The sequence below is a fragment of the Amblyomma mixtum genome, chromosome 5, assembly GCF_055824585.1.
Source record: "Amblyomma mixtum isolate Tamu chromosome 5, ASM5582458v1, whole genome shotgun sequence".
Lineage (NCBI taxonomy): Eukaryota > Metazoa > Arthropoda > Arachnida > Ixodida > Ixodidae > Amblyomma > Amblyomma mixtum.
In genome coordinates, this window is record NC_143016.1 from 73,754,422 (window position 1) to 73,826,321 (window position 71,900).

General features: G+C 49.2%; 1 protein-coding gene and 1 non-coding gene across 2 annotated transcripts; one reads left to right on the forward strand and one right to left on the reverse strand.

Moving 5' to 3' along the window:
* Nucleotides 1-20,779: 20,779 nt before the first annotated feature.
* LOC149342671 (uncharacterized) lies at nucleotides 20,780-37,080 on the forward strand. Its single transcript, XM_089546831.1, has 2 exons — nucleotides 20,780-21,962; nucleotides 36,878-37,080. Exons 1-2 carry the CDS (start codon nucleotides 20,780-20,782, stop codon nucleotides 37,078-37,080), a joined length of 1,386 nt encoding a protein of 461 aa, XP_089402957.1.
* Nucleotides 37,081-64,894: 27,814 nt separating this feature from the next.
* Nucleotides 64,895-64,978, reverse strand: TRNAL-UAA (transfer RNA leucine (anticodon UAA)). Its single transcript has one exon. It is a non-coding gene; the product is annotated as a tRNA-Leu (tRNA).
* Nucleotides 64,979-71,900: the final 6,922 nt, after the last annotated feature.

Sequence of the window (71,900 nt, forward strand, 5' to 3'; positions counted from 1 at the left end):
GGACCACCAAGGGCGGAATGTCTGCATGGCGAACTTGTTCCCAGAAATCGATGAAAATCGGCAGCGTAAACAGCCATACGCAGCGCAGATATGGGGTGCGGTCGCTAGAGAATGGCAGCAGTTCTTGGTCTTGCTCTTTTTAAACGTGACAAAGACCTCTCCAGATAACAAGCATCCATCGTCGAGAACAGTCCAGGGTGATTAAGGATTACACGACACTTACTGCCGCGATCGTTCGCGAACACAAGTAAGCCAGTGGAACAGGACTTGTCATGTGAAGTGAACTCGAAAATAATAGCACCGAATACGTGTTCTACAAGGAAACAGGTCACATCGATTTATAAATAAAAGTGACAAACCTTCAGGCCAGTATTGCCGGTTTACTGTGGCTGTGGCAGGTGGAACTGAATCGTTCCTGACTGCTGAAAGGGCTTCATGCGTTTAGTTGAGCCGTAACTGAGTTCGCCAACTGGTTCAAAAGAGACGTGGTTAACGGCGCGTGTGGAACCATATTATTGAAAAAGAGACTTGCATTCCACGCAAAAAATAACAGTCAGTTTAGCATTGTTTCAAATTCGAGGAGCGCCGACCGGATAACCGGACTGCACACTGTAATGACCAGGCATTCAAAACGCGAGATAAGAGTTATGAACAGAGCATTTCACTTCATATTAATGGTGCCTCCAGAGTAAAAAGAGCGAAAAAAAAAATCGATATTCATTAAGCAAAACACCAAACGAGAGTAATTAAATTTAGGTTATATTGAAGATTTCTGGATATCTAAGGACGTTATAACTACGGGCCAATTCTACAAGCATGCACTAAACGCGAAGCGAAATGAAAACTTTTCCGTCTCCTGCCAATGCAACTTTGCAACTCCCAGAAATTTTTGGCTTTTTTTTCGTTAGGCTTAGCTTTTGCGTGAATTTATCCTTCAGTATATGTCTCCTGTATCTCTAGCAGTTGGTACTTTACTTTCACTTCTCTTTGCTAAATATGCTAAAAAGGACTCGTTCCTGAAATTATGTAATCCACTTATGCTGTTTTGCGAGGACAAATGAAAATTTTCTGTATCACAGGGGATACATGGGGCATTACAGGGTACTACTGGGGCCCTACCCTTCCCTCTCTCATTCAACTGAGCAGGTACAAATTGAAATTCAATCTGAGCATTCCGCTCGATTCTGTGCATCCGTCCAAGTTACTAGTCCATCGTCGACCTGAAATGCGCAGGATTTGTTTTAAATTCTTTCTTCTTACTTTTTTGGCGCGCAGAGCTCTACAGCATCACTCAAGCAAACTCTTCTTTTTTTAAACATGATCGCAGCAGCATAACATTAGCACCACCTATATTTTTTTTTCTTGTCCCAGCAATATTAGCTTCCAATGCGGCTTGCTGCTGCACGTTGTTGCAAGGCTATCACATATCGTTCCACACCTTCCTTGCGTACTACTGAAACAAAATCCGACACGCCACACAGAGTCACGGATAAACCCTGCTGTCTTTAAACAACGCTTAGGGAGGCGCCGGGCCCGCCGTGATGCGCATTTGAGCGACAGTGTGTGCCCATGTGCACAGCATATGTATACTTTTCTCATCTTTGTGGTTCACGGCAACAAAATCGTTCAGATGCATTGCAAAATCCCTTTCATGGAGCGAGCACACCTAGGGGGCATAAAACAAGGCTTTCGGTCATTGAGCGAGGTGCCCCTGCTCAACTGAGGAACCGAAGGCACATGGGCATACTACGTTCGTTGAGAAACAATCTCGCGTGCAGACGGAATGGTGCTGGTATAGGCATTGGTCGGCATACGCTTGAGGAGCCTTGCTTGTCGGGATACCATAGCCCGCCTTAACAAACTATGAATCTATGACTCCTCATTACAATGGTATTTAAACCAAAGGGATGCACATAACTGACAAGTGCTGGCATTACGTGTGATTAATGTCTCGCGCAGCCGCTTGCTGAGACACATGCTCCCGAAGGCGATTTGTGAGGGGCCTATAGGCGTGGGAGGAAAAAATTATTTTGCTATAACGAGCTGCAAACCCTGCATGAAGAATTAAATTATCCGTACCAGTTAAAGGAGTAAGTTGAAAGTGCGTACATTACTCCCTGAGACAGGAATTGTTGAACTGGGAATAACTGCAGCACTAAGTCTTCGCGATGAACGGTTAATCCATAAGGAGACTAAATATGGCTGATGCAGTTAATCGCTGACAGAGTGGCAGTTGGTACATCGGTGATTAATGGTTGTGGCAATGCAATCATTCAAGAAAAGAACTAACCCCCGCACCTCTTTTTTTTTTTTTTCGGGGGGGGGGGGGGGGGGGGGTAATATTCCAAAGCGACTCAGACTACGAGCAAATTTCGACCACCTGGGGTTCTTGAACGTGCTCTGACGTCGCACAGTACACGGGCCTCTAGAATTTCGCCTCCATCGAAATTCTACCACCGCGGCCGGGATCGAACTCGTGTCTTTCGTGTAAGGAGCCGAGAGCCACAACCATCGAGCCGCCGCGGCGGCTCCCCCGCACCTCTGTAAGTCCTGACTAATAGTGCACTTAGCAACCTTACTCACTATGTATATACTCATTCGATATAGTGGGTTGAGGATAGCGGCAGGAATACCTGTAGGGCTGCTTGAGAAAACTGGATGTGTTGACTATATTTGAACAGGGTGAGCTCACGGGCTAGTTGGTCACTCATAATAATTTCAACAGCGCATGCTACACAAGGACACGAGACGAAGAAACACACACACGTGTGTTTCACGTGTGTTTCCTCGTCTTGTGCCGCCGCGGTGGCTCGGTGGTTATAGTGCTCGGCTGCTGACCCGAAAGACGCGGGTTCGATCCCGGCCGCGGCGGTCGAATTTCTTTGGAGGAGAAATTCTAGAGGCCCGTGTACTGTGCGATGTCAGTACACGTTAAAGAACCCCAGGTGGTCCAAATTTCCGGAGCCCTCCACTACGGCGTCTCTCATAGCCTTAGTCGCTTTGGGACGTTAAACCCCATAAACCAAACCAAACCAAACCTCGTCTTGTGTCCTTGTGTAGCATGCGCTGTTGAAATTATTATGTTGACTACATTATTCGGTTAAAAAACTGACTACAGCTGCACTACGATGACCTCTAAGCAAATTATAAAAACCAACCAGCATGCTAACACACATCGGCGTTGGTGTTTTAGTCCAATATCACAGCTCGAACACATACTAGCAACAACAGAAATTCACCTCCAAAAGGATCGAAAAGGCGCCAAGTCCATCGATTTCTGAGCAGTGCCGCCGTGAAATGCCTCCTATAGAATTCGAGCGAAAGAAGGAGCGAAAACAAAACGCCGCAATGACTGCGCCGTGCCGTCATTCCGCGTCATTGGTTCGTCGATTCGACACCACGCGCTGGTTTGAGTCCAGCCGAATTCCGCGAGAAATCGCTCGCGCGCAGCAGAACGCCTTACGGTCATCGGTTTCCGCTGATCGGCATTTAACGCGAACGCATCGGAATTAGCGCAATGCACATTCACGCATGCGCGGTGTACGCCAGCGAGGCGTACTGCAGTCTCTGCAGCAGTCGCCGAGCGGTCATGGAGCAACGCCTGCAGTAGTTTGTTTGGTGGCTGGTTTGATTGTTTGTTTATTTTCTTGCGCCTACGTCGTTGTTGCTATCTTTCGCCGTCATGCGAACGTAAGCAGGTTCCGAGCTGCCTGCAGCATCCAAGGCGACTGTGAACGCTTGCTGGCTGCACAGTGCGCAGAGTTCACGATGCAAAAAGAGTTTTATACGACAGTAAAAGGTGACACTTTTCTAATCGTTTCTTTGTGCTCCTTTTTCTCTGTGTGAGTTCTCTGGAGAAAGTTGGATGTTCGCTAGAAACGCTGCCACCGCGGAGGGAGAGAGAAAGAGCTGGCGGCGGCCGAATTAATGACCCGCAAAATGGCAGAAGAGCAGCATTTGGTGGGATAACGCAATTTCACGCTCGGAAGCTGCGAATCCGCAGTGGCGCGGCTGGGCTGTTCGTCCTCTCCTCTCTTTTCCTTTCCCACGACTTGTTCCGCGAATGCACACGCGTGCATGTGTGTGTGTGTGCGTGGCTCGAAATTTGTCGAAAGCACCCTGAGCAAGAATCGCCGCTGCTGACTCGTGCACTTTAGCCCCGTTGCCCGTGCATTGGGAGGAAGGAGGGACACTAATAACAGCAAAGCATCACGGGACTTTTTCAACGCCCCGAAAGAGAGAGAGGAGGGAAAACAGTACAAACTTCGGCTGTTCGCGCTGCCCGAACGGCGGGAGAAAACCGGTGATTACAGGCCTAATGACAAAGCCACGTCCCCATTTAAGCGCGGTTCCCGTCGCTCTTTAGTCGAGCTGAAAGTGAAAATAAAGACAAGTTCAAAGCCGGTTCTAATGGCCGGCGCACTTAAAGAGCAGCTTGCATGCAAAGCAAACATGCGCGGTGCGCGCGGAAAAGAAAATATTTTTAGCATTTTGAAGATAAAGGTGAAAGCCCGTACGCCACGTGCCATAGTGAAGAGGGCGAGTTAAAAAAGGTTAGGCAGGGGCAGCGATTAAATTTCTCATGGAACTTTATGCCAGATGAGTGTGCTCAATCTTAGATTTTTTTTTCTTTTCGAAACAGAATGCTGTTGTGCAATGTTCAGTGCAGCAATACCAATTAGCGTTGGCTGGACTGACCGAGCTGAAGTCGCAATAAAAGAAATGTGTAGCAGCGGGAGATTTTAAATAATTTTCAATCAGTGAATACCGTTTTTGTGTAGTCATTCATATCCACCTTCAGTGGTGAGCGTTTGGAATGTGTTTATTCACTCGGTAATCATTAGAAAGTCGTGATAATTGATCTGGTACTTTTGATTCACCGAAATTTGACGACAGGAACAATTCAGTTTCTTGCCAAAAAGTGGCACAAAACATTCATTGAATAATCAAAATAAAACGAAGTCTTTTGCTGTGGGTGGTGTCCTTACTTCAGGACTCCAATGGCCATGGCTGCTTCTCTTGCCTGGGACACCAGCTAACGCTGGATCGTCAGGTCAGAGATGTACAGAGCGGCATCCCACTGCTCCTTCGAGTAGTGTGTTTGTAGGTTGTCTGGTTTTTCGCCCCCGCAGTTCCGCGTTACGTGTTATGCTGTGGCTCTCTGGTCGCACTACGGGCATGCTTGTTTGTAGTGTTCAGAGAGTATTATGCTGTATTTATGTAAATTTTGGAAGGTCTTGGGTTGGAGTTGTCTCAAGCCCCCAGCCTCCTGTGCTCTCAGCCCCCTTGTGTGTGTGTGTGGGGGGGGGGGGGGGGGGGGAGTTGACGCATTGATCGGAAGTACTGTCATGATCTAACTTGGCGGGAACATGTTACTAATGTTATTTCATCTGCAAACAGAACCCTTGGATATCTGAAGCGCCATTTACGTCACGCAACAAAAGAGGTCAAATTACTGGCTTACACATCATTGGTAAGACCGAAACTAGAATACGCATCCCCCATTTGGAGCCCCCATCAAGCATATCTAATCGATGCACTTGAAGCCGTGCAAAATCGCGCCGCCCGTTTCATTCACTCCCAATATTCATACGAAGTCAGTGTGTCATCCCTGAAATCACTGTCCAACTTACGAAGTCTTTCTTGCCGTCGTCGCGTCGCAACCCTATCTCTTTTTCATAAATTTTATTACAGCTCACTCGGCCATGAACCATACATCTGCGCTCCTCCGCCGCGCATATCACATCGCACTGGTCACCCCCTTCAAGTTACTCGTCCACGTGCCCGTACCGTAACCTTTTCCACCTCCTTCTTTCCACGAGCCGCGTCAGACTGGAACGGCCTCTCCCACTCCGCTGCTGCTATCACCTGCCCGTCAATCTTCAACGCCAACATTGAACTTCATATGTCATCGTGAAAAAATGTACCAATTTTTGATTAACCCACCCCTTATGTAATACCCCGAAAGGGGCCTTTAAGGCAAATAAATGAAATGAAATGAAAAATACTGTGATCTGGTGTTGTAGGCCGTAGGTATTAGTGTGGTGCCTTGTTTGTCGGCATGAGTCTTTCAGTAGCCTCCTAGGTCTGCATGTCCTCGAGCTACCCAGGACCTCGTTGCCCACTAGTCCTGCTGCCCACTGGGCTGTGGACAACCTGCTCAGGTGTGTCTATACGTGTACGCCCGGCAGGTTGCTCTCTGGCCACTACCCAACGTGGCAGGCGGCAGTTCAATTAATGTCTGGTCGCGACCGGTAGCTCTGCAAGTGCAACCTGGGTCCCACAAGCCCCACCGATGTCAGCACCTGCCATCGCAGGGCAGTGCCGCATCACTTAACCGCGGCATCACTGCGCAAGGAATGGTACGAGGACTCCCAGGGATCTATGAATGTAAAGCAGAGAATGACCAAGCGCATATGATGGGCATTAACCTATTGTCGCAATCCGAACAACTTCCATCCGTGAACAATGCATCCGACCACCGGAACCGAAGTGAAAACCCATTTGACCAAACTATGCAAATCGACCACCATTTCTTTTAACATCTTTTTTTCACCCTGAATCTACCGTCGAGGTGCTGCCGAGTAACTCCATGTATACCGGTTCGAAATCAGCAGTGTATCGAAGGGTCCTGCGCGCCCTGTTGACGACCGTGCGAAGTTAGTCCCAGCTCAAGTCTGGGGAAAAACCTACTCACAGAAAGAAACGATCAAATGCGCTACTAAACTGCTCTAGCGTCCTCGTTACCGTAAGCGTAAAATAGTCAATTAGCGAAGGAAACTTCCTCCAGGGGCAACTTCCCAGTCCCACGCCCAGCTGAGCCCCTTTTTTCCCGTGCATTGGAAACTTCTCCTCAATCCACCGAATTCCTTCGTTCGAATCCCCTTTCGCACGGGTCCTTGGAGAAGCGCAGCTGGAACGGGGGTTAAAAGATCGACTCGCGCCGATGCACTCCGGGACGGTTGCCAGGAAGGCGGGTGGGTCGTAGGGAAACAGGGATGGCAGGACCAACCCTTCCCTGTGCGCAGGCGTCCCGAGCCCCGGAGCGGTACGGCGGCTCGGAGGGCGCCTCGCGCAGAAGACGCACGCGGCGTAATCCCGTTAAGCGAACCCTCCGTGAAGCTAATAAAGGTGATTACTGTCGGCGGGTGCGGCCCTGGTTGCCCCTGGCGACCACGGGTGCACACCGCAGAGCACCCCAGCGGTCCACGGCTGAGCGCTCGCCTTCGCGACGCGGCGAGTGTGCCCGAGGCGCCTTCGGGTCTATGGGGACGAGGGCGGCGCGAGTTCGACTAATAAGCCCCGTTGGTACGGCAGACCACACTCGAGGGAATCGGGTCGAATGGATGTGGACCGTATAACTCGACACGACAGGGTTTAAGCGCTGTTTATCCATGGAGTGGAGCGAGTCGACCTAAGGCGCATTTAGAGCACCGAATTGCGGACGCCGCGCGAATGGTTTCGATCGATTCTTTACGGTCGCTCGCTATACTTGTTTGAGGCTCGCCGACCGTAGCGAATAAACCCAACTCGGTCGCGTGACGTCCGCGACTCACCGATGTGGCTGTGCCTTACACATTCTAAAGGCGAGGGCATGCTACAGATCCTGGCGCCAGCTGAACACGACCTGTTAGAGTTTTTCATGGAATGAGCAGGTGAATGACATCTCGACTAATTAACTCGGCTTGCTTATGCGAGGCTCACATAAGCGCTGCCGCTGTGAAGGCTTTGTCTTCTCCCGATGGTGTACGCTGTCCGCAGTTCGCCGGAAAGGAGCGCAAGACGGAGGAAGTTTCGCCCGAGTCACTCTGAACAACAACGTGGTTTCCAAAGCTTGCGGCACATGTTCTTCCTACAAAGCCAGCCATACATCACCATACATGGGTAGGCTTCGCAAATCGATGCGATGTCCGTTCGTCTCAACGGCGAGTTCAAGTAACGCAGCCTGCAATCACCTATCAGTGTAGCATGCTCATAAATCATTCGCGATCTGCCGCCAAAACCTCATACAGGTTACCGAAGAATTTCATGCATGCATGAAAAAAAAAAACATGCCCTCCCTGCACGATAGTGCATGCGTTCTGTGTGGACACCGTCTGGTTCATTTTAAAGCTAATTTTTATCAAGCTCTACTGAGCGCAGAATGCCGATGTAGAGCCATGATCGATGTAGTACCGCAGGTGCGCTCGGTCGACAGCGCAGCAACGCTTGCTAAAACACATAACGAACTGAGCTAACCTAATCTAAACTTTATCTCTGCTAATACATATATGAAGTATGTCAATAAATCAATAGTTCACACTGGGCAGGAATATACAGCGACCATTTGCGATGCTGTATAGTAAATCTAACTGATGTCGTAAGAATTGATCGAAAGCAACTCCTCTCGCTTCACCCTTTAGAACTGTACGGCAGCGCTGCAGTCGTAACTCTTGTGAAAAACGCGTTACAGGTCTTAAGTTTCTTTGAGGCGAAAGTACTCTCATAGTTGTTTATTCCAAGAAATCATAACGCTATGCGAATCCGATCGCCTTAAGGTGCTCCTTCATCTGAAGGGGCAACCACAAGACCGATGAATAAAGGTCCAGGTAGTAAGTCCGGATGATGCACAGCACCCGCCCTCATTCTTGTACCACTACACACACAGGATTGTGCACCAATAAAGAAAGAGGGTCTCCTCATGGTGAGGAATTCCAAGTGGCGCCATATTCGGAAACGACAATTTAAACTTTTGCTGAAAGGTACGATATTTTTCATTGCATCGTTTAATAAAAAAGGCTGTAGCCCAGTAGAGACAACTGATTGCATTGAAGTTTGTCTGTTGTACAGAGAATTTATGAGGCACAGCCAACCTAATGTGTGCGTAATGTAAAGATATACACTAATCGCTCAATAGCACGCCCGCTCCAGACAACTTCAAACCCTAATTCGCACTCGCAATTCGCCCAGCATCGCTCTGTTGGTCAAGTGGGTTTCCACCGCAAAACTTGTTTTGTTTTTTATCTCCCGTACTGAAATACACGCACGCAGGATTCCTGGAACGTCGCGGGCAAGCTGTTTCGGTATACGCGTAGCGTGAGACGAAGCCTCGATGCGTAAAAGGCGCTGCACTAAAAGCTACGTTTCCCCGGCACCCAACCGAAACACTCCTGTGACACTCGGTCGTAAAAATATGGGAGTATACCTCGCTCAAAATAAACCACGACAAAAAGCAATTACTTTTTTTTTCCCCAGTTGGAGGCAGAAAAGTCACGTGACCAGCGACAAAGTCTCGATGCCCAGGTCATCACTGCCAGTGCAAGGTATACGGCACACAGATTCAAGAGCCGCTGTTGACTTTTTTTAATACACGAGAGAAGCAGCACAGTGAATAATCTGCACCGGTGCTGCCTGTGGCGTAATAATAAATCGAAGGCCCTCCCGCTCTTTACCTACGCCTACCTCAGTCACTATACAAAGGGCACTGACCAGTCGAAAGAGAACGCAGTGGCTGGCTTGCGACACAACTCGCTCTAGACGTCCCAGCCGGCCAAAGAACTCAGTGCACCTTATACGGCGGCGTAAATTGAAGAGGTTCAGATTTATTCCACAGAAGACAATAAAATTATGCGGTACTCGCTCGTACCCTGCCTAAAAGATGAGGCCATTGGCGATGGCGACTGCAGAATCAATAATATCTGGCGGTTAGCGCCCCGAGCTAATTGTAGAAACTTTGGTTTTAAACCCCTCTATTCACCGCGAGCATCGATTATCCTTTCGCGTGTTCTGTCTTGCAAGAACCGCGAGTTTTACCCTCCCCCCTCTCTCTCTTTCTCTGACACACACACGCAGAGGCACAAAGCACACATACACAAAATGACTCATTCGCTCAGGCGCTACTGCTTGCTTCCTTGCATTCTCACTCACTCACTCACTCACTCACTCACTCACTCACTCACTCACTCACTCACTCACTCACTATGACCGCCGCTGTTTCGCAATATATTCTCCGCCTCTACGCACAGAAACCACGGCTGCTCGCGCAGCTTCGTGGCTGTCGCAATTCCGTCGAACAAAGATCGCGGTTGTGTTTCAAACAACATGGGAGGGGAGAGGACGTTAAATCAAAGTTGAGAAACTCGGCTCGTAAAGAAATCCTTTTCTCCGTTCCCACGCATAACGTCAACACCGTAACTGTTCTCCGCACGCGCTGTGTGTGCCTTCTTTGTTCGCCGACGGTAAATTTATTCCGATCGGCAACACAGCCTCCGCCGAAAGCCGCCATGGTTTTCGTGGAAAACAAATGTGGACGCCTCCATCCTAGAAAAAGTACAACTTACTGAATATATTTTATTCTCCCTCTCAGTTTCATCATTTTGACGTAGGCGCTCCTCTCTGTATGCACTTCGCTTGTGTCGCCGCGAACGTTGCAGCGCTGTGTTTCGTTCCCTTTTCTGTCCGTCCGTGTTTCGTGTGCGCTGCAAACACCTACAGCATGAAAAACCAACTAGCCCAAGAAAAGACGTTGCAGCGTATCAGTAGGAGCGAAGGGGTTTTAATCCGGCGCGGTTCGACGAGGACGGAGTCGGTGGAGCTTTGATGTTTATGGTAGAGCGCCTGCGGTATAGAAAACCAGAGTTGTGCTGGGTTACCTTGTTGGTGTGCGTCACCAGACTTGAAAGCGATGTAGCATTGAACAAAAAATTGGATTTAGAAAAATTAACTAATCTATGCCCACGCTGCACCTGGTTACGTCAACTGATTGAAAAAAAAAAAATATAGCCTCCAGATAAAAAATCAATCGAGGCAGATTCTTAAAAAAAGAAAAAGGCCGTATTTTTTTTAACTTTTGATCATGTGTGGATGGCTCCGTTTGACCACGTTGGCCTTGCGGATCCATCGGTCAGAAAAAGGGAACCAAGCTTTAGTACTGACTCTCCTTTCTCTTTTTTTCTCTCGTTCTCTCTACTTTGTGTACACTTACAGTGGGCTAGAATATCCCGGTTCACTATTCTCTCGCACTGGTGAAATGCACTAGTCAAACTGAGCAACATCGCAGTGAAAACAACGTGTAATAGAGATATCCTAACAAGCTTCCATTGTCTTGATACCGCATCGGACTTGATAGGGACATGCTGTGAATGTCTCAGTGATGGATATCCCAAATAAGGGGGAAATCATCTTGGGCTCTACTTCAGCACAATAGATCTGAAGCTATGGCGCTTGCTTGCCTGACTCCAATGTGGCTTGTTATGGTAGAGTGAAAAAATAAAATGTTCTCGAACTGCCAATCGTTATCAGGTTCCCACGCGTTCATCATACGAGCCAGCGCTTGCATCGCGATAGGTAGCCAACGTAGCTATGACCTCGACTATGCATCACAGTCAGTGGTAACAGAATACACCGGTCTCATGTCTTGCGGTTGGTACGACACGCTTGCACGTGCAAGAAAATTCTTGTATGGGCTGAGCTAGCTCTGAGCAATGAAAAAGGCCTGTGCGCTGCTCTAGCGACGTCAGGGCATCGGACGTGGTTAAGGAACGGCACCTTCGCAACTTGGTAATGTGAGACATTTCTGACGCGCACGTATACGCTCTTTTGTTTAGTGTTTTTTTTTTCTTAGAATGCGTCTTCCTTTGAAGATATGTTCTTGTTGTAATAGACGAATGAGTGCCCTGTGCTCCTCCTGTTCTCGCCTGTAACCTGTTTGATATTTCTGGAGCTAAATTTCTTGCAGCAAGCGAATGAAGGGATCACGCATTAGGCCTATATCCCGCCGATTGAAGGCAACGGTGTGTTGTGTGGCAGTGAATGATTTTTCTGGGTGCCTGCCTCTCTGGTGAGGACGCAAGGACAGTCTCCTTGGAGGCAAGTAACAATTTGTGCGATATAAAAACTTAGTAGTGCTGAAAATAATCTACAGCCCGAATATGCAGTTCGCCCTTAATAGATCCTTGTGAAGTTGCTTCGGGATATGAAAAAGATCTCCCTGGGTCAACTGGCCATAAAGTTATGAACAGGAGTCCCCAGTACAATTTTCTGACTTCCCAGGAATATTTTATCGCCCACGCAGGATATATCTGGGATATCCCTGGGACGTAGCTTTCACTAATTGCGCTCTGTGCTTTAAAACTGTCATATAAAACAATGCAGTGAACACACGTGTACCATGCATAAGCGAGTAGAAAGCTCGCGGTGATCACACCACACCACTCCCATTCCTCCCCTACACGCAAGCACACCGACACACACACACACACATGCACCTCTTCCCGTTTTGTCACTGGTTGTGTGCCGTTTTTCTGTAACTTTTTTTCGGTTGTTTGGTCCATTTTCTTTCCCAATCTTTGCTCTTTAGTTTTTGTTCATTCCTTTCATTTTTTTTCTTTGCGATGAAGCTGAGCGCTACTGCTTTCCGGCGCTGCTTCGTGCGCTGGGTTCACAATACGGCCGGTCGAAAGCACGTGCCCGAACAAAAGCGGTGTTTACGGGCCGTCTGCTGCATTTTTGTGCGTGCCAGTAAACAAGTTTTCTTTGTTTACTCGTGAGGTGCGGGCCCTTTCCAGCCAAAGAGTGAAACTCTTGCAAGGCCCGTATGTTGTTCTACGTTCGTTCTTTCCTACATTCTTTCTTTCTTTCCATCGCTTTTCTTCGTTGTCCGTTTTATTTATTTTTTCTCCGCTTCTGTTTGTGACAAGCGCTGGCGCGGTTGGCTCGCGGCCCATAGCCGATCCCGTCGGCGCGTCTGTTCGTTTGCAGCCCTCCGCTCGCACCGTGGTGATGTTTACGTGATATCGACCTTTACGACTCGCGGAGCCGTGCGCTCGACGCCGTTAGCCGTGGTGTGCAAACTAGAAGAGAAAGGTGCCCGACTGAGACCATAGGGCGTCGTTGGCGAGACTGCGCCGTGATGCTGATCTCCCTTTCTTTGCTGAGCACATTTTTTTTTTCGCGCGAATACCGATAAAAGATAAAGATGTTTATTTAGCATAGGTGTTTACTCACTCACTCACTCACTCACTCGCAAGTGAATGCACTGCCCTTGAACTGCCGCCGCTCGCGGTTGCCAACACTGATTCCGCATTAATTTGGAGTACTGAGTTACTTAAAACGTCACAGCCATTATTGGCCAATGACAGACGCTGTATGTTTTACAGCTCCAGATTAATTTCACTAAGTGCCTGGCGTTTCTAGACACTTAAAGAGCCGCCGCGGTGGCTCAGTGGTTATGGTGCTCGGCTGCTGACCCGAAAGACGTGGGTTCGATTCCGGCCGCGGCGGTTGAATTTCTTTGTAGGAGAAATTCTAGAGGCCCGTGTACTGTGCGATGTCAGTGCACGTTAAAGATCCCCAGGTGGTCGAAATTTCCGGAGCCCTCCACTACGGCGTCTCGCATAGCCTTAGTCGCTTTGGGACGTTAAACCCCATAAACCATAAACCAGACGCTTGAAGAAACCTTTATTGACGGGCGTGCTCGCATTTCGCCGTCATCGGTATTCACCCGTGGAGCTCGGGGCACGAATCCAGGAGCTAGTTCTCGGAAGCCGAATTTCGTATTACGGCTGTCTGCCAGCGTCATTCAATAATGTTATACCCCAAAAAAAATACAACAGAAAGTTAGAAATTTTTTGCTGGTGACATGTAGTATAAGTGTGGCGCTAGAGCTAAGTGTGGTTTAAGTCAAGGGTCACGCTTCTGAAATCATCACAGTGGGGATAGAGGTGGATATAGACCTGTCCGCTGACCTCACATCTTCAAGTGTACAAATTGTATTTCCGCAGTTTCGCGGATTAACGATGCTTGTGATTGAAATCAGGCTTTGGTAACCACGCGTATTTATGTCTAGCAGTCAAGCCCAAGCTATTTCATTTTGATAACTACAGCATTGCAGGCTGTTAAACGTAGCAGTGTTTGTTAAATTCCTAGGAGGACAGACAGCGGTGAGATTTACTCGGTCCTCAAGATATCAGTGTAAACGGTGCTAAACATTTGTTCAGCAAAGAATAAGAAACGACTGGACTCACCTTTTCTCACGCTACTCCTTTTCAACACTTTTCACCTTATCATCACACTGTGGTATGTGCTTCGTTAATAGCGGCATTCTGATTGCCCAGGAGCCCGAGGAAGTTTCCGCCACTGAGTTTCGTGCTTCACAGTCAGAAGCAGAAACTGCCCCTGTCCTCCGTAGCGGGACGTTGAGGACAGGTAGCAGCTAAAGCCTGCGTAGATAAAATATCATGTTCTAATCACAGAGGGAGTACCAAAAACGGAGCATTTATAGGCTAGTAAACACCAGAAAACTGAATACAGGTGCTGCAACCACCGGTCGATTTCACGAGTAAAATGTTTGCATCGACACCAATTTTTGGCTCGGATCTCTGAGGCAACGTTTCTCTTCAAAAGGGGGCTACCCGTCATTTTTCGGTAAGGGCGTCATAAGTTTGAATCGATTGGCGAGGATATTTTTCAGTCCAATTTTCGCCAATAAATGCATGTTTTGCAGCTCGATAAGCGACAGCCAGAAATACTCAGAGAATCATTTTTTAATGACAACAATAACTGGATGGAGGAATACCGTCAGTGTCCCTTTAATTAATATGGCAGACGTGAAATGGAAAGATGGCGCTGCTTTCGGAGCCCGAGTGTAAGAGCGTACAGCCGCGCCCCCTGGCGATAGGCGGCAAAAGGGAAGGCACCTGCGGCTGATCCACGAGCGGGAAAACGCAGACCCAGAGAGACAATCACCAGAGCCGCCGCCCTTCCGTACTTTCCTGGCGTGACTCACGCGTACCGCAGCCTTCTTGACAGCCCTGTGGGTGCATATAGGTGTGGATGTTGGCAGCTGTCTGTCTTGCGTGCGGAGAAAACAAAGGGCAGTTAATGAAGACAAAGGAAGAGAAAGATGGTAAAAGAAAGCCCGAAGGCGGCGGCCTGAGTCACCGTCTTTATTCAAAATGTATATATATTGCTCCGACTGCAAGGAGAATGGGTGGAATCACGGAAGGTTCCCTCGACGGCAGCTCATAAAGGAACGTTCACGACTGGTCGTTGTATGGCCGTTTTTCTGGCTGCATAGGCAGCCTGTATGTGTTCGAAAAGTAGCGTCTATGTATGCTGTACGTGACAGTATATTTTCAGATCCATTTAGCTTCCTTTGTGATGGTTTCGGTATGTCTTAATAGATTTGATATGTGGAAATGCAGTGCAGAGATATGCACACAAATAAATGGCTAGAGCCGTTCTCAAGTCAGACATTCCATGCCATCTGTTAATACTCAATCCCCACCTCCCATGTTTACATATAACTATAGTGAACTGCTGGTTCACTGATCACTATAGTGCCCACAGTGCCTTTACAATAGACCCTGTTTAAGCACAGCGATTTTTTTCTTTAATCGGCTTTTTCTTGCGGTGCCTTTTAATTCCATTGCTATACTTCCAGTGCGCAAGTTTGTCTCGAGGCTACTAGGCTGCGAAAAAAAAAATTATTCACCATCCGCTTTCGATAGAAATTGCGTGCTACCGAATCAGCAGCGACTGCAGGAAAAATTAAATATGCGGGAAAATCATTCGCCAAACAATTTCAAACCAAAAAAAAACCAAACCAAACTTTATTTTATTTTACAAATGTGCATACAGTCTTTAGGATGAGCCACAGGCTAAAAGCTAAAGAAAATAGCTTGAAAATTCCTCCGCATCAGTGAATACATTAAAGTAAATTCGGCCAGAAAAATGTCCGAATTGACACTGTGTTCCCTGCACTCTGCCCAACGGGCTCCGAACGCGTGCTCGCCTGGAGACGTAAATACCCCGCCGCCCAAATATTGCCCCGGGGCAGTGCATTAAATTTGCATGAATTTGGGTGGACCCTTCGTTTTTCGAGCAGGAAGTTATGCAGCCGCGCCCTGCCAAGCGACGCATAATCGTAAAAGGGCTCGAACGCCCCAGACTTCAAATAAGTAGGATAACAAGAACAACAAACTTTTGTTCTAGTTGCAGAAGCGGGGACTACAAAAAAGAAAAAGGAGGAAGGAATCAAATAAAGGCGTGGTCAAAAGGCAGCGACTGCCAACGAGTGGATATAACAAGACTTAGCTAGAAAGGACAATATCCTTACTCGCTTGCTGTCAGGAAGAACAAGAACGGAAGAAAGAATAGAATTCGGGAACGCGGTAATGGCCTTTCTGGGGCTCGTCGCTTGGCTGCCTTTCCGGTCGATGTGACGTCTCAGGCCTGTCGAACTCCGCGGACCAATCGCAGGCCCTCGTGCCGCCTACAATGCGGATGGTCGGTGAGTGCAACGGCTTGTCTGGTGCGCGAGATCGCAGAGTTCGCTGGTGTCACTCTGATGCGGAAGTTTTTGCCGCGGCCGCTCTGCTGCCACACGCTTGATTGAGCGAGGGTGAATGAGAAATAAAAAGGAAAAAAGCAAAGCGAAACGCGAAAGCCTCGGTTGCGCAGTTTGAACGCCTCGAGCCAAGTCTGCAGGGCGAGAAAGGTCAAAGCGAAGTTTCTGTGGAGGAATTCTTGCTTTTCACCCCGATCAAGACGAAGAATCCTTTGTTTGTGCAAGAACGGGTGGCGATGCTCTTAGAAGAGGAAACCAAGGGACGAACATTAGAAGGATGGTCCAACGAATACTGGTCATCGCTCATCGGTTAAGTGTAACGCACGTTAGAGTTGCGCCAAGTGATTACACGGGTGACTTCTTTAGAGCAAGGCTTTATCTGCGCCTATTTCGGTTTTTCGTACTTTATATCCATTACCGGTTCAGTGATGCCGTACTAAAAAAAAAACTTTTGGCGATAACACCCGTAAAGAAAATCAGCGTTAGCTTGTCCAACTGGAGCTTTTGCAGTTGTTGCATTTGCTTTGGATGATATCTCCCCAGATTAGTGTGTGACGATTGTGCTTGTGTTCTGAAAGGGTTCAGACGAGTGCTTTATGGCGTAAGAACTGTGTTTTCACGGACTTAAACGCCATGTCGTGCAGCGTGTTTGCGGTCAGCGTCGCGAGGGAATACTTTTTGTGTTCCAACGGCTGCACGTTTGTGGATCTGACCTCCCGCTACATGCAGCGTTCCTAGTACGACACTCCACGTCGGTCGCATCCGTCGCCCTTCCGCAAAGCGACTGATGGTGCACGTGACCGCTTGCAGCTTAATCATAATTGCTGCGGCTGCTACTGATCATGCGCCAAGGATGCCATGTCGCTAAGTCGTTTCAGAGTGCAATCTGTAGAGGCGTTTTAAAAAGGTGCTTGGTGCCGTCTTGTTGCGACGGCACCTGATGACGAAATTAACGCGAAGTAGCCGGCTCAGCCTAAGTGCTCGGGGTGGTCGCGTGTTCGCGGACGCTTTTTGGCCACGAACACGACAAACACGCATTTGCCTAAAATATTCACCATAAGAGCTAGAGCTATAAATATCCCGTATTCTTAAAAGGACGCCAAGAAGTAGGAGTTGGCCTGTAGCAGTAGGGTGCCGCGTCTCAATACTGAGGAGACCACTGCAATCTAAAAGGGAACCTTTATAGGGCAGAAAACACTAAAAATCTAGAGACAGGTGTCGCCACTTTCCGTTGATTTCGCAAGGAGAACGCATTCCTCGACACTGTTTTTCACTGCGGATCTCAAAGGCCATCCAACTCAAAACTGTGGCAACCCGTCCTTTTCGCTAAGGACGTCACAAGTGTGAATCACCTGGTGGGAATGTTTTTCAATCCATTCTCCTCGCCGGTAAATGTGTTTTGCTGGCGGACAAGCGTCAGCACATCCAGAAAGAGCCAGATTTTGTGTTTACTGAAAACAATAATTGGACAGAATTAATTCTCCTGAATGTTCTTTTAAAAATCATTGTCGAGAATTGAAGGAGATACTTAAGCTCCACCGTAAGGGTATGACGTGATAGCGTAATTGGTTAATTCCCATATGTGTAGTAGGTGATTTTCTACTTAACATTCAAGCCGCCGCGGTGGCTCAGTGGCTATGGTGTTCGGCTGCTGACCCGAAAGACGCGGGTTCGATCCCGGCCGCGGCGGCTGAATTTCTTTGGAGGAGAAATTCTAAAGGCCCGTGTACTGTGCGATGTCAGTGCACGTTAAAGAACCCCAGGTGGTCGAAATTTCCGGAGCCCTCCACTACGGCGTCACTCATAGCCTGTGTTGCTTTGGGACGTTAAACCCAATAAACCAACCAAACCATCTACTTAACATTCATAGATACCTCGGAGTCCTCATACCCCGCATGGCGCAGCGGTTAAGCGATACGCTACTGCACTGCGATGGCAGGCGCTCCCCAGCTGTGGGCCTTGTGCGACCCAGATTGCTCTTCGCAAGCGACGAATAATTAATTTGACTGCCACCTGTCAGGGTGGGTAGTTTGCTCACTACCCGGTGGGCATGTTGTGATGACCCCCCAAGTTCACGTGACCTAGGTGGCCAACCTGCCCCCTAGGTTGATCTCTGAGGACCCCCTGACAGAGTCATGCTCGTGATTTTTCGCTCACAAGGCAGACGCCGACGCTGACAACGCCAACGCCGACAAGGCTAACCCCGATGCCGACAATGGCGGCACCAGATTCTCTGGACAATGGGACCGTTAACGCTTTTGTGTTATAAGGGGCCTCCGATGGGTGAATAACCAAGCGAATAACCTGAAAGAGTAGCTGCTCCCGATGTCCTTTCTCATGAATGTGCGTGCGGAGAGGACCTGGTGTGAGGACGTGATTTTAATGACGCATTTGTGCAAGGTGCTTTCCTCGCATTCTTGCTGCATAACTTCATCGTTATCTTAAGCACTTGCCCAACGGACCTCCGAGCAGTTCAGAGCATTCACTCCTGAGTTCTTGAAACTTGCTCTGATGTGCTGCCGATTCCGAAACATCAGAAGCTGCCATCGCAAGGCAACACGGTAATCTACAGAAGGTAAAACCTTAAGAATGCATGTGATAAATACTTCCCAAATTCCTTCACGCCACAGAGACACTGTGTCCGCAGAATTGAAGACCCCGTGGATCGTTTTATAAGCAATATTCATGGTGTCCATCGATCCCTAGCTTCTGCTTCTCTTCCCTCCCTCCACAAGCATCCGCAATATTGGTTTTGTAACGGTACTGTCTGTAACTTGGCCTCAATCACATGTATCGACCCCAAGAATTCAAAGAGTTGTCATTGACTGCGTGTGAGCAGATCTGCTCGCTGCTTTTTCTTTTTCTTCCTTTACCTCAATATTAAGCACTGATCTAGTCGTTGGCTTGTTGCATTAACTCCACTGCTAACAAAGAGCTCCTGCTGCTCCGCACTATGCTGTAGTCGTTCAAAATTGAGCGATCGGCGAGTTAAAAGGTGGCACCCTGCGCTCATATGTTTACGATATCACCTTTTTGGCTTCTCGGGAGTAGGGAAACGAACACGGCACCACTTAGATTGGCCGCCTTACTTTGCCTCTTTGAATGCGATAGGTTGACATTTCGGATTTTATTCTTTGAAAATTCGGCGGACTTTTTTCGATGTTGAATTCAGAGAGGAATTCTCGTTGTTTTTTTTTCAGCGAATATAACTTCCCATAAAAAAAAATCATTTTCTTTTTTTCAGTGAATATGTAGCCTTTCTGTGCGGTCCAGACTCACGTATAGCTTATCCTGGCTTTCTTGCCAGCAGGAGAAGTTGAAGTACCAGTAATCAATGCACAAACGGCTGTGTTTAGAGCAATGGTTGCAATATGGAACGTTATTGCCGTAAGAAAAAATAGTAATGTCGAAGTTAAGTGATCGGGCCATAAAACAAAAAATGTAAGAGAAGTTAACTTCAAAAAACTAGGTAGCGCGAAGAACTGTGCAACTTCATCTGGTTCTGAAGCGGTGAAGCTCAAGGGTGGGGGAGGGGGATAAATGCAGTTGGATTTGGTGCTTGCAACGAGACACTGCTCACTACTTCACCCACAGAACGAAGTGTGAAAACAGAAAAAGCTCCACAGAAAAAAGCTTCGGCAGTCGGAATCCAGAATTGGCCAGAGGACCTCTGAGCACGCAGTTCGCATGTTGTTGTTATCCTGAAGGGTGTGGGGATACACATGAATCCCCTGCCCCACTGTAACGGCCGCGCGTAATTATCACGCGATGCTATGCGCGCGCCGTTCGGGAGGTTTTGCGAGGGAGGGCACTCTCGCCACCCCCGCTTCCTTTCGCTCCCCGCCGCGGAGACTTTCCCTCTTTCCCCTCTTACAACGGAGAGACCTCCTCTCCACAGCCCGGGAGGAGACGCGTTTCTTCCGAGGCTGGCTCGTCTTCTGGCGGGAGCCGTGCACACGCACGGATCGGAGATCTGCCACGGAGACCGCTGCCCTTATCGCCCGGCCACCGTGTGTGACTTGACCGCCGCGGGCCGTGAGCGAGGAACCACGCGAGGTGAGCGGAACCTACTTCCCCCACAATTTTGCGTGCGTTCTGCCCTTTGTGTTTTCCACCCCCGTACGCGAGCGGAACATCCTCGCTCGTTACGGCGGTTGTATTGTTGCTGCTGCATTGTATTGCTCGGGAGCAATAAACGCTCCTCCGAGTAGCATACTCGTGTTTGTCCCCTCTGGCCCGAACCCGCCGTGGTTGCGACCTACCGCACCGCGGGTTGGGGGTCACAGCTCTGACTGCTAGGGCTGGCACGCTGGTGCTAGAGAGCGACAACTGCTTCTAGCCCTTTGAGCGTTACTACAAGAATAGACCCCCATATTCTTGGCGCCCAACGTGGGGCCAGAGGTGTGACAAACCGAGCGTCTGTGTGAGCGACTGCCGACACACAGACTAGCCATGGCGACGAGCGGGATTGACATCCAGTCCCTGCTGTGGTTGTCCAATACGGCTTCTCAGCAGCAACATCTTGGCACGGCAGTAACAACTACTGCAGGTGTGTTCCCAGAGGCTGACGCTAGCCCCTGTGATCTTATATCGTTTGAGCCGAGCGGTGCTTCACACGACACACCGGCTCAGACGAGCGGCGACGCTAGGCACTTCTCGCCAAGCGCTATGCCGCCAGGTAGGGAGAGCATGGCGCGACATGTGCAATCTTGCTCATCCCACCTGGGCCCTCAGCCAGAACTACCTGGCCAGGCCCAAGAGGCTGTGTTGCGCAACGCCTTGCGCCTCATAGAGAGCCTCACGGGTATCGTGCAGAACAACCTGCAAACACCCGCTCCAGCGGCGAGTCCGAGGCTAAGGGTGGACCTTCCCAGCTACGGCGGCTATCACGATCTTGTCAGTGCCAACGAGTACCTTGAGCGCATGCTGACCTACCAGCAGGCGACAGGGCTTTCCGATGGCGAGATTCTGGCGCGTGTCGTGCCAATCTCACTGACTGATCAGGCTGCCCGCTGGTTCCGCCTTACTGGCCATCGGTCTCGCACAATGGAGGAGTTCCGAGCGAGGTTTCGCGAGGAGTTCTTGCCCGCAGATTACGACCGTCGTCTGCGGCGCGAGTTGGAGCTGCGTACTCAGCATCCGGACGAATCGTTGCTTGAGTACGTGAGGGCGATGGACGAACTCTATCGTTTTGCAGACCCCTCAGCTTCGAACGGCGAGAAGGTAGAGCGTGTTACGCGACAAGCGCACCCTACCTTCGCAGCCTACCTACGAGGCGTACCGTTCAGGGACTTGGACGAACTCGCCTCGGCAGCCAAGCGCATACAGGCGGACATACTCGCCTCCCGCGCGTATCGGCCACCCCCGCCAGCGTCGCAGGCACTTGAGCCGCGATGCGCCTGGAACGGAGACACTTTTCGAAACCGTTCCCGGGGAGCCGAAATGGTTGCATTAAGTGACGGGCAACTGAGAAACGGTTGGGAACTGTCAGACCGAGCTCTCGACCCGTACACGTATGCTATGCGGTCAGCACACGCTGCGCGTGGCCAAGGTATGCAGAATCGGGACCGACATACCGACCCGAGGACGCTAGACCAAAGGGCATCTGCGGCGGTTCGCCCGGCAGGGAGGAACGGTCAGCCGGTGCGAGGCGACAACTGCCCCGCCCGGCAATGGCCGAATACCCTCTGCTACCGGTGCAACCAACGAGGGCACTACGCCCGGGAGTGCAGACGCCCCGTGAACCGAGAGCACGCGCTTTCGGGAAACGAACGCAGCCGCCGGTAAGCAACGCTTCGCAGCCGGCGGCGTCAACAGCGGTGCTCAGTGAGTCACACGAACTCCTAGCCCCGCTGGCTTGTCGTTTGGAACCACCCAGCGACACGCCAGTACCGCTTATTGAGCTTACAGTGGCACAACGTAAGTTCATGGCATTGCTAGACACAGGAGCGAGCGCATCCCTGTTTGGCGACGAGGTATGTGAGCATCTGCGTCGGAACGGACTCCGACTGCGAGCGAGCAACCCCACGTTCCGATTAAGCCAGCGGCACTGCACACGCGAGCGGTGCCGCGCGGCTTGTGGTGCGGTGGGAGAAACGAGTGAGGCGCCAGCGCTTCGCTCACCTCCCCGGCCTATCGGTTCCAATTATTCTTGGTAGAGACTTCCTCGCCAAGACGGGCATTGTTATTGACGTCTGCAACGGAGGATATAGGGAGCGAGCATGTGGCACCCTGAAACCTTTCGTTCAACCCCAAAAAGCGTCGAGAGCACATTCGCTTTCCGATGCTTCGCGCGCAGACGTACGCAACGATCGCCCGAAAAAGAGCCTCGAAACGCCTTCGGCCCGGCTGAACAACCAGCCTGTCGACCGCGCCGAGAGGAAAAGCGCGGGAGGGAACCTCCCTCCTCCCGCGCGACCCCCTGTCCCCCCTGCGGTTGCACTCTGTGCCGCGGCGGCATACAGGCCTCCCCACCCGCTGCTGGACAACTCAGACAGCTTGTCGGGGGAGGAAAAAGCGCGTTTGTCTCTGCTCCTAAACGAGTACGACGCCGTATTCACGGAGCGGCCTGGCTGCACTACGCTGGTAGGCCGTTGTACGATCGTTTTTGGGCGGATCCGCCAGCGAGCGAACCGCTCGCTTTCGGCCTTCGCTCGGGCGTGGGGCGGAATGGGTGTTGTACGATCATTTTGGAGCTGGCGGACGAGGCGGATGGTTTAAAGCGTTCCGATTGGCGCGCCCGGGATTGCCGTCTGTCCAATAGCATGCTCCTGTTGGCAACCTAGACGGCGCGAAAACGTGGTCTTTTTTTGCTCCTCGGCGACCGGCACCTAGGCTGAACTTCGGCATAGCCATGGCGTGCCGAAGTTCAGCCGACAACAGGACGAAGAACTTTGCACACGCAAAGGTGACGCCACGCGGCGAACCACGGAGATGCGAACCGGTTTCAAAGTGAATCGTGTCGTGGGTTGATGCCTTGATTCCCCGCTGTGCCCGCGCATTGAGCCGCTGCGAAAGAGCTTCCGTACTACTGGGGCACGTGATGGAGGGCGAAGAAACGGGCGCATGTACAGTATGGTAGCACTCGAAATTAAGGCAGGCTGTGACCTGTACATATCCGCGTGAGCGAATTCGGAAGCACATATTTGCGGAATCTGTAACGCGTACCAATCCCACAGATGCCGGGATGGATGCGCGCAATGTCAAGACCGCATACTAGGGGTATTTAAAATGAAGGATGTCAAATTTTCAGAAAGGAATGCTGCGACGGGCATACAATGACAAAGGATAACAATTTAACTGACAAAAGAGATTATGAAGTCTGCATTTATTGGGAGAAGCCCAAAAAACAACTAAGACAGGTGGAAAATGACATTATGGAGGAACATGTACCAGTGAACAGCCTCAAGAGGGAACAGTTATTGATGGATGAACTGAGGGGGCTAATTAGAAGCACTGTCCCCATAATGGGACAGAGGTGTGAAAAGGCCCAGGGAAAGTACCTGAAGGCATTCCTGAGGTTATAATTGAAAAGCAGGATTAATGATAGCCATCATGGGTGAACTGCTGACACTTACTGGGAATTCTTGTATGCAGTGCTGTACAGTTGGATACTAATTACCGCACATGCATTTGAGCATTGATCTTGCATAGTGATGGAAATGGGGCAATAGCTGCTGGGTGGTAACTGGCAAAGGCCAGCATTCTGAAGTAAGAAACAGTACGTGCAGCATGCACTCCATACATGCGTATACACAGTGGTTCCTGCACTCTGTCGTTTGTTGCCACAAAATTGTTGCATAGGGTTCTCTGTGCTGCTGAATGATAGCAGTGATGTCGGGTGAATATGACTGTTATTATTTTCAACTGGTAACCGTCTGTGAAATCAAACACATGCTTTTAGTGAGTTTCCATTGTTTGCAGAAGCAAACCGACATCCTGAGTGGAGTACCTTAACACAGACGTTGGCTACCTACCTACAACATAACTGCAAGTAAAAAAATAATGGTGCATTTCATGACAATGGTTTGCTGGATTTGAGGATGGTGACCTTGTGGAACACACATCAAACATCTGAGCAAGATGAAATTGCTGTGACTGAAATTTTATGATTCTGGTTCACATACCGCGTACCTCATGTATAGTAGGATAAAACTTAAAAGAAACAGCAGTTGTTAGCACTCGGTCATGGCCCGAGGCATCCTGTATTACTCCACTAACCAATAACAGTAAACAAAATTAGTTGTTCGATGCTTGACTTTATTAATCTATCCAGGTATCAGAATTCTAGAAGTTATCATTTTTTCTTGTAATAAGCTTCTTATGGTAGTATACAATAAAAGTTTTGACAGCGGACTACTTTTTTGGCGCAGAAGAATTCTGTGCGGCGGTCCAGATGGCAGAGCTTCACTGCAGATTTAAATTGAATCTGACTATTGTGTTCGGTGATAACATGTTCTGACAGCCAAAAACCAAAACTGAACATTGGTTGTTGACTGAGCTTAGATGCCAATTCAATGCAAACAAAAATATTTGATGTAGGAATAGATACGCATAGTTAACATGAAACAAAAAGAGACAACCCGCAACAAACACCTCACTGATACTGCCAACTGTCCAAAGCGATATCACGAACAGTGTATGCTGGACTGTCCTACACAAGAGGTGACGTAGAGCAGATGCCTCTGTGTGCTCTTAGATAAAAGGGAATAGTACCGAGGCTTAGTCCATGCTACTGCTTCTGACGTCAAGGTGACCTTGACAAGATTGGTTGTTGCATCTGTAGAGAGGGCATCTGCTGCTGCTGATGTGGACTGCTTGTTCACAGCCTTTAACAATGCTCTGTCATAGCACGTTAAAGAACCCCAGGTGGTCGAAATTTCCGGAGCCCTCCACTACGGCGTCTCTCATAGCCTTAGTCGCTTTGGGACGTTAAACCCCATAAACCAAACCAAACCAGATCATTTCTGCCCAGCTTGGTTCTTCAGCTGTGGGAAATCCAGCATCACCTGTATATCATTCTTCTTGTGTCCCTGTTCACTCCCGCTGCACTTCAACTCTATCCACATCATAGTATGTGTGGTCAAATGACATCAAACACGCCACTGTCTCTCATTAAAGAAAAGGTGTATGTGTATGTGTGTATTATGCATGCATGAAAAAATCAGCATATTTTAGCATGTTACCATCAGATATGAATGCATCTATACATGAGGAAATTACAATGTTCCCAACCTTTACTAATATGGAAGATCAGTGTTAACTGCAGGTGTTTACAATATCACAGAAAAATGACGACGCAATAATACTGATTTCTTTTCTGATTTTTTTTCGTCATGTTTTTCACACCATTACAAAAATCGAAATAGAAATACCGCTCAGTAGCTTCAAAGCGGATATGGTGCGCATCACTGTACTAAACACGCTTTTGTTCTGCAGTGACAGTGGGCAGGCCGCTTCCTTTTACCAGTGCTTCCTGAGGTGACATTGCAGTGAACATTGTGCAAACCAGTATGCAGCATAGTAAACAAGTGTGGAAAGTTCTGTTGAGAGCCAATCAATGTTGACATGCACAGAAACAAGGTGGCGTATTGTGCGTACGACCACAAAGCATTTGTAACTGTCCCATGAATTTAAAACAAAGTGGTTGCTTCATATTTCAGAAAAGTATACATGTGCCATCCTCATTAATCCATACATAATTAGATAAGGGAGTAAGTACACTGGCCTAGAGGTTAAGGAAATGCAAGAACCGATTTGGAAAGTCTACATAGCAAATATTGGCGGAGACTAGGATAGAATGCGTTGTATAGTCAAGGGAACGGGAACTGCTTCATATTTTGCAGTTACCTCAAAAAAACACAATCATATCAAGCAGAATGCGAAAAAGTTAATTTTCAGAAATAAGAGCTATGATGTCTCAGGACAGAATGAATTGAAAAATAAGCCATTGAAGTATGTGTGGGCCATAGATGCTTAAGTTCTCCAGTAAAGCTCTACAGCAATCTTGAAGGTACGTCCTTTCTGATCAGTAAAAAATAATATGAGAAATTTTAAGGGCAACTATGATTCCCAAAGCAGCAAGCAAAAGAGAGAATCTGTATTTGTTAATCGATATCCGCACCACTTGTTATATATAGAATGATGTCGTACTAGTTACTAATTACCAATTTCTTAGCAAAATATCCTTATTCCACTGCCAGTCTGGGTTGCAAGGAAACGAATTAACTGAGCCATCAGTAGTCATAAGGAAGTTGGAAAAAAACCAAGTTGAAGTCAGGCCGAAGGATGACGAAGAAAAACAGAAAGGCAGTGATGACTTTTGTCTTTTATTGCTATCTCTTTGCTGCAATCTGATGATGAGAGCTTTTAAGCTGAACCAATTGCCCAGTTAATACTATCCTTAGTACATGTGACTATATACAAGTTACATGCATAAGCATACAGATGTAGAATTCTCACTGAGCCACATCATGAAGTCAGTGTGTTGCTCAGCTGAGCAGAACAGACAAGCACAAAGAGAAGCCTGGTCAACAACAGGTGGGTGCACTAATGCATGTTTAGCTTTGCAGTGAGCGAATGTAGGTAGCTAGAGCTAGCTTGTGCAAAGTTAGCCCAAATGCTACTATTGTGTAAATCTGCCCCGATAGTTCTCAATGAACACGTTATGCATAAGAGAGCATTGTACTGGTTTGCCGAGGTGACCGAGTGACTGAGCACTATATCAGATCTATTTGTTTTCATATTTATCACACCTCAATGGTCCTAAATGACGTTACTTTAGTAGCGAGCTTTAAAATGGTGTTCCAGGTAGGAGCTCAGTGAGTTCGTAATTTATAGCATGATTTCTGTAGTAACCACTTCGCAGGACAGTAAGATACACAGCCTTGTGGGATGCAAGACCGTTACAGCCTTCTGTGGCACGAACAAAAACGAATCTTGAAATTCAGTGGCATATGAGCTAAACGAGGCACAAGAGTGTTAGTGCACCTAGTGCACGAGAGACTACAAGTTGGGACTGATTAGTTGGGGACGTGTTGGTAAGGAGCAAAAAAAACCTGGATAAGATGAAGACATTCAAATATGCACTTTTGGTGCTGTCACACTGGACCTTCAAAAATGGCCTGAGAAAATAAAACAAGCGGCTCAGGACTGAACTAATTCAAGGATTCTAGTTAAGTTAGATTTGTGCCATGTGCCATTAGAATACCCAAGTTGATGACACACAGGGGAATTGAATGCAAGTAACTTGGAAGACGGTGATACTAACAACACGTCACGGTGTAAATATCCTAGGTTGTGGGTGGGTGTATGAGGATTATTAGGTATTTGAACCAGTATACAGTGAATATACCTTTATCGGAAGGCCTTATAAGTTGGCAAAATGTAATGCTGACAATAAAAAACAATATTACTGCATTCTTAGTAACATTAGCAAACAGGACAATCCAGGGCATGCTAATTGTTGTTTTGAACAACTGAAATGCTGGTATTGATTGCAATATGGCACACACCATATGGCTGTCAGTGAAGGCATATGACAAAACACTGAAGGGACGGTAATAATGCAAGTAATGAAAAGCTGAGGCCCAAAGGAGTGCCTTGGCGGACGTCCGAGATTGCAGGAAAAGGCAAGATACATAAGAATTGGCAAGGGAAATTTGCCGAAGGCTGGCTGTTTAAGCTTGGATCCAGTTTAGAGCTATTGGATGCAAGTTAAAGCACGAGAAAACCAGCCTCACATAAATAGGGGAAATGCATGCTTTTTCAAAGCAAAGAACAAAAGCATCATAGGGGGATGTTGCAGTCACGGTGCATGTCGTGAAGAACAATAAAAAGTTGGCTATTGCAGAAATGTCTTCTAAAAGCTTGCCGATTTGAATCAAACAACTTAATGGGCCAAAACAATCTAGCAGGGTCAAGAGTATGAAATGTGTTTGGTGATTTGCAGCACATGCCAATAACACAAATAGGGCCATAGGTGCTGGGTGATGAAGGATTATAAACAGAGGGGCCAGGCTATAATAAGGCAGGAAGCTATCTGTACAGCATGCACTAGATATGCCTATACAACCTACTTCCTCTCCCGTTGTTGCTTTCTGTAAATTTCACAGAACTTGATCATAGCGTACTGTGGGGTGCACCGGTGGCAAGTTGGCATGTCGAAACTGTGCTAAGGGACGACGACAGAGCAAGAATTGCTACCCTGTGCAGTGATGTTGTTACCATCGTCTTTGTTCCTAGCGTAGCTTTACCAGCTCCACAGGGCTTATTTTGCAGTCTGCAAGTAGTCATGTCTGTGGCAAGCAGTCACAGGCAAATGAAGGTGGTAGCAGACAGACATATGCAAGTGCATCGACGAGATCTTCTCAAAGCTTTGAGAATGGCTTGTTAAACAAAGTGCTGCGGCTGACCCATTAAGCACCGCTGAACAACCACTTAACACCAATAAGGCCGATTTCGCAAGCAGCTCTGCAACAATAGCATTGCGAACACATCCAGTTTCGTACCACTGATCCCCGGATCGAAAAGGACCATGAGCAAAATCAACAACAGACACTGTCATTGCCTATGAGGTGCTTCAAGACCACTGTATTTTTCTGATTGCAGTGGAAACCAACATCCCACTTGAACTGAATACTGCCAAGCATTTGTCAATATTGACTTAACACTGCTATACAAAAAGAGAAAAAAAGCAATGGCAAAGGTTTTCTCAATATTTTTTCTTTTTCATCAAGACTCGTTATGCTCAACTTGCTCTGTGGTCAGTTTTGATTGCATAAGCTGCTGCCACACTTTTTTTTTCTGCGCTACATCAATTGAAATGCTCATGAAAAACAGACTTATGAGTTGGCACATATTAGAGATTTGTACGCTGTCAATCAGTCGTGATTCAAAAGCGGCAATGATTCTTGTTTCCATGTTACAACCTAAACCGAAATGGCTAGCGGAAGTGTTCAGTCACCCATTCATCACGCCGATATGTTTATTGCAGGCAAATGTGCGCACAGCCGGCAGGAAATAAAAAGAAATGACGCTCCCGAAGATACATTTGCACTGCACCGATGTTTTAACACAGGTTACACAGTTTCTCCGGCGAGTCGTAACCCGAGCACCCATCATCACAAAACGTACTGAATGGAGCACCAAAGCGCAGAGGATGGCGACATCGCTGTTGTCGCCGCAAAACAGTCCTACGGCCGTGCAGCCAAGCTCGCGTCGCGTCACGTCGCACACACGGCAATTCTCAAGCACAGTGCCAACACGAATCGCGAACAAAATGGTAACGAATGCGTAGCCAGCAACAACGTCATGTGCACGCTTCGGTCGCGATCACTGCAACCATCGCAACGAATGCGACTAGCTGCACAACGCCACGCTCATTTGAGCATTCGGAAAGCACGGCGTGCGTAGTGAGCTCTCGAAGGCGCACATTTCACTGCCTTGACGTAAAAGCACTCGCTTCGATCGCAATCACTTTCACTACGCGGACACTAGTCACTGTGCTACGCAGCTCATGCACGCACAAAAGTTCACCGTGAGCAGCTGTTGTTCGCCGCTGTGCGTGATGATCCTCGCAGGAATTAGGAACCCTTGCAGCAACCACAAACAGCTCCATATAAACACTTCGTGACACAGCCAACGCGTAGGTCTTGCGTCGGTTTGAAGAGGCGCTCTGTCAACTGGTTGGTTTGGTTGGTTTATGGGGTTTAACATCAGCGTCGATTTCAACTCGGGAAACTGTCGCTGCTCGCCGCTGCTGCACGCGGAGAAGTTCGCAGTCGCTCTGAACACTCGTAATATCAACATGTGGCCAATATAGTATGCCTCGCGGCATAGGTGCCACCACTACAGCCACGACCTATGCCTCGCTCCCCAGTTCAGTCGACGGACGGCCATCTTGCCCGGCAGGAGCGGATGCCTACGTCACGTAAAAAGCAGCCAATCGCTGCAATTCGGTCGCCGGGCGGTTCGCTCGTCCGCCCCAAAGTTGAAGTTCACCAACTTTCCTTCCGCCTGCCGAACGGGGCGAATGCCTATTGTCTGGTCGTTCGGTCCGCCAGTCCGCCTGCCTGGCGGATCCGCTTAAAAGCGATCGTACAACGGCCTTTAGGCACAAAATTGAGACAGGCGACGCTGTTCCATGGAAGTGCAATCCTCGGCCAGTCAGCTTGGCTAAGAGGAAAGCGCTCGATAACGCACTGTACGAGCTTCTCGATACGGGCGTTGTGGAACGATCAAACAGCCCCTGGGGGTTTCCAGTGGTGCTGGTGCCCAAAAAGGATGGAACAACCCGCCTTTGTGTGGACTATCGACGCCTGAACGAGGTGACACGGAAGGACGCATACCCACTTCCGAGCATTCCCTCGATAGTGTCCAATGTTGGTGGAGCGAAGTACTTCACTACGCTCGATGCTAGCAGAGGATACTTTCAGGTGGAGATGACCCCCAGTGACCGAGAGAAAACTGCCTTCACTTGTCACAGGGGACTTTTCCAGTTTACCCGAATGCCGTTCGGCCTGGTCGGCGCGCCCGCGACGTACCAGCGTCTGATGGACCGTGTCCTAGGCGATGCAAGGTGGCACCACGCTCTTGCTTACCTGGATGACATTGTCGTGTATTCGGAAACCTTTGATGAGCACTTACGCCATCTCAGGGATGTACTGGAAAGGCTGAGGTCTGCGGGAATCACTCTGAACCCGAACAAGACCCAGATAGCGGCGACCCGAATAACACTGTTGGGGTTTACGCTAGACAAAGGACGCCTTCTGCCGTGCGAAGACAAGCTGCGGGCTATTTTGCAGTTCCCGTCGCCGGCAGATATAGGCGGACTAAGACGCTTTCTGGGGCTGGCGAACTTTTATCGACAGTTTATCCCAGATTGCGCAGCTCTGCAAGCCCCCTTAACAGCGCTGTTAAGGAAAGGTGTGAAGTGGCATTGGGGACCCGAGCAAGAGGCGGCACTACGCCATCTCACTTGCGCGCTCGCGGAAACCACAGAGCTAAGGCTGCCTGACCTGAACAGGGAATTTGTGATCCACACGGACGCTTGTGACCTGGGCTTAGGAGCAGTCCTGCTTCAAGAGCACGGAGGTAGCCTGAGACCGGTGGCGTTCGCCAGCCGCTCATTAACTCCCGCAGAGAGAAACTATTCCGTGACAGAAAAAGAATGTCTCGCGATTATCTTCGCTCTGCGGAAGTTCGACTACTATGTCGATGGAGTCGCTTTCGTGATTGAGACTGATCACATGGCACTCACTTGGCTGAGACGCCTAGGCGAGCCGTCCGGACGCCTAGCGCGATGGGCGCTACTCCTCCAGCGTTACGACTTTACCGTGCGCTACAGGAGGGGCAAGAACAACGTGGTGGCGGACGCACTTTCGCGCGCGCCCGTTGACGGCTTGGGAAGTAACAACACTGCCCACTCCGCCGCGCCCGACAGCCAGAGCAGCGCGACTGCCGCGCAGCTCACACAACGCCCCGAGGGAAGGGACACCCCGCCTTCCCAGGGCGAAAGCGTAAACCACTTTGAAGACATCAGTTCAGTGGTGAGCGTTTTCAGCAGAAAGGAGCTGTTGGAGGCACAGCGGGAGGATCCATTTTGTCGAAAAGTGTTCGACGGGCTCAGGGAGCCGGGCGGCGCGGCCGCAGCGCACATGGAGGCAACTGGTATTGTTGTCCGTGCGGGGCGCTCGAACACAGCTGGTAATGCTGTGAGCGCGATGGATTCCTATCTGCTCGACTCCGATGGCATCCTGCTGAGATATATCCCCTCCGAGAAGGATACACACGAGTCCTTCAAGGTGGTGATTCCACGCACGCTGAGAGGAGCACTTTTACGCTACTTTCATGACACGTGCATCGCTGGGCATGCGAGTGGCCCTAAGACTTACCTCAAGTTGTGCCGCCTCGCTACCTGGCCTGGCATGAAGCGGGATGCGATACGCTACGCCCGCTCGTGCGACGTGTGCCAAAGGGTCAAGCCACGTGGTGGACGCCCACCTGGGCTCATGCAGCCGATCAATAGCCAGGGTCCTTGGCAAATTGCGGCTTGTGACGTCATGGGACCTTACCCCAGGACTCCGAGTGGAAACCAATATCTGCTCGTTGTCACAGACCATTTCAGCAAATGGGTGGAACTGTTCCCACTTCGAAAGCTGACGGCACGCGTAATCATGGGGAAGCTGATCGAGGTGTTCACACGATTCGGCTACCCCGGGCAGTTGATAACGGACAATGCATCGTACTTCACTGCCAAACTTTTCGTGGACTCCTGTGCGGCCCTTGGCATTAAGCACAGGAGAACAACCACGTACCACGCCCAGGCGAATCCCACGGAACGCGTGAACCGCAACATCAAGCACATGCTCGTTGCATTTGCGGAGACGCACATCGACTGGGACACCTGTCTCCCCGAGATTGGGTTTGCTCTCAGGTCGACCGTGAACCGCTCGACTGGGTACACACCTGCCGCTCTCAACCTTGGCAGGGAGCTGCCGAACCCGTTAGAACTTACTCTACAGGTTCGCAGCAACACCCCGATTGCTTGGTCGGCACGCGCCGAATATGCGACCGGGCTGCGCGCGAGGATGACGGTGGCTTTGGACAAAGCACGCCGGAATCTGGGCACTGCTCGGGCCCAGCAGAAAGCGCAGTATGACCGCTCTCACCGGGAAGTTCACTACAAACCGGGTGACCTGGTGTTGAGGCGCAGTCACGTTCTGAGCGATGCCAGTAAGCGGTTTTCTGCTTCTCTGGCGCCGAAATGGACGGGACCATATGTAGTTCGGGAGAAACTTTCCTCTCTCGTCTACAGGCTGGCGGACTTGACGCTAAGACCGACCGGCGGGCCAGTGCATGTCTGTGATCTCAAACCCTACTTTGACAGAGGGAACGAGTGGCCTGTGGAGAACACCCTCCCCCGCCAGCAGGCAGCCGCACCCAGACGCAAGGCTCGACAACAGAGCCCGGCGCCTCGTTACACCTTGCGCCCACGGCAGAACCAACTCTGACCAACGCGCAGGGAGTAATTTCTCCTGCTTAATATGGACGGAACACCCCTTCCATATTTCGCACCACGGCTTCCGGAGCAAGCACACGCTTTCTCGTCGGAAAAGACCGAGCGGGGTTAGATTAACTGAAAGAAAAAAAAAATGTGTGTAAATCGTTAAAAGTAACTAAAAAGAAAAGACAGCTTTGTAGCCGCAGGCCAGCCTTCACAGCGTGCCCGGAGGACGGCCAGCGGACGCCGCAACGACCGTTGCTGCTTCTAACACCGAGAGCCAGGCTGTTTGGAAGGCGGCCGCATTCCGGAGCCAAGAGCCCGCTGTCGCCACCAAGTTGCGCAGAAGAAAAACAGCTTCCGGTCGGCCGCAGGACGAGCGAGCGAGAATTCGGAGAAACCGGCGCCTATGTCTACCATGGCGAAAACTGCAGCAGAGAAGCCGCCTTGGAGTTCCCCTGTCCCCGCGGCAGCGGGCTTCGCCCGCAAGAGAAGCTTGGTGCCCCGCTGGGCCCGCCTCGAAAGTCCTCTGGGGCAGAGGGAAAATGGGTCGGCGCGCCTTTGTCACCCCCCGACGAAAGGAAAAGAGGGCCATCGAGCCAAGAGCGAGCGGTTCGACCAGCTGAGTGGAGGCCTGCTGAACGCTATACAATGGGATGACACGGTGCGTAATTGCCCTGAGCCTGCCTGCCGCCCGCGCGTCCCGGCAAAGCTGCCCTGGCCGACTCACGGGACCTGCGGTCATCGACCCCCTTCAACCCTGGGCTCCACGGTCGTCCATGGCGGCCGTCTACACTGCCTTCCTGCCCTTGCGTCCACGGCCTTCGACGACGGCACTGCTGGCTGTGAGCTGAATCTTTTCTTTATTGGTTTTTAAAGTTAAACGGTGTTTCGCCGGCCCCACTCGGTATACCCTTTTGTGTGAACGCGGCCACTTCTCGGCCGTAGGGCAGTTTTAAGGAGGGGGGGATGTGGGGATACACATGAATCCCCTGCCCCATTGTAACGGCCGCGCGTAATTATCACGCGATGCTATGCGCGCGCCGTTCGGGAGGTTTTGCGAGGGAGGGCACTCTCGCCACCCCCGCTTCCTTTCGCTCCCCGCCGCGGAGACTTTCCCTCTTTCCCCTCTTACAACGGAGAGACCTCCTCTCCACAGCCCGGGAGGAGACGCGTTTCTTCCGAGGCTGGCTCGTCTTCTGGCGGGAGCCGTGCACACGCACGGATCGGAGATCTGCCACGGAGACCGCTGCCCTTATCGCCCGGCCACCGTGTGTGACTTGACCGCCGCGGGCCGTGAGCGAGGAACCACGCGAGGTGAGCGGAACCTACTTCCCCCACAATTTTGCGTGCGTTCTGCCCTTTGTGTTTTCCACCCCCGTACGCGAGCGGAACATCCTCGCTCGTTACGGCGGTTGTATTGTTGCTGCTGCATTGTATTGCTCGGGAGCAATAAACGCTCCTCCGAGTAGCATACTCGTGTTTGTCCCCTCTGGCCCGAACCCGCCGTGGTTGCGACCTACCGCACCGCGGGTTGGGGGTCACAGCTCTGACTGCTAGGGCTGGCACGCTGGTGCTAGAGAGCGACAACTGCTTCTAGCCCTTTGAGCGTTACTACAAGAATAGACCCCCATAAGGGATAACAACAACATGACAAAGGACAAAGGACAGGGTTAATTGGAGAGACATGGGAGAGGCCTTTGCCCTGCAGTGGGTGTAGTCAGGCTGATTATGATGATGATGATGATCCACTGTGGGTGATTGTCCAAGACACAGGCGACAACTTACAGGTGCCTAATAATGTTTTTAGAGAAAAGTGTGAATGAAGCCTGGTTGATTAAAAAAAAATGGAACAAATTGGTTCCTCCGAGATGGATGACTGAATATGGGAAGAGGGCTTTACGTGTGCAAAATTGGATGGTTCAATAAGAATGAATTTTGCGCATCAGCTCGAAGAAACAGGTATCAAGAAAGGAGTCAGGATGAGAGCCGTTTCGATTCTGAAAGGAGTTGTGTATCGTGGAATGCACATTCTCGTTGCTGTGACCAAGCAAGGAGGCTGCAAGGGAAAGTTCCTACGAAAGTATGTATATTTTTCATCATGGCTATCTTTTTCTTCAAAAATGTATCCCAGAAACAAAGTGATATAGGAATAAAACAAAACAAGACTGGCGCTTCTAGCAACTAGCGCGTAGCAGTGTCGTGTCAGATGTTTGTTTCCTCTGTCCCTCTCTCCTCCCTCTCTCTTATGAGTTCCTCTGTCTCTGTATTTTTGGGTTACCCTTTCTAAAGTATGAACCATCCAGCCAAATTCAGTGCCTTGATATATTTTCATTATTTGTTTCACTGTGGCATAGAGGCGGGCCTAGACATGGTATGGGCCTACCAAGACAACACGAACATAAAAAGGATACAACAGCCAACGTTTGAGCGACGGGAGAAAATACTATCCACCTCAGACCCAAAAGTTCAGCAGGAGCTGACAGAAAGGGCAAGAGCGGCTGCAGGACCCAATGGACTACAGAAAAGGGGGACCAACAGCTAATTTTAGGTCCAAATAAAAAATGTTTTCGTTATCATCCACTACATCTTCCTCCTCTTCATCTCCTTCTTTCAAACGCATCTTACAAGCGTTATTTTTTTTGCTTCCCCTTCTATAGCATGTTGGACAGGCAACCGCGTACGTAATGAACTCCGAGATTCGCGAATATAGACGTCAACTGCATTCCTGGATTGAAAAACTTAATTATCTGCCTCTTCGGGATGAAGTCATCGCTACTGCTGCGCTGCATCATTTAGACGAAAGTCACTCTTCGACTTACGTCCATGTAAAGCACAAGACTAGACATGACGCATTGCCATCGGCCAGAAAATGAATACGGCATTGCTCCATTCTTACTAGCCAAAATGTCATCACGTGACCCTGGTATGGTGACGTCATTCGGTTTCCTTTTCTGCTGTGGCAGGCGTGCTGCTACTACCAATGACATGGCGCCACAAAACTGGCAAAGACGCCTGACACAACCTCTCTGCTTTGCCCTACTCACTGTTTTCATGAAATTGGTTGCTCGAGCTGCGTTTCTCTTCCTGCGTGCAAAAGCTCGCATGTGTTTCGATGTTCCCGACCACGCCTCCTCCCTGTCTTTCCTGCGTGCGCAGCACTCCGAGGATGCACGCTTACTACGGCTGAATCAATGCGCGCAACCACACAGCCGCGGACCGCCCGCCTACTCGTCTCCCGCAGCGGAGAGCACTCCGCGCGGCGACGACGCCTCGCTCCTCGTCCGCAAGCAGCGCACGCGAGGAAGCAGACAGCGCTCCTCCCTTCCCGGCTCCCGTCATCGGCAGCAGACAGTGTTCCCGGCACCAGCGCCGGGTCATCCTAACGAAGACGTCGCCTCCCGCACCGAAGGAAGCCACCGCGGACCCCAACACAACACACAAAGACCAAACACGCGTCGTCGCCGCACGTCGCGTACTCCCTTCACTCCCCCTTAGCCTGCAGTTTTCCGCGCCTTTTTGTGCTTCCTTCTCGGTCTACTTCGCAGCGTTCCTTGGCGTCGCTTTGATTGAGAGCCAGCGTGCGAGCACGGACGCCGGCCGGCGCGGTGATGACGAGCCGAGAGATGGAGAGCAGAGGGAGGAGGCAGCGCGGCACGGGGCACACGGAGTCTCAGATGCAGCCGTTCTCACCGCCACCGCGGAGAGAGCGGGGTCGTCGATGGCGAGCTTCCTACTTCTCTCTACGTGAGCGGGGCATGCGCGTAGCCTGCACGGCCGCTCGCAGTGCGCGTTGTATACACTCACCCCGAAGTGTCGCGTCTCCTCCCACTGCCTCTTCTTTCGACGCCTCGTTCGTGACTCCGAGTGAAATCGAAGAAGGAGGGGCTAGCAAGTAGGGGGACATGGCCCCGACTCTCCATTGTGCCGACTACCCCGCAGCAGTGCGAGCTGTGTGCTGTGCTGCTGGACTCTGTGGACACGTCTTTCTTCCTGTTTTCTTTCTCGTTCTTTCGCTTTCTTTGCCACTCCGGAGCAGGCACTGCGTGCAGCCTCAGACTATAGACAATGCCGTCTTTCTTTGTTTTGCGGTGTTTTTGTCATTGCGAGTCTTATCAACTTCGCACTTAAAGAGAGTGATCATTAGAATTTCTTGGCGAGCCCTTTTGAGTAGCGGCACAGCACTATTTTCACGGCTGATGTCTGGACATGAGCGATAAGTCACGCGTGCTTGCGAATTTCTTATAATAAGTAGTTCTTTACAAATTAATGTTTTGAACATTACTTGGTACTCTATAGTGCAGCGGTACTGTGTGGATGGGTTCTGATTGACGACTGTCGTTGCTACTGCACAAATAGTCAGAAATTGTAATTTGGTCTTATAAGTCGCACCTGTACTGGGGGTCGTACATGCAATACGGACTGATCGAAGAGTTGCAGCCTCTTTGCAGCCTAACAAAGTGTGAGTGGTTTGTGTCTTACTTTTGCGAGACAGCGGCATTTTCAAGCCGTGAGCACACACTTGAATTAAAGAAATATGAGAAAAAAGCCTAAAAAAGTGTTGACGGTATTTACAGTCAAACTAGCATTAAAGCCCTGTGACTCGAGAAATAAGAATAGAATATCTACATATGTTAAGGTGATACGTTGAAATGCGTACCCCAAACCACACAAGAGCATGCAGTCCGCCAACGCTGTGTGCTGAACAGCAAATTTCACGTTATGCCCAAAAAGAAGAGATCGATTTTACGCACAGGACCACGCTAGCATTACAAACATTTTTTAGCACGTTTTGCGGCGTCGGTGCTGGCGGCATCGAGCTTCTTAGCTGGGCGTGTTGGAGTGTATCCTGTCATTGAATGACTGAAGTAGGCGACCGAGCGAAGAAATATGTCAGGAAGCCGTTTTTTTTTTTTTATGCGAAGCATATTACTAGAGCTACACAACAGCCCGTCGAGCGCGGCGGTGGAGCTACCATTGACCTTTAGCGTGACCACGTGACACCACGTGACAACATGACGTCACAGCAGAGGAGAGATGGGCTGCCGGCTCGCGCGGTCGGCCGCGGCGGTGGAGGCTCCACATCAGAGGCGCTGCAGCTGACCACGTGACGCTACAGCAGCGGTATAAAGCTGAGCTTGCCTCGCTCTCCGGGCACTTACGAGGCGGCCAGGTGTTGGGATGCCGCCTAGAAGCAGGGCTGATTTGAACGAGAAGCGAAAGCTTCAGCGTGCCACAGAGACCGATGAAGAGCGGGATGAACGTCAACCAAGGAAAGCCATGTATTACCAAGCCTAGCCATCTATGTGCTTCGCATCTGACTAGGCTTAACCTTAGCTAAGCCTCAGCCATTTTTTCATCTTCATTTACCATTTATTGAAGCCTGAAGGGCCCATGGGCATTACGTAATGCGGGGGCAAGAACAGTGGGTAACATCATATTGATGCCAACTCAACGATAATAATAACAAAAAGAAAAAAGCGAAGGAACGAAACAAATAAAAAAATTATCAGAAGAGACAGTAGCATAGGATCAGATTCATGACCGAGCACCCTTGAAAGAGTTGAAGGCTATTTACAATCCAACCGGTCAACTTGGGCCCGTACCTAGCACCAGTTGACATGATGCATCCGAGGAGATCATCAGTTATCGCGAGTTGTGTCACCGCTGGGCGCCTTATTATAGTCTGAAGGCCGGAAACGATACACTTTGTGAACAGACCATTAGCAGTATTGTTTGTGTGGTAAGGCAACAGAAGATAAATGTTTTACGGTTGCCCGGGCCCATTACACGCTGCACGGTTTAAAAACGCAAGTCCAGTCGCTTGAAAAATAGTCAGCGTTTCTCGAAAAACCGAGACGCTTAACCAAATGTTAACGGCACAATAAAAAGGGCAAGTTGTAGTAAAAGGCACAGCCAACGCAAGAAAGTGAAAACGGAACTCAATGGGGCATTTTACAAGAAGAAATTTTTAATCGTCTGGAGGTCCGGTCTTATCGTCAGAAAGGAGCGCTTCCGTAGCTCGGAGCTATCGTTTAATCGCGACTTCCCTCACGTTTTTTTTTTTTTTACTGTCGTTTTCAAACAACTCTCTGACCTTGAAAAGGCCGACATTTCGACGCGAAATGACTTGGGAGCCCAGCCACCTAGCAAGTGAATAAAATGAAAGAGATATATGTGGTCGTTTACAAGGTGCCTTGATGGGGTTAATTCAGCGAGAGGCTGTGCTAGGGATCTAAGCTGCTTCGGCAGTTGCTGGGTTTTTGCGTTAGACGAGCCACGTGTACAGTGATAGTAAATGCAGTTGTCTTTTCGCCTTCTACTGACGCGTAATCCGATGGTCTCCCATAAACAGCTTATCGCCGTAAGACCTGCGACTAATTGCCTTACAGTTGGTAATAATAGGAGTCATTCACGTGACTACACCGACCTTGCTTGAGCGCTAGAGTGCAGTGTCAATTTTGAGCTGTTGCCACAGCGACCTCCAGAATTTTTGTCTGCTGATACGCGCTTGTCCTTAAAAATTCTGAGAGATATTTAAAAACTTGCCATTTTATCTTTTTAGTATTTTAATTCTTTGTCTCATTAGAGCTATAGTTGGGAACAAACCAGGCCCGAAAACACGGTATCTGGCACAACGGGCTCAACCCACCCAAAGACAACTCCAAAATGGCGCCTGCCATGGCGCAGGCGAATACCTCCGAATTCCCGTTGTCTAAATATACTTGTGGCCATGTAAGTACATGAATGCAAACGGGATTTATGTTGACCTCAGTGAGTGAGTGAGTGAGTGAGTGAGTGAGAGAGAGAGAGAGAGAGAGAGAGTGAGTGAGTGAGTGAGTGAGTGAGTGAGTGAGTGAGTGAGTGAGTGAGTGAGTGAGTGAGTGAGTGAGTGAGTGAGTGAGTGAGTGAGTGAGTGAGTGAGTGAGTGAGTGAGTGAGTGAGTGAGTGAGTGAGTGAGTGAGTGAGTGAGTGAGTGAGTGAGTGAGTGAGTGAGTGAGTGAGTGGTAACTGGAATAATCAGAAACCCCCAAAAACTACCTTGCTGTACGTTCTTCAAAGATACAGGTTGCAACCACCCACCGGACCCACCGGACTGAGTATAGCAGTGCACGTTTCCGCCCTCATCATACTCATAGACCCACCTACGTACCTGCTTTATAGCCACGCGGCACGGAAATCCTATCTTGACGCTAAGGCCAGATGTACATTAACAACATTAATCTGAACAGAGAAGATCTTTCTTCTTTATGAACCCAGGCTTGCCATCGGTGAGCCGCTGTAACACCCATGCAGGCTCCCCTGACCACAGCTCCCCGGTCGCCACTTATCTGACCTGAACCGAAGACAACAGTGTTCCTTGACCGCTTCGCTGCCCACTACGTAGCGCGTGCGTGCCGCGGGGTCGTTACGGCGCCGTCCCCTCCACCATTTCTCGAGGGCCCTAGCTCCTTCTCCTCGGCCCCTCCTTTCGGAGCAATAAGGGCTGCAGGCGGCGGCCATCTTTGTCGGGGCCCTGGCTTCCAAAGCAGCCCCGGTCCAGCCCAGAGGTGCCCTGCGTGCGTTCGTGCGTGGGCGGTGCGCACGGGAGTTCCAAGAGGGAAGCTTCTCTCTCGGCCGCTCGTCAATAATAGCCGCGGTCGTTACGAGCTGCCTCTCGAGAGGCGAGCCCTCTTCTTTGCGCCGGAGGTCCGGAAATTGGCGCGCATGCGTCACAGCCAAGCTCCCCGCCTGCCTCGTCTTCCCGGCCACGTCCGCGCGGTGACAGGGTCCTCCAGAAGAGTCTTCCTCAGCGGCCCGTGTCGGTCTACGAGACCACGTCCGATGCGACTCCGTCTTCGAGAAGCTTGCCGTGCTTGCGTCTTCTTTTCGCTCGCACTCGTCTCCGGATGTTTATTCCCGGTGAAGGTTTGGGCGCGAACAAAGGAGGACGATCCTCCTTCTGACACGGTCACGGCTGGGAAACCGTTGTACCGTATACATCTTCCGTATTAACGGAGGAAGAGCGCACTCGGTCAGTTCCCCAGAACCAGATTACGCAGTTCCCGTGAGGAGGATCTCTTGGCTCGTTGTATTTTCTCTTGATGAAGTTTTCGCGTAAGAATATGGGAGAGCTCTGACCGCTGCCTGGAGAGACCGCGACGCAGCGATTGGATGGGAGTTCGGCATTACTGGGTGGAGCCAAAAGCACATGCCCCTGGGAGCGACCACTGGGTGTGGGAGTGGCTCAGCGACAGCCTAGGCGACAGTTTACTGCCACGGCTTAGCTTTCTTCAGTCTATACGCTGATTTTGCCGATTCAGCACGAAAATTTCCGACCTAAATAGTACATCCAGGTTTCAAGAAATCCAATATATAGTTTTGCAACCAGAAGCACCAAATGCTAATTTTCAACCGCCATCCGAAAAGTGTGTACAAAGCCTCAAAGTGGTTAGGAATCACAGAATTTAACTACGAAAATTTGTCGAATAAACGCAGTAAAAATGGTAGAATCACATGTTCTTTCAAGGATGCACATTACAATTGAAACCCAGCAATAATTATTCAAACTATTTGTGAAATCTGTGTACGTGAAAAGGATGGAGAACGTGCTACAGGCTTGCTGTTTCGGTAAATATTACGTACTGGTTTCGCTTCTTGACATCAAAAATGGTAGCCCATCTCGTCGTCGAAAGCATGAGTGTATGCAAGGACAGCATTGCAGGAAAGGCTTAGCGTATTCTAGAACGACTCAGAAATGAGTAGCCGCACTTGTGCATGGGCCAGGTCCTTTTGCTGCTGGACGTTCTTCCGCCTTTGCCCGCTTCTATTCTTCAAGCTGGGCAGTGGGCATGTGTGTTCCTGGTGGCTTTTGCAACTTCAGGAGCAGCCATCCTCAGCCGCTTTTCTTCCAGCTGAGCACCACACTGGAAAAAAAAACTTTTTTCTGTAATAAAAGCGCTCAGCCACCCCCGCTGCTTTTGCTGCTTGACGTGCCGCGCTGCTCGGATGATCTTCTTCGTCCCTAACGACGCGTTCGGCCGCCTACGTCGCCTTCTCACTTTTGTGTGCGGCTACATAAGCCTGCTGCTGGCAACACGAGCGAGCCTTTCAATCTCTTGATTCATCTGTCACCATAGCACTCCCACGGTGCGAACGCAGAACTAATGTTGTTGTTGGTGGTGGTTGTTGGGGGTTGTTGTTGTTGTTATTGTCGTCGTCGTCGTCGTCGTCGTCGTCGTCGTCGTCGTCGTCGTCGTCGTTGTTGTTGTTGTTGTTGTTGTTGTTGTTGTTGTTGTTGTTGTTGTTGTTGTTGTTGTTGTTGTTGTTGTTGTTGTTGTTGTTGTTGTTGTTGTTGTTGTTGTTGTTGTTGTTGTTGCTGCTGCTGCTGCTGCTGCTGCTGCTGCTGCCTGAGTGACATGGCAGATCCCCACGACGGGGGGGGGGGGGGGTAGATGCATGAAAGATTATGAAGGCGGCGATTTAAAACTTGCAGCACACGACGATACCGGTTGAACACGCAGCGCGAGAGGCGGCGACGATGGCCGGGGGTCTATGGCATCGGGATGCAGCGCTGTCTTGTTTACGCAGGCGGTGGTTCCAATCCCATTCGAGGCTGAAGTTTTTCATGCTGGATGCCATTCGAACGTAATATTTCGGAATTGTTCGGAAATATTCGGCCTCAGGTTCACTGCAGCTTTCAGGTAGAGTTCGAATGAAACTGCGCAGAATGGGAGCTAAAAACATTTCGTGGGTAAAAGCACTCGGCAATATCAAGGAGGCTAGATTCGCCTGCCAGAAAGAAATGGCTGTTCGGTGTAACGCATTCCCCTAAAAAGCTGAGGGCTCGCTGTGGGCACAAGCATGTGCACAGCACCTGGAAGAGGCAAGTCTAATAGCACATTCCAGAGCAGCAAAAAACACTGGAAAATTCACTGCTCTCCGAGAGCAGCACGCTGCATAGCACACTTGTTTCCCCACAATGTTTTGGAGCCGGCTAATACTCGCATCACTCAAGGTCGCGTTAGTATGAAACAAAAGGTCCTTCAAGTGGGACCAGTGGGTGGTGCCATTGGTACACAGATTGTGGACCACCTAGTTGGCGTAGAACGTTCGTAGTGCTACCAAACTATTCAGCGCGTTAGGGAGCACAAGATTACCCGTCGAATCAAAGCGTAGCATATTAAATGGATAAGCCCCGACGACGTTTAGTTCCCCAAACCGTGACTTCTTGAAACTTCAAACGTCCATTAAGGCCAAACTATTGACGTAGGACATTCGAAGTGGTGACTGCGATTTGTATTCTTGCGCGTGTACGTTGGCATCAAAAAAGTAGATATACGGATATAACAAAAAATTTGTGCCGGATATAGCGAAGATGGCTAATGACGCAATGTTCGTTCGATATTGCCAACGCTCGATACTCATATGCTGCCTCAGAATTTGGTTCTTTTTTCAGATGAGCGAGTCAAGAGTTTGACGATCGTGCACGTGTATTCCGGCAGCTCCATCAGCGCGCTGAATACGTGACGACAAGGTAAAGAGAACTTTTTCTACAGGTATCCAATGAAAGGGAAAAAGAAAAAGTTATGGTGCAAATGTCTAATAGAGATGCGCACAACCTCAGTTGTGTCACGAGCTGTCTGCGCCTTCTTTTGCTCTAATTAGATCTTAGAAAAAGAAAATTTCATGCACTTAAGGCGAACTTGTGCCACCTCAAGTTTTTATGCGTGGTCACTTATGCACTTGTTTGCTTTGAGCGAAGTTTTTTTTTTTTAGTTTGAGGCCCGGACTGTTAGTACGTCGCAAACTTACATCACAACCCTTTTTAGAAAGGATATCGTTCACTGGTCCTAAGAGCCCACTAAATAATCTTTAGTTGGATTGTCTCACATCAACGCAAGATATTTGAATTATAGAGATCATGGGAGTTAGCCGCCTGAAAGGCATGAAGTTGATAGGCTGTTTGCATCCCCTACGCGCAATGCAAGCCTTGCTGCATCACTCATGTGAAAAAAAAAACTACAACTCTTGTTTTTATCTTATTTTTCCGCAGCTGCACAGTGCTTGTGTTTCCCCTTGCGAACCTGCAAACGAGGTCGGAAGGAGCACACAGTTTTCTCCCATACTTAGAGACGCTAGTCCAGGCTGGTCTCGCATAAAAACTGGAGTACCGCATAAACTATAGGCGCCCAAGCACCGAATAAATTCTCCTCGGAGGCGGGTGCGAGCAAGCAAAACATTTTAAAGACGGTCTCTGGCGTTTTGCAAAGAGAAAGTATTCAGTGGTTTTCGCGCCCACTTACTTCTCCAGCACTACTGCGTCCTGCTGCTGCCTTCACCGCAGTACTTAGTATTACCGCAGTGAAGCACACTTTTCGGTGTATGAGAGGCTGAAGCGTTTCATCAGCCGAGCGTGTTTTTACTTTAATTTCCATTCATGTTCTCAGCATGAACCCTCTTTTTGTGCTCGGTCTGTATATTTCTCTAACGCATGTTGGGGTGCCGGCGAAGGCCTGCTGGTATCTGTCAGGTACTGTCTGCAACCCGTCAAACTGCCACCGCTACCGAATTCTCCTCTTTTCTCCTATTCCACTGAATTCCCCATCATCATTGGCTTTTGAATATGGATAGGCATGTACTTCGATAGAAACGACTCTTCATAATCCTATCGAACTAAACTTAGCATCTTGCAAGCGCGAATGTAGCGCTGAACTTCAATAAAACGGAGTGGCACTGTGTTCCTCTCCCTGGCACTAGAGATATTTAACACAGCGTTTGCCTCGTGCTTTCAACGTCGGCCGCGAGTTGCACACAGGGCACACGCATGCTCAGTTCCATGCAGTACCGGTGGGGCTAGGAGTGGTGTGCGTACGTTAAAACTTTCATCTTCGCATGCACGCAGCTCCCGTGCGTAGTTGTAACAGGAACGGTAAGAGTAGCCGTAAGGCTGACAGTCTCGGTCATGGCGGTGGTTTAGAGTAATATGCTATGCTAAAGCTCTCTATAACGGCTGCCCCACGCGCGTTTACTGTACAATTGCAAATATCGCAACCCTCTCGGAACGCATTTCAAAAGAAACTCTCCCTTCCTCGTGTATAGGGGTGAGAATTTCGAACGCGGCACTGCGTCATGTCCTCGTCGCCACCTCCCGTTCCCTCATCTTCTTCCTGCGACCTGTCACCACTCGCGAGGGGCTACTCCGCTGAGTTCGGACCTTGCATGACACTTCCCCAGGGGACAATCCCGAGCACGTCTCAGCTCCGGGCTACAATCATCCGTCCTGTGACACCTCACTCGCGCCGCGCTTGCCTTCCACGGACTCCGCGTAGCAACGCGCCTGCGATCAATCACAGCAAAATCCATCTGACAGTGACGCCGAGGAGAGAGGCTTCGCACCCCAAGCGATGTCGGACCAAACTGCTGAAAGCGCGCCGCTCCGGCTGGTTGACATTACTAACGTTGAAGCATCGCACAAAGGATTTTGGCAGCCAGCTTCTCGGTAATGCCTGCAGAAACGAAATATTGAGAAAGAAATGCTGAAAGCACAGCGTGCTTAGGTATAGTAAAGAGCTACAAAGCAGCGCATGTCACTCTAAGCGTTCCGAAAAGCACCTAGAAAGAAAGGATTCTGGGCGAACCGCGGCTCTGTAAGTGTTGCGCAAGCCAAGCGTTTGAAGAAGCGTGGCAACGTAAGCGGTCGATGACGCGGTGTGTGCTCATCGTGACATGAAAAATGACGCGAAACGCTAATGCAGGCGTAACTTGAACAGCAGAAACAAAAAGGCATTGTCCCCTTTCCGAGCCGAATAGTTTGTGTCGAAAAACAAGCACGTCGCAAAACTGCTTCTCGCGTCGTCATACGTCACTGAAGAACACCTCTCAACACTGCTCACGTCTGCGCACGGCCTCACACCGGGGTTGACGCACACTGAAGGGGCACCGCCCCTCTTCTTAGCGAGGCCTACTACTATACTAATGCGCGCCGACACTCGAGAGTCACTGGGAAAAAAAAATAAAGTAAACTAAAATAAACGGAAGGGGACTTAAACTCGTGGCTCTTCGTATACTTTCTAAGATATCGCACACATAAAAAAAGAAACTAACTTTTACTTCTTTCTTTTTTTTTTTTTTGCCGGGAGAGCATTTTGACGCGGCGGAGACATTCGCCGTTTCTCTGCCTTCGGCTTCGCTATTTGCGAAATTTCGCTATTGTGCTTTGCTTTTTTCACTTGTTCGCTCTCCTAAAGAGAGCCGACCGAGCGCGAGACTCTACGCGATGCCGCCGAGTACGGGGACTGCTATACGGAGTAAGGGGCATGGGAGAACGAGGGAGGGGGGGGGGGGGGGGCAGCTCTGCCGCGAGAAGAGGAAATGGCCCACAAGTGCAGACGTCGCAAGAAAAAGCCAGTCCCGCAGGGAACGCGGGGAACTCGAGCGCGCGCAATCAGCCACTGGAAAGGGAGGGGAGGCGGTGTGACTGCCTTCCATTGCCGCTGCCGACGCTGCTGGATCAAAGGGAAAACAAAACAAAGAAGGGGTGCCATACGAAGGCCAGTGGAATCCCCTCTCCTCTTACTCTTCTCTTCTTCCTCCTTCATCTCTCCTGCTCCCGTGTTCTTCCAGACTGCTGCGTCCGTTCCTTGTTGAGCCAAAGAGTGGAACCGCGGTGCTTAGCAAGGCGACGCCGGGGCCGATATCCGAGCCGTTCCATCGCCATCTCCTCTCTCCCTTTCCCTTCATTCCCTTTTGTCTTTTCACTGTCCCTCTCGGCCTGAAGAAGGGAGCAGAAAAAATTTGAACAGAAAGAACCGTCTCGTCTTCTTAAAAGAAAACTAAAAGATTGGGCGCAAACGGGAGTGCGCGGGCTGAAAGGCCCGTTATGAATGATTGCTTTAAGAACAAAACCAATATTACTGCCTTTACAAAAAAAGCAATTTTTTGCATTATTCTTCTTTCTTTCTGGCTCCTCCATGCGTCGCGTCACGTAACACTAGTCTCAAAAGCACGTACAGTGTCCACTTTCCCCCATTCTCTTTCGGTTGTTTTCTTCCTTTTCCTCGAGGTGTCATGCTCCTCTTTCGAGAGAAGAACGACGTCGAAGCAGAAGTCTGAAAACAAAGGCGGCCAAGAATTGAGAGTGGCTGGGAGGGGGTGCCAACACTCCCAACCAACAGCGACGTAGAACTTGGAGTTCAAGAACAGCAGGGGCAAGGAAGGCAAACAGGCTCTCAGATATGTCACTCCCCGGCAGCAGCGCGGAGGCGGCGGGCGTGCGAGGCACGAAGGAAAAAAAATAGTGGAAAAAATCGTTAGGCTCAGGGGCCGAGGAAAGAGGAGCGCCGTGGAAACAAAAGCTCTCGAACGCTCGCGCACGCGGCCTTCGCGCCAGGGTGCGTCGGCCCTCCTTTTAGAAAGGAAGAAGAAACAACGCAATCACTCACCAGGGAATGTCAAAAACGGAAGAACACACATCCCGCACGTACGCAGAGCGCTGATTGTGCAGTTTTTTCTCATGTTTTGTCCCGTGTTGTTTTACTTTAAAAAGTGAGGAGGAGCTAGAGTAGTAAAACGAAATGGAGGACGAAGGCGACTGCGGGTCACAGAACATCAGAACGCAGAGAGAGATACAGTTGAACCTCGTTATAACGAAGTTGAAGGAACCCGGCGATCACTTCGTTATACTCTTTGCTTCGTTATAATGCGTGTTGATCGAGCTTCCAAGCGGAATTATCATTCTTTCGTTATGTTCATTATTTCGCTATAAACCACTTCGTTATAACGAGGTTCGACTGCACTATCACGAAAAATACTTAGAAATAGTTTTCTTGATTAAACAGTGAGCGACGGCAGGTTTCAATGTAAACACAAGCAGAAACGCAGGGTTTTGCGCGCCAGGTGTTTTAGGACGAATGAAACGAATAAACACGGAGAGCGGCAATCAAGACTCAGTGATTCGAGGTGCAGCCATAATCTCTGATTCCATCATCATCATCATCAGCCTGACTACGCCCACTGCAGGGCAAAGGCCTCTCCCATGTCTCCCCAATTAACCCTGTCCTGCACCAGCCGCGGCCACCATATTCCCGCAAATTTCTTAATCTCATCCGCCCACCTAATTTTCTGCCCCTGCTACGTTTGCCTTCTCTTGGAATCCACTCCGTTGCCCCTAAGGACCAGCGGTTATCTTGCCTTCGCTATTCTAGGCACTATACCTTCGCATTACATGCCCTGCCCGAGCCCACTTCTTCCTCCTGATTTCAACTAGGATATCATTAACGCGTGTTTGTTCTCTCACCCAATCCGCCCGCTTCCGACCTCTTAACGTTACACCTATCATTTTTCTTTCCATAGCTCGCTACGATTCCATCAACGGAGCCAAAAAAAGTTATAAAGACATGCTTCTGCGCCGAAGTCCAGCGCGGTTCAGGATGATGATGATGATGTCCTCAGGCTTGAAGACGTTCTCTTCCCTCTTCCCTCTTGCACATCCTCATCCTCTTCATCTTCCATCTCCCGTGGCAGCAGCCGCGGCAGCGGTTAACGCTGCGAACAATGCCGAAGGGTGACGGCGGACAACAAAAAAATCTAGTGGAGGTCGTCCTTTTGTGATAGCCTCCTTTTCCCGTTTCTTCTTGCCCCGCCGACGCTGCCGCCTATTCTTCTTCCGATCTCTTCATTTGCTCGCTCTTTCCAGGCGGCGCTGCCTGCTTCTATTTCGGTGCCCGAGGCTACCGAGGCACAGCGCGAACGCGGGAGCGCTCTCTCAAGGCACGAGCGTGGCCGCGTCCTCTACTGGCGAGCAGACCAGGCCGATCTCTGTTTACCTTGGCCCTCGCCTGTTCCGATGGGACGAGCTCGGCAGCCTCAGCGCGGGTAGAAGAAGGGGGGAAGAATACGGACGAAGCAGGAGGGTGGGAGCCCTTGTTTCAGAGCCCCTGTTTACGTTGCCACTCGGTGCCTACGTCCTGCCGTGGTGGCTCGACTTCTTCTATCGCTGCGACAGCACCCGCTCCGGCAACGGCAGTAACAGCGGCAGTAGGGGCGTCAATGGTGCGCGAGGGCAGGAAAATCGCGAATTGTGTTCGCTCGAGCGGAACCGTCGAGCCCTTCCTCCACCCCCTCCTGGGTCTCCTGGGTGCGCCACCGCGTCCTGCTGCTGCAGTAGTCGGTATAGCGCCGAGGGTGGCGCTTTCGCCCCCGATTCCGGAGGAGTAATCGGAAAATCCGACGGCGCGGTTCCGGCCCTGCCTCCGCGCCAACCCTGAACTGGCGCCTGCTTCTCTTTGTTTCATATTTTTTCTTGCCTGCACTCCTCTTTCCTGCAGTCAGCTTTTAGTTCCACACTAAGAACAACGGCATCCCTTGAGAGTGTGCTGCTCGCTTTGGTTTTGCTCACCGTCTATAGTTGAAGCCTTTAGTATTATAGCCAAGGGAAGTGTTTTAGTGTGTATAGTAATGCGTTCATTGGCAGCTGATTTTCGGCTGGTCCACAGCACAGAAGCTAATCAAAACGTGACATTATCTCCAGATTTGTGGAGGCTTTCATGAAATGCATGGTCTGCGTTCAGAAAACGCGGTACTCCTCTCTCTAGTAAAAAGCAGTATGTTCCGACATTACGAAGAAGCAAATGAATATATCCAGAAAAATACATGCTCAGAACTTGGAAGCCGTTTAGTATCACATGCGTAAAAATAAAAATAAACACTAATAGGCATTAAAGTTCGTATTTTGACTAGTTTTTGCGTAGCGAGCAAGTTTCGTCGTGAACGCGCTCTTTGAGAGAGCCTTATCCGCAATCCAGTCACTGTTCGTTATGCGAACTGAGGTGATGCACGAGCATGTAGGTTGGCAGCTTAAATTGTTAGGTTCTAACCACCCCTCTAACCATCACGTGTACCAGGGCTCACTAAAGTAGTTTGGCCTTGGACTGCAGGACTCGCTTCGCACAGGGCTGTTGCGTGCAGTTCACTCGTCTCAGTGACGCCTTGACCATTAGCAAAGAAGAACTCAGGCGATAAGAACCTCTTTGATCCACTGATTATATCAGGCTAGCAGCAAATGGCTCCTGGGAACTGATACAAGCCAGTAGCGGTGTTCTCGAATTAAGATCCAGGAGTAAATTTGTGCACTGTGAAGACCAACACAAAGGGCAGGAAATACAATCCAGCCCGACTGTCATACTCGGAAATGCACAAAAGGCCTGCGCAAGTTGTCTGCACTACTGAATTGGCTATCGCGCATTCCCTCTTATTCCATGTACTGGGAAATGTAGCACGAATTCCACACTATGGCTCTCCCTCCCCCCCCCCCCCCCCAGCCCTCCTCCACATTGATGACAGAGTTTCCATTATCATTAGTCTACAGTAGCCACTTTGTAGTTTTTGGTGATTGTAACACCAGTCAAGGGTAACGGAGTGGATTCCAAGAGAAGGCAAACGTAGCAGGGGGCGGCAGAAAATTAGGTGGGCGGATGAGATTAAGAAATTTGTGGGAATATGGTGGCCGCAACTGGCGAAGGACAGGGTTAATTGGAGAGACATGGGAGAGGCCTTTGACCTGCAGTGGACGTAGTCAGGCTGATGATGATGATGATGAACACCAGTCAGGTTGCGTCAGGGTTTTCGTGCATCTTACCACTGTTTACCACTGTTTTTACCGATGTTGTTATAAAATAAGGTGAGTTGTATTTCGCCTTTCCCTCAAAGCTTAAACGAAAGCTGGATGCAGTCTCCATATATCTGCGCGCATTGAGAAAATTCACAAAAATGTAAACACGCATCGGCCACCATAGTTTTCGCTGAAGCACGTCGCGTCATTATTACTTTATGAGAAAACCAGCCCCTAGCGGCACCGGAGGTTCTGCGCTAACAAACCGTGACGTCATAACAGCATTATCAGTACAGCTACCCAGTTCACACCCCCTATTTCCTCAGACGCTCCTTCGAGCGCAAGGCCGTTTTCGTTAACGGCTGACCTCGACTTCATTTTTTTTTCTTCTAAATTAAATCCCCACCAGCCGCTGGCTAAATTCATTTAATTTCTCAAGGCTGCGCCGAACAGGGCCATTTGTTCCGTCCGGCGAAAGCTCACAGCGTATGCACACACCACGCGTGCGCTTCACGGCCGTGCTCTGCCCATATAGCTTCGCTGCGGCCCATTAATTTTCGTTACTAGAAACGGGCCGCGAGTACACGCCACCGCAGGGGCCGCATTGAAAAGCCCGGAGAACGAAATCAGATAGCGTAGGAGAGGTGTGAACAGTGAGTTATCGCCGTGAAAGAGCAGCCCTTAATGCGCTATATAATCACTGACGTGTCAGCCTCGGTTCGAAAGCGCATACATCAGTGTAATCGCCGTACAAGCTGCATTATGGTACACATAGGGGGAAACGCTGCACGGCAAGCAGCAGCACTCAACTGTAGGGAGTACATGTGACTTGCAATGATACGTTTAGTAAATAATTCTAATGGGCCCCACTGTGCACAAGCGAGTGACACTAAATGAACAAAAAATTAAAAGACAAAACACGAAGGCTTACCTTGACAGAGGAATATCGGTGGAATGGCAATACCGCAACGCGTTCACAAACCTCTATTAAAATAAACAGGTTGCAGAGGTTATACTTACAGGTATCTTGCGCAGCTTTGGTCAAACAGCTTCAGGCTGTAAGGTTTGCCTTTCAACTGGGAAATTAGGCTCTTATTAAGGCACCCCTTAAGCTCTAGATCTGTGTAAGATAAGGAGAACCATTGTCATCATCTTTCGAGACTGTTTAGTCTTTAAGGATGCCGTAAGGGCGCCACTTTACGGTGGAGAAGCAAATCACGTAACCTGAAAAATTTCGGTCAAGGCTGTATATTCTCTACACTCATACACTCAACTGCGATCATCCTACGTAGTAAATGCCAATAGCGCAACTACTTCCATGAAGAAACATACTGAAATTTCACGCTCCATGTTTTTCTTTCGTCGAACCTTTTTTCAACTTTCTGCATTTACTCGCAACTTTTACGTAATAAGACATACTTTTTTTATGCAACGTTTCTGAAAAAAAAAAAAAAAAGCGGAAAGAACTCTAAAAGTTCGATGACGATACACAGACCCTAAAGCTATCCCCGCCTCCTGCGTTGCGCAATACTAAAGCGTGATATTCAGCGAACACAGTGCCAAACACTTCGGTTCAAGTTTTCGCCTTTGTTACGGCCCCACGACGCGACTAGTCGGGAAAAATGCGCCATTGTCCGCGTCCAGTTTCTCTGTACCGGCGCGCCAAACGGTGTTACGGTACAAGGCACCGCTGCACACGCAGGCCCTTTAATAAATATTTTACGCGAACGGTGTTTATATTTCATAGCGTCCGGCGCATCTGGCTCAAGGCAATAAAGCCGGAAAATAGTGCGGAGCCTGTGCGCACGTAGCCGGTTTCAACCTCAAAAGCAACGGTGCACGGGTTTGGATCTGCCGGGAACTGCACGGATAGGGGGCGTCTTGAAGTTCCTCGCATGCAAAATGCATGCAGCAATGGAGCGCGGCCTTTACCCTTGTCGACTAAGCCAAGGCGCACGTCGCAAAACCGTGAGCGGCTTTTCTCACGAGCAACCACGCACTTCGTTTCGCTTTCCTACGGCGCAGAGAAAGTGTATCGTGCTCCGGGCCGGCGTGCTATAAGCTGCCGTACAGGCCTGGGGGTAGAGGCCTTTATTTTGGTACCAAGGATTGTAGTTACATAACCGCTGTAGAGAGAGAGAAAGAAAGAGGAGGAGGTGGTTGACCAGAAGGGTGTAACGATTGGGTAAGAAGTACTTTGATTTGGGCTAGTTGGTTCATATCTTGAAAGTAGTTCGGACGGCGCGAAAACAACAAAGACAAAGGAGACACGAACACAACAGGACGGGCGCCAACTTGCAACTAAAGTTTATTGCACCAGACCCCTACATTTTATACATCACCCCAGCCATGTCTCGCAAGCCTATCGCACAACAAAACGAAATTGTCATCAAAAGTCCGAACACCGGAAGTAGGCGCAACTATTACAGACAGTTATGCGTTCTGCACTATACATATGATAACATTTTCCTTATTTTGATGACAATGACAATCTTGAGACTTATAAAATAAGAAAAATGTTATCATATGTATAATGCAAAAGGCATATCTGTCTGTAATAGTTGCGCCTACTTCCGGTGTTCGGACTTTTGATGACAATTTCGTTTTGTTGTGCGATAGGCTTGCGAGACATGGCTGGGGTGATGTATAAAATGTAGGGGTCTGGTGCAATAAACTTTAGTTGCAAGTTGGCGCCCGTCCTGTTGTGTTCGTGTCTCCTTTGTCTTTGTTGTTTTCGCGCCGTCCGAACTACTTCCGATTGGGTACCCTGCGATGGGGCAACGGGGAGATGGGATTAAAAGGAAAAGAGGAAAGAAAGGAATGGGAGTTATCAGCGTTTATAAAAATTGTCTGGAGACATTTTGTAGACTTCCTATAAACTATATTGCCTTCCTAAGGATATTTCATTTTGTCTATTCATAGTCTGTAGATTGTCTACAGACCGAAGTCTACTAAGATGTGTAAGGCCATAAATTTATAGACTGCCTATAGATTGCCTATATGTCTTGTATTGTCTATAGAGAATGCAATGTAAAGAGAGTCTATAGGCTTTATTGACAAAGTCCGTAGACAGCCTGTAGAACGTCTAATTTTTTTATTTATTTTTTTTTGTTAGGGAGGTAAGCTCACTGCGCTGGCTCTGGTTCCTTATAGTTGTATACGGTCAGTACTCCCCAATGGGGCTGATGTTTGGAGGCTAACGGAATTGCTTAAAATTAGGTTGTCGGATATGTAAAGGGAAATGATTGGGGTAATATCCGTGTAGACACAGAAATAGAAGCGCGGAATGAGAATAACTTCGCAACCATGCTTAAAGAATCTTCTTAAACCAAGATTCTCGGCGCCAGGAAGCGAAAACCGTAATGAAACTCAACAGGCTGCATGGCGCTTAATTTGAGTAGCGATGGAAATTTTAAGGCGCAGGTGACGCTAGCCTCACAGTAATCACATTGTCCCTCACTACGCCTGTGCTTCGCAGTGAAGTAACAATTGCGTCTCTTAACACTTTCCATAAACTTGCATTCCTATCATACACGAGATCTGTTGTCATCTATTGACTAGCAATTTTTTCTCGTGTTTTTTTTCTCAGAAAAGTGTTGTTTCCCATGTGTTCTTTCTCGCGTTGTATGTGTTGTTTTTGTTGCATGCCTGCATTTTTAAGCCCCTCCTGCTTGGGCCAAAGCACTGGCCTGCAGTATGTCCGGGTAAATAAATAAAGATAACGGGTTGAGTGACCACGCGCCTTTCCCAAAATAATTCATTAAACTCAACCCGGACGATGTTGTCGAACGACACCTCCCACCTTCCCTAGTTGGGTAGCAATGTCCAACTCTTGTTCCGAAAACACGGAAACACTAAAATGCCACATGTCCCCAACAAACGGTGACCATTAATAGAAAGCTCGCCTACTGTTCCACTGTGCCGTGCGGCTTCTCCGAAGCAAACGGGCGTCCACGCTGGCGTGGCAAGCTCGCATGAGCCGCACCAGCGCGCGAGATATCAGATGTAGGCCTGGCTTCCTGCCCCGCCAATGGAGCGCCCCGAAGGATACCCAAAGGGGGCGACCGCCGGGGAATCGGGGTCAGTGCTTTCGTCGTGTGCGCGGAGGGGCGTGTACTTCTCCCCGGACTCTGTGTGTAGCGTGTCCGGGTGCTGGACTTCCTCCCCCTCCTGTGGCTATCCTCTTCCTTTGGTGGGCACCCCCTGCCTTGACGACATCCGGCCGAGGACGCCCGCTGCTTCTTACTTCCTTTCTCCGGTCGCCTCCTTCCCGAAGCGACGACGAACACGGCCTGGGGCCCGGAACGGGGAAGGATACCGCGATTTCTGCTTAGAGCCCAGGATTCTGGCGTGCGCGCCCTTGAGGCGCGGCTATCGGAGCTTGTTTACTGGTAGTGCGACGCGCCTCTGTTGTACGCAGTAAGCACGACGTGCAAAAGGTCAGTGCTCTATGCCCAGACACCTTCCGTCTCCTGACTATACCCCAAGCACGCCTTTATGCCACGTTTGCCCGACGGGCGCGACGTTAGAGCTAGTGTGAAGTTGTATTTCTCTTCATGTTTACGACGGTTCTGTTCTGCCTGACCGCACCTGCCTGCACCAGATCCGCCACCTCCTCCTATTTGATCTATAGCATACACGGCATTCTATGCAAAATCGGACGCTCCAGCAAACCATAGCGTTCAACTTGCGGTGTACCAGAAAGCCTTGAGCACATAATCTGCGCCTGCAGTTGTTTTACAGCATCACGCAGAACATTGCAAAAACTTGGGAGACACTCAAATTAATCTTAAGAGTACGACGCGATGGGTTAAAGGGTGGCTGGGGTCGCTTGTGCATTCCCTGCAAATACAGATAACCAGTTGTACGCAACTGACCTATTCTTGGAGTTCATTAAATGCGTCTTTATTAAAAGGGCAGCGGTTCAATTTCACTTTACCTTCTTCTTGTATCATTTTATTTTCATTTCGGGTTGCAGTTGTTTGGTCGCAATTCAAGTGTGCGGAACTTTTTAGCTCGAATCAGTAAGCAGTGGCTGAGCATTATGGGAGTTCAGTACGAAGCATAAGGTCCTCTCGAATTCTGTACCACCGTACGAACTGTCACTACTTCTCTGACCGCATGCACTGCGCAGCAAGACCACGCTGAAGGCCGCAGCACACCTGTCCTACCAAACTTTCAATACGCATCCAGGAGTGTCGAACCTATAGCCGCGTCTACGTCGCTCCAGGAATCAGGACCTCTTCGACGGGTGTACGATGACACCGCGCCGAAAAGCGCTCGCGGTCGGTTCTGGGATCTGCTTTGGCAACCGACACCGAGGATTGCGGCAGCCGCTCGCAGGCCGCTTCTGAGATCGGAGACGGCTGCTGCCGTCATATCGGTATGCGACTGCCACCTGATCAGCTGCCGTAACCGCAGCTCGCTTAGTACGGAGCGGCATACCTTCTTGCTCAGCGTGGGCTGCCCTCCAGTCAATACAGTTCGGTGCCACGCTCTCTAACCTGTATACGCCTCTGGCGTATGCGGCGTATAGACGAGGACATTCCAAAGCAATGCAAACAGAGCTCGGTGTTTGTTTCTGCATTCTTTGCACGCCTTTTGTGAAAACGTCTGGGCTAGCCACATTTCTTTTCTTTTTTTTTTTGTCGCAGAAGCGTCAACTGTCAGGATTTATGTGCCAGATATAAGCTGTGCCCTTCGTCGGGCAGTTCGGGGCGGCTCTTCGCACTCGCTTAGCCTCACCAGTGCTGCGCCGATTTGGACCGGCGCGGTGATCCGCGCCCGGCGCCGTTCACACGGTCAGTCCTGGGCGTCCAGCTCTTCCCACGGTGTCGTGCGCTTCGGTTCTGCGGGTCTCTAAGGGCGTTCGAAGAGGCAGGTGGAGGGTGTTTAGTCTTCGGTACGGAGGTGCCACGAAAAAGCTGGACTTCTAAGCTGTCAACACTAACACTAAGGTGCGGACTGAATTTCTGTGTGTGAGTATCCATATGCCCCGTTGTTCGGACCGTTCGTTCAGGAATCAAGGAAATTTAATTTTCTTCCGGCGTTCGTGTTCGAAAATCTGTCGAGGTAGAAGATCTTTTCTGACTATGTCATGATCAAAATTAAATTGTATTAAATCTATCAAACTAGATTATAATATAGAATCACATTAAAGCCGCCGCGGTGGCTCAGTGGTTATGGTGCTCGACTGCTGACCCGAAAGACGTGGGTTCGATCCTGGCCGCGGCGGTTGAATTTCTTTGGAGGAGAAATTCGAGGCCCGTGTACTGTGCGATGTCAGTGCATGTTAAAGAACCCCAGGTGGTCGAAATTTTCGGAGCCCTCCACTACGGCGTCTCTCATAGCCCTAGTCGCTTTGGGACGTTAAACCCCATAAACCAAACCAGAATCACATTAAGTTTATCATGTTATGTTACCGTATTTTTACATTAAAATTCATAAAAACAGGGGTCCTCCTAAGGTGCCTAATCGACCCCAACAAAAGTCAGGGGTAGCAGAGGATGAAGGTATAGAACCCTAGGTGGTTATAAGAGTAGCGAAAAGGAACAAATAAATGAACTAACGTATATATAAATTCAGGTCGGTGAAAACAACTCGGCACAGCTACAGTACGAAGAGCAGAATCTGGAAACTAACACAGGAATTAAGATCAGGGAGCTAACAGCACCTGTGCTAGAAATTAGATGAATTGCATGTCCGGGCGGGGACGGAGTCACGCTCAAGATGCTGGCCAACCTGGATGAAGCTCCACTAATAAGACTAACCGTTTTTTTTTTTTAATAATCTCTTGGCCGGGGAAAAATACCCCAGGCCTGGAAAACGGCACAGGTACAAGCTGGGAAAAGATATCAACATAGCTAACTTAAGAGCGATCTCACTCGCATCGTGCTCGAGGAACTTTTTAAATCAACAAAAGGCTATACACTCCTAGAACTACAAGCACCATTTTTGGCTTCAGAACAAACCTATCAACTCATGACATCCTCCTATCATGCCCGGCGTCCCTTCCCCCCACCGGGCCGGTGCATCTCAAAACCTGGTAGTACTGGGAGACCTCACTGCGGTCAGCGGACGTGTCCAGGCAGAAGATCGCCGTCAGCCGGACCTCATACATCATGGACCAACACCACATGAACGTTTAGACCGTCAGTGAGGTCGTGCGGAGACCCAGGAGGCCTGCTGGCCTTGAATTCTCTCGCTAAATAATGTTTCCCCACCCTCCTCCTCCAGCTTATTCAGGAAATGACTAAAATGCCGAAAGGCAGCCAAGCCAAAACTATACTATATTTAGATCTCAATAGGCCATTTGACAATATTAAGCACACGACTATTATGAACAAGACCATACTGGCATACGAGGTGAATCTGCCCAAAAGACTATGTGCCACAATGCACACTGTGGCGTAGAAGTTGGCCTATGCCACATGGCACGGGCCTGCCAAAACAACACAGGCACAGACAGGATAGAAAAACAGATGATTGAGCGATGGGAGGAAATGCTGTCCAGCTCAGATCCGAAAGCTCTGAAGGAGCTGACCGAAAGAGCTAGAGCGACTGCAAGGTCCTCTGGACTCCCAGGTTCGGGGGACCGACCATCAATTTTACTTACCAATAAATTCTTCTCATCATCATAACTATCATCATCATCGTAACTATCATATTATGACCTCGTCTTCATTCAAAGATGAAAAAATTATTTACGTTTCGAACCGAACACATGTTATTCAACCTTTTTATCCTTCGCTGCAATTCCTGATTCTTTGCCTTGAATAAAATAGGCTAGTGCGCGACTCAAGTTAGAGTTGTGAGGATCTGGTCCGTAGTTAGAAAGAGATAACATTAACTGAGCATGCGTCTGCCCTGCTGCAGCACCGCGAGAACAATGAAGGCGAGAATGGGGAGCAAAGGTTTTGGTTTATTGGGGGTTTCACGTCCCAAAGCGACTCAGGCTATGAGGTACGCCGTTATGAAGGGCTCCGGTAATTTCGACCACATGGGGTTCTTTAACATGCGTTAACATCGCATAGTACACGGGCCTCTAGAATTTTACCTCCATCTAAATTCAGCCGCCGCGGCCGGGATCGGACCCACGTCTTTTGGGCCAGCAGCCGAGCGCCGTAACCACTGAGCCACCGCGGCAGGGGCAAAAGACAATGAGTGGAGATTATCGGGGTGTGATATACGATTACATATGCACTGTGCGTATCAGCACCCTTGTCGGCTATCATATCAGAGCACATCACGGCCCACGCCTCATGCAGAACCTCACCGCATGCAACTGGGTGCGTCTGGTAGGAGTCGATCCCGTTGCTAAACGAACGTATTCAGTGTCCCTTCGGTACGGGCCGCTCACCTTCGGTGTCATCCCAAACTCTCCAGATCTCCTCCTCTCAACTGTAGGGAATCTTTGAAAGATAGTTGCTGGCGGCGGCTGAAAGAAGTTTTTTGCTGCCAGACAGTGCAGACAATGCAGTGTATATAAGCAAGTTAACAGGAGCTGGAAAGAAAGAAAGAAAGAAAGAAAGAAAGAAAGAAAGAAGGAAAGAAAGAAAGAAAGAAAGAAAGAAAGAAAGAAAGAAAGAAAGAAAGGAAGAAAGGAAGAAGGAAGGAAAGAAAGGAAGAAATAAAGAAAGAAAGGAAGAAAGAAAGAAAGAAAGAAAGAAAGAAGGAACGAAGGAAGGAAGGAAAGAAAGAAAGCAAGAAAGAAGAAAAGAAAGAAAGAAAGAGAGAAAGAAAGTAAGAAAGAAAGAAGGAACGAAGGAAGGAAGGAAAGAAAGAAAGAAGGTAGAAAAGAAAGAAAGAAAGAAAGAAAGAGAGAAAGAAAGAAAGAAAGAAAGAAAGAAAGAAAGAAAGAAAGAAAGAAAGAAAGGAAGAAATAAAGAAAGGAAGAAAGAAAGGAAGAAAGAAAGAAGGAAGGAAGGAAGGAAAGAAAGAAAGAAGGAAGAAAAGAAAGAAAGAAAGGAAGAAGGAAAGAAAGGAAGAAATAAAGAAAGAAAGGAAGAAAGAAAGTAAGAAAGAAAGAAGGAACGAAGGAAGGAAAGAAAGAAAGAAAGAAAGAAAGAAGGAAGAAAAGAAGGAAAGAGAGAAAGAAAGAAAGAAGGAAAGAAAGAAAGAAAGAAAGTAAAAGGAAATAAGGAAAGAAAGAAAGAAGGAAAGAAGGAAAGAAAGAAAGAAAGAAAGGAAGGAAGAAAGAAAGAAAGAAAGAAAGAAAGAAAGAAAGAAAGTAAAAGGAAATAAGGAAAGAAAGAAAGAAAGAAGGAAAGAAGGAAAGAAAGAAAGAAAGAAAGAAAGAAAGAAGGAAAGAAAGAAAGAAAGAAAGAAAGAAAGAAAGAAAGAAAGAAAGAAAGAAAGAAAGAAAGAAAGAAAGAAAGAAAGAAAGAAAGAAAGAAAGAAAGAAAGAAAGAAAGAAAGAAAGAAGTATTCGCACTCACGACGAACGACAAGGTAGACAAGACAACACAACGACAAGACAACGACAGATCTACCTTGTCGTTCGTCGTTAGTGCGCTAAACTTTTTGTGGTGCATTACCAACATACTCAGATGTCAATCCTTCTTCACATCACTCTTTCCCTTGTTATTTCTCTTGTCTTTGTAATCCTGCATAGCGATGGAACTGATTTTTTCATGAATATGCGTTATTGTTATTGCTCGCAATAGCATTTATACATTGCTCTTGCTAACTGTATTGTCGATGGTTTGTATTACAGCTCCTGTTGTGACTGTTTATAACTTGAACCTTGAAATACCTCCTTACATACTTTCGTTTTTCACCCTAAAATTATTATTGTAAACGGCATATCTTTTATAACACTGTGTAATATGTCTTTACTTTACCCCGTAATCCTGTATAATAATGCTGCAATATTTTAGTCCACACGCATTAATGATTACTCAAAAAAACGGTTCGGCATTGCTCTTTAGTAACTTTTTGTAATCGCTTACTCCTCTCTCAAATTCCCTCTGCATGGGTCATGACGGAGCTTGAAATAAATAAAAATAAATATATGCACCCTACGCATGGGAAAGTCATACTCAGCACGCAGGACGAGAAATTGCAGCGGGGTCAATAGCATGCATCTGGTGTCTCTTTCTCACTCTCTCTCTCTCTCTCTCTCTCTTAAATTTCGCGAGAGCATCCTCCTGTAGGGCAGGAATCTGGAATGCGCTGGCTCCGGTCGGGGGCGCGCGGCTGGCTTCTCTTTGCAGCGCTCGCTCGGCCTTGAGTATTTTAGGCCTATAGCCCGGTCTCCGCCTCTTCCAGCTGTTTGATACGTCCCACGGCAGCGTAAGCGAAACACATCTACGGAAAGCAATTCTGTAACCAGCGTGCACTCCCTGTTCTTATAATAGGCGCCATATTTCGCTCATCTACATTATTCTACATAAACGAACGCATGTGAAGCGGTATAACCGAGAGCTGCGATGTAGTGTCGCATACTAGTTCCGATAGAGCGTCATCGCATCTTGCAAGGATGAGCACACATTTTTCTTCTTTTTTTTTTTTTCAAGTGGCGGCATCTCGGGCGCGGCCATCTGTGTGTGCTGTCCAGTCGCAATCGTAATGCTTTGCATGGCTTCCATTGAAGAGGCGAGCGTTTCATTCGTCACATCATATGTGTCCTTTCCAAGAGAGATGAGTGATAGGCTCGAAACTCAGGCCGAGTTTAATATTAGCGGGCTCGCCTCAGGAATGATTCGTCGCTTTGCAGGTAAAGTATCTGTACGTAGATAAAAATAAAAAAGCAGAAAAACGCAATAAGTGTCCCAGGTTCCAAGGTTGAGCATGCTGTAGTTGGTAGAGGTAAGAGTTCGGCGCAGTAGTACCTAAAGGACTTGCAGGAAAAACGCTTCCGCCTAAAAATTATTCTCCACAGTGATAGTATCGAACCAAATCATCAAAAAACAAACGTAAAATGAAGAAAACACAGTAGGTGCGATGTGCCGGGAATTTACCGCAAGTATAATCAGTTCAGTTCGTCCTCTTACAGCCTAGCCGAGTAGCCGGGTAGACGGATAGTCACTGTGCGCTTGTGAGATTGTACTAATTAACAGCGAAACTGCTGTAGAGAGTTTATTTCCCCAGAACAATAAATAAAGCATCTATGACTCATGGTACTTGCTTTAGCATTTTATTGGTCCCAGATTTCATACGTAAGGTCACATGCGCTGACACACCACCTGATGTCTGCCCGTCATCAGGTGCGAGGGCTGTTCGTCGCTGGCTGTTCTGTTGGTCTTCAAAGTATGTGACTGTCGGAGCAAAAGGGGGAGTTAAAAGCGTCGAATGGTTTCAGGCTGAACCAGCGAAAAGGATTGACCCTGCACTTATACCATCTGCAATGACGACGTACGCCACAGCAGAATGCAAAAACAGATTCTCAAATCACAAGTTTAACTTTCACAGTTCTCTTCACGCGTCTACTTCCCTTCGACCAAAAATTGCGACGGCAGCCTGGTTATTTGAACCCATGCCTCGTGTACAGAAGGTTCGGGGTTCGACCAGAGGTCTCCCGGTTACTCGCCAGTTTCAAAAGGGTGCAAGCTTTCTCCTGGCCTGGTGCTCGGCTTCTTCGGGGTGCTTAGAAAAAGGGGTCATTGACCCCACTTTCAGTGTGTTATATAGCAGATACACTATGACCTGCCTCGACCAAGCTGCCCTTTATGACATTAAAATCATATCATTATTATAATATTATCCTTAAAACTGAACCTCGCATTTAGTTGCGCGGAAGTGTGCTGCCCAGTAGCAGATTCCGGAGACGACGGAGTGCCTCAACTGGACAAACGCAGCGTTTTTCAAATGCCGCGCTCAGCGTATGTAGGGCTGACCCTCGCACTCTCCTGACTTATGTCCGTTGTCCGATGTCTAGTGTCGTCTGTCTAGAGACGTCCAGAAAAAGGACTGCGTCCGAGCAAAGATGCAAGCCACGCCACTTCTGCTCAGGCCTGATTGGTAGTGGTGGTGGTGATAAATTTTTACAAGTAATGATGGAACGAGCTCTGAACAGATGCTGAACGTCTTTGAGAGATACCAAAGTGGTAGAGAGGTTTTTTTAATGCATTAAACGCGTTATATGGTTACATTTCGGCTTTCTTGTGTTGGATCTAAGATATTCGCTCATTTCTATTCGTTCCTCACCACAGGTGCATCTGTGCAAAGGTCAATCTCTCCTGCTGTGTGCTTGCGCACCTATGAGGACTCCAAACGTCGCGAAACGATCCAACATGTATTATACAGCAAGCGCAGCAATACAGTCGAATCTCATTAGACGAAACGGTTTATAACGAAGTAATGGGTATAACGAAGGACTGACTATTCCCCTTAGAAGCTGAGTCAACGCGGGTTATAACGTAGCCACGGCTATAACGAAGTAATCGTCGGGCTTCTTCAGCTTTGTTATAAATAGGTTCAACTGCATATGGGTTTCAGTGGGAGCCAACCTCATCAATGCAGCTCTAAGCTCTCCTCGATAACAATGGGCCGCCCATGTATTTACAGGCACAGATGACAGCCTCTAAGAATGCAAGGGGCTCGAGCTCCGTTAATAGGAGAGAAACGAGAAGGTGTCCAACTACATAATGCGTGCTCTAGGCTTGAAAAACATTGCATTTCATGCAGACAAGGTCAATCGCTCGTAGCATGAAATCGACCAGGGACCTTTTTCCTTCCTTCCGTTCAGTTGTTTTCCATGACTGTTGCGACCTCAAACGGCGCCTCGAAATCTAGGACTTGCGGACTCGCGATCATCTCAGGTCACGTCCATTTCCTGCTCTCTTATAATTTACCAAGGGCAACTAGTATGGCGCAAAATAACGCTGCAAAGCCTGCCCAAAAACGTGAGGCTACATTTCCCCGAAAATTGCACAAGCATCACGGAAGGCACACGAAAGCCTCCCAAAAAAGTTATCATTTGCAACGAGGCAGGCATCGCATGAGTCCTCAGGAATGGATTTATATGTGAAGCAGAGGCAAAAGAAAGGTCTGGGGGAAAAGCAGTTTCCTGAACATTAAATAGAACAAGCAGAAAAAATTGGGGGTGCTAAGCTTTGGTTAAGCCTGGTAGGTTGCGAAAGCAGATGTTTTATTACTGCGTATGCAGCGCCTGTAGTGGGAAGAGCGCGGCGCGCCGTGCCAAGCGGCCGCCGTTACCCGACGAGCCGAGTAGGTAGCCAGTGTCTCGCTCCTGGTATGACGTCACGTTGGGACGTCACTATGTATTGTATGACGTCAGGGGTCATTCTAAAGGTCAAACGTGCCAAGTGGCCGCCGCTACGTTAAAAGCCGTTCTTGGGAGTAGTACTGCTTTCGCAATAAAAAATGAATATCCTCACTAGTAAGACATGATGTTGGGCTAGTCGGTTCATGGTTAGAGCGAAACAAAACTGCGCGAAGACGACGGGACAAAAGAAAGGCACGAATACACACACACAAAGCGCAGAAAAGGTTTCAAGTCATTTGGCAGTGGCAGTCCAGCGCGTTGTACTGATGTGGAGAGAATTAAACACAGTACGCTGTCACTTTCTAGTGATTTTTATGCCTTGCCTAACAAAAACATTGAGGCATGGCACGGGCATTTAAAATTGGGTGTGGGGACATGAAAGCCGCAGTAACTGTCTCCCTTCTCAACCACGTCGTGAGGGCAGGAGTGAAACAAGAAAGAGACAAAGAGGACGCGTAAAGGAGGGCTCCGTATTAATTTCGACCACGTGATATTATTTAACATACAGTGCCTCGCGCAGCGCACCAGCGCCTTTTGCGTTTCGCTCCCATCGAAAGACGGATGCCGTGGCTGGGCAGTGATGGCTGTACAGTTCCTCGGGGACGCAGGGTTTCTTGCTATATGCTAGGACATGGGCAACTATACTTAGAGCACAAAAGCGAGCTGTGCTTACTTTTATCTGCACCTGTACAGTTTCCAAAGACCGTGTGCTGTCTTGTATTAACAATCAACTAAAAAAAAAGTTAATGTCAGAAGTGGGGTTCGAACCCACGCCCTCGAGAGAGGACCAGAGCTTAAATCTGGCGCCTTAGACCACTCGGCCATCCTGACGGCGACGACGGAGCTTCTATCAGAACGTCTATCAAGTGTGTATAGCTCTTCACGAGCAATCACGTCCAGTCGCGACCAGCAACTCATTCCTGTACCAAGCGAGAATTTAAGTGCGAAAGTACTGCTATGTTCACCAACACCGACGAAGAATCTTTTCCATCCGATCTTGTGCCGACACACATAACAGCGAAGCCATGTTAAGTTTTCGAAAAAAAAATAGGTACCTCCAAATCTGGCCAGGACAACTCCAAACTTAGCCGCACCCAACATGATGGTGACCTCCAAATTTGGCCCGGGTCATTTCCACAATTTGGCCTTGGCCGATTTGCATCAAAATCGATACCCAACTATAATAGACCGTGCCCAACATGACGGTGACCTTCAAATTTGGCCCGGGTCATTTCCACAATTTCGCCTTGGACGATTTGCATCAAAATCGATACCCAACTATAATCGACCGTGCCCAACATGATGGTGACCTCCAAATTTGGCCCGGGTCATTTCACAATTTGGCCTTGGCCGATTTCCATCAAAATCGATACCCAACTATAATCGACCGTGCCCAACATGATGGTGACCTCCAAATTTGGCCCGGGTCATTTCCACAATTTGGCCCGGGCCATTCCCACAATTTGGCCTTGGCCGATTTGCATCAAAATCGATACCCAACTATAATCGACCGTGCCCAACATGATGGTGACTTCAAAATTTGGCCCGGGTCATTTCCACAATTTGGCCCGGGCCACCTTCAAAATTTGACCTTGGCCGATTTGCACCAAAATCGATGTCTAATTCCGTTTGGCCGTGCCCAACACGATAGTAATCTCCAATTTTGGCTCGGGTCATTTGCAAGAATTGGCCCTGGCCACTGCCGAAATTAGACCTTGGCCTAATTGTACCACAAAACCAGTGCTTTCGTATTATAATCGGTTTAACCAAGTAAAAACCATGAATTCTTTAATACAGAAACCCCACAGCCACTTGTATCTATTTCAACCTTAGTTGAATGCCTAAAGCCAGTCATACCTTTTTGTCGTTGAAGAAGATTCCCACCTGGCCTTATCTACTATCGCCCCCTCCCTTTCCAGCAAGTTATTCTAGATCCACGCCTGTCAGTCGAAAAAGGCTAAACACAGCCCGGTGATCCGTATAGTAACATGCAGCTGTTACGTCTCGCATTTATTCGCTGCTTCTCGGCCAATTTCCACGCCACCACTTCAGCATCGTCTTCCATGGCCGCCTGCGCTCCTCGCAGAGCGCTCCTACATATATATACCGACAGAGTCACAGCAGTTCCGACCACAGCCGCGCATGCGCAGAAGCGCGCGGCAGCAGCTAAAGGTCAACCTGCAGAGCCGCGGCGGCATGCGCCTCTCCTGTGACGTCACGCGGTTGTTGCAGAGTCGCGGCGGCGGCGGCTCCGACCACCTGCGCCTCTCCTGTGACGTCACGCAGTTCGCGCATGCGCACCTGTGGCTTTTTCTGACGACGGGGCCCACGCTAGCCTCGGCGTTGACTAGCCTAGTGAAGCTTTTCGCTTCAAAAAGTTAACTATTCAATATACAGGTGAACTACACCGCTGACATTGCCTCGCCGAATACAGCGCTCTTCTAACTAAAACAGGTTATTTTTAAAAAGTTGCGCAAAGTCCTGGGTGAAGCACCCTGTATATTGGCGAACCATCTTACCATAGTTCCTTGCAGGACGCGTGTGAAGTATATGTAAAAGGGGAAAATATATACGCAGCCATAATTACTGAAGCTGCATGCATAAGCCAGAGTACACCATAGTGTGACTGAAATAAAACTAAACGACATAGAAAGAAGAGACTTATGTCATGTTCACGCTTTGGTACTTTTTTCTTTTCCCACAAGGGGCTTCCCACACTATTCCCTGCGTACTTTGCGCATGCTGTAATAACTGAAGGTATGTAATATACGAAGACAAGATTATCGCTCTCACTTGTATTGCCTACCTTACTGCGGTGCTGCGCTGTAGTAACGCATAAATCGTCACTGTGCTGACGTCAACCAGTATCCTTGTGCGCGGTTATCAAAGTCGCATGAAATTATGATCGCTGGCTCGTCGTTGCAGAACTGCATGCCGTTAGTAGCAGCCGCACCCTCCCTAAGCTTGTCACGCCGACGACATGCACGGGCGAGAACATCGACCTCGCCGCCCAGAACCCGAGGCTGCGCGCCGGGTGGAAGAGGAGCCAAGGCCGTCAATACAACTCATATGCAAATTCCAGACGCCTCCGCTGTCATCTGAGCCAGGCCGCCGAACCCCGAGGTTCGGAACGGCGCGCAGAAAAAACGGCAAGAACCCGGCCGGCGACGAAAGGAGAGATTGCGTGCGTCATGTATAGCCCCGCAAACTTCTTTTGCGTCTGTTTATTTCTATTATTTCATCGGAGACCGCAAGAGAAATCCGCTTCCTTTCAATTCGTCCCCCACTCTCCTCCCACCCAACGCCACCCCAAGCGGCACTTCGGCTTTGCATCCCACCGGTGTGTTTTCATTTTTAGTTGTTTTTGTGTGTGTGTGTGGGGGGGGCGGGGGGGCAACAAAAGTAAAAAGAAGAAAAAGAAAAAGCCTTCCATTGGTCTGGCCGCCTCTCTAAATCGCTCACGCGCTTTTGCCGCGCCGTATCTCCCTACAGTATTCAGCTCCTTCCCTCCTCCACCAATCCTAACTTCTTCATCCCCTCTCACCAATTCTTTAACGTCGTCGGGCTCATTGGAGCGCGAGACTTTGCAGCCGCGAAACTACGAGCCACGCAGCTTTCACGAAACGCGCATATTGAGGCCACCCCCGACGGCTCGGTGCATACGGGCGATGCAATTTCGGAACGACCACCAAAACCGAGACGGCGAACCAAATATATATACAGCAGCGTGGCATAGATTTCTCTTGCTGCCCAAAAAAGTGCAGGACAGTATCCCCCCTCCTCTTTCTTTTTTTATCGCCAGCCTTTCTTTTTATGATTTGAGAAAAACTACGGGCCGATATACTGCGTCGCATGCTATGCGGGCCTATTCGTCCACATATTGCCTGCACTTGTTTTGTATTTTTTTTAATATATTCATACGACGTTGCGAAAGGGAGCGGTGGTCAGTGCGGTGGCGAGCGTGCGTGCATTCAGGTCGGCGTGTATTCGTGCAAATGCGGAGGGAGAAGTAAGATGGTCAGTCCAGTTTCTATCGACCGCGGCCCGCCAAATGCGGCTAACTATAGATACACGCACTGACCGAGATGTCCGGTTTTGCCAGCAGCGCCGGCGCTCACCCGTTACCGTGAGCGAATGGGAAATTAGTTTTGAGGAAAGGAAAGGGCGCTGTAACAGTCTGTATCTCTTCTCAGTGGACATCGGAACAGCACGTGGTGTCGCGACGTCCCTCCTATGCAAAAATTTCGATAGGCGTCTTTAGATTGTCTATCGAGGGTGCAAAGAAGTTTTTGTACGCGATACACCTGCGTACGACAGACTTCCCTGCGGGGAGACAAAATGAACGAAAGGCAGTGCCACTACTACGAGAAAAAAAGCCTCATGTGTCCTGTTTTAGGAAGTAGTAGTCAGGATTTGAAGTATGAGAAGAACAGTCGCCTGGTCCACACCCTCAAGAAAAAGTAAGAACTGCAAGGTGTGGAATCCCTTTGTTCACGTGACGCTTCTTTTGCAGCTGAGGTAGTAGTAGTAAAGAACTTTATTGAGAACAAAAATTAAGCAACATACACAAAAGTCAAGCCACCGTCGTAAGCCCCTCTCTTCCTCCACGTTGGCTTTCCACTGTCCACTTTGCCTCAAAATGCAATTATGTTTTAACAGCGTAACGACTTTTGCCTTGGTTGTAGATTCCATGGTCATCATCACATTGCCAATTTTTTTCGGCCTATGTATCGGTGTAAACTCCCAATTCCGTGCAGGCTTTGGTTTTTTTCTCCCAAGTGTTTCGCTAAAAGTGACTTGATCTGTACTGGTGACGTCTATCTGTCATCCCCGGACACCGGTGGAAGTCCTGGTGACGTGGGCAGGACTATAGCTTGATGACAGTCGATGGATGTTCGCCGCATGGCCTTACATTTAGCCCTGCTCTAAAACCCTTTCCTGCGAGAATATAGAGCAGGCGAAAAGACACGTGTAATGAAACACCAAGTATATGGAGCTGGGAATCGGATTGCTCTGTAGTGCTCAGCCGCAACCTCCTGAAATGTGCGGAGACGCGCAAGTGATTGACTGAGCTTATTCGCCCACGAATTATGGTGATTGGGGGCTTAAATTTTACCATGAACTTTGTGAGGTGAAAGGAAACCATTGGCGAAGAAACTTCCAGTCACCAGCATTCGTCATCAGCAGCACCTCGCGCACTGGCTGGCTCGCGGGCTCCGACCACACCCGACACGTTACACCGTGCCGGGCCTTCAAAGGCAGCGATACAACAAAAGCTGCTTCATTGCACTTTTTGTTTTTAAGTTTACGAAGGCAGAGGTGTCATAGCAGTAGTGTTAGTATAGAGGACGTGGTGGTGGTAGTGGTGATTGTGGCGGTTGAGGCTGGTGATGTGAATACCAGCAGTAGCAGCAGCATAGCATCAACAGTAGAAGACAGTCATCATCATCATCAGTCTAACCACGACCACTGCAGGGCAAAAGCCTCTCCCATATCTCTCCAATTAACCCTGTCCTGTGCCAGCTGCAGCCACCCTATCCCAGCAATCTTCTTAGTCTCATCCGCCCACCTAACTTTCTACCGTAGTAGGCAGTAGTGGTAGTGAAAGAAGAAAAGTTAATTCTATGGCCTTTCCGGGATCACGTGATCGACTCCGGACCAATGAAAAGGTTATAGCTATACGAGCTTTCACCTTCCAGCCAATGAGAGCGGGCTATATGTGACCATGTGATTCCAAGTCAGCGCTTGATGGGTTGGGATTGGGCCCTTTCGTGGAGAGGGCGCAGCTGGAAGGCGGTACAAGGATCGCTTTCGCTTCTTCGCATCAAAAGAGCGAGAAAAAGTTGGGGCCTTCTTTTTCACCCTCTTCACCTTATTTGCAGTTATGTCCGCTCACGTGGCTTTCACCTCGACTCTTGCAGTTCTTCGCTTTCTCCCAGACCTCGGATGGGAAAAGCGCATGCATATCCTCAGCAGCGGCAAGGTGTGAGGAATGCCTTGATAGTTCCCCATTTTCCCTTTTGCGCTGCCTACCCCCCCCCCCCCCCTCCCACCGACGTCCTTTAACTCTATTCGTCTCCTTCCTTTCACTATTTCCAAACTTCTTCGCTCGAAGACAGGTGCTCCCTCACTCACTCCCTCCCCGCCTCCACCGTATACCTCGCCCACTTTCGTTATTGCGGCTTACCGAGGATGCTTCTGGTGGACTCTGTGATGGAGCACCGCTTTTGTCGAAGAAGAGTGAATTACGTTTAATCGCACCGGGAGTCTTCTTGCAGAATGTGAAAACAAAAAAAGGCCCTTATTTCCTGGGCCAGAGGGTATATATATATATATATATAGGCAGGTGCCCGATGGGTGCTCGACAGTCCTGCGAATAGCCGGCCATTGTAATATCGCCGGCTCCCGCCGCAGGAGGGTTGGGCGGAAAAGTTGGGCCGCCCTCCCCCCCCCCCCCCTCCCCCCCCCCCCTCCCCCGGTCCCCTTGCGGCGAAGGGAGTCACTCGTGCGCGAAGACAGATATGCGTGTGCCGAGTAATGAGAATTGGACAACTTTCTTCCGCTCCCTCTTCTGTCCAGCGAGGATTTAAATCTTCATGAAAACGGAATTAGAAGCAGTCGGCCGAATGTCCTAACCGCTTTTCCAGTGTGTTGCGTGTGCATTCTTTCTTTTTTTTTCTCTCTCATCATCCTGCCTTTCTTTACCTTTCTGTTCCGGTCGAAATGACAAAACTTGAATGTGTTCTCTTCCATTCTGCGCCGATCGAAGGGAGCAGTGGAAAATAAGCTACGCAGCTAATAAAACTGAAAAAAGTAGCGAGATTTTCGACGGTCAAGATAGCAGTGCTGGCTTTGGTGAGGTGCTTTTCTAGTCGTCACGACAAGGGATGAAATTCTCGGCGCTCAGGGGTATTACACGCGTATAAGCCTGAGCTGAAAATCACCTGCTCGTCTCGCTCCTTTTGCGCTGTTTGCTTAGTTTAGAAAAATTCAGGTGTGTGGGCCATGTTGGGTTTTTCTTCACGGTAATATCCAGCGTTGGCCCCAAGGCGTGTTCGGCTGTCGTCTTGGTTTCGAGCAGCAAAGCATCAGGTTGAGCCATTAGTACTGGAAGCCAGTGGGCTCCGCATCAGAAAAAAAAATGAAACTAATGTCTTCGCAAATAGAGTGGTACTTAAGCCAAGACTACTGAAAACGGCATGAAACGGGTTGAAAACGGCATGTACTGTCTTGCGAGATTCGAAGATCTTTGCTGTCGTTATGGCTGAAACGGATCAATAATTTTTTTTCAGGCGCCACGATCACTTAGTCTGCAATAAAAACGACGGTGCGGTACAGCGAAGTCCTCCGATTAGCTGAGCTAATGTATTCTTCCCAGCCTTCTTGCGAAAATAAATCGCGTTACAGTATTTATATCCGGGTAGATTAAGACCGAAGGAATAAACTTCAAATCACGTCGGTCTGAACAGACTGACAGGAATTTGAAGGGCTTCTTCCAAGTGGCCGGTGCAGTTCCGGCGCAGTGGGATTCAAGTCGGTAACGCTGCCAGTGCTTCGGCGCTTTAGGCAGCAAAGGCAAGTAGTCCTCACGTCCCGCTATCCATGAGCACCAGGAGGGCCCCACGAACCCCGTTGCTAAGCTCGGCGATCTCCTTGACCCCTACAGAACTGTACTGCTTCCTTCCGACGAAGTTACTATCCGAAAACGATTCTAGATCTCTTCGCGACTGGCGCCGACGTACTGCGGCTACGG

Coding starts and splice junctions, on each gene's coding strand:
- LOC149342671 (XM_089546831.1), top strand. CDS start 20,780: ATGGCGACGAGCGGGATTGACATCCAGTCCCTGCTGTGGTTGTCCAAT. Junction 21,963..36,877: donor TCGCCCGGCAGGGAGGAACG/GTCAGCCGGTGC, acceptor TCTACTTCGCAG/CGTTCCTTGGCGTCGCTTTG.